The sequence below is a fragment of the Canis aureus genome, chromosome 7 (assembly GCF_053574225.1).
Source record: "Canis aureus isolate CA01 chromosome 7, VMU_Caureus_v.1.0, whole genome shotgun sequence".
Classification (NCBI taxonomy): Eukaryota; Metazoa; Chordata; class Mammalia; order Carnivora; family Canidae; genus Canis; species Canis aureus.
Genome location: NC_135617.1, coordinates 70,134,116 through 70,206,204, shown reverse-complemented (window position 1 = coordinate 70,206,204; position 72,089 = coordinate 70,134,116). Strand labels below are relative to the sequence as shown.

The window sequence follows — 72,089 nt, the reverse complement described above, 5'->3', positions numbered from 1 at the left end:
TCTCTATAGATGTATATTTTTCACATCACACAGCAGATTGATTTGCTAAAACAGAATATGCATTATGCCATAAAGAAAACTACAATAGATTTCAAAGTACCAGTATCTTTGAAAAAAAAAGCTACATTTTGTAGTCATGTTGTAAAAAATAAGAGTTTTATTTTAAAAAACGATACCTAAAATTCAGTGTGCAAACAGAAAATATTGATAAATTACATGGTTTTCTAAGGCAGTCATAAAGGAAATTAACATATTTAGAACTAGGTGGTAAAAATGTTGCATATCAAATTTTGTGAGATACAGTTAAAGCAGTATTCAGGAAGAACATTTTTTTAAAAGATTTTTTAAAGATTTTATTTATTTATTTATTTATTTATTTATTTATTTATTTGACAGAGTCAGAAAGAGCACAAGCAGGAGAAGTGGCAGACAGAAGGAGAGGGAGATGTGGACTCCCCTCTGAGCAGGGAGCCTGATGTGGGGCTCTATCCCAAGACCCTGGGATCATGACCTGAGCTGAAGGCAGATACTTAACCAACTGAGCCACCCAGGTGCCCCAGCTTCGTAAATGACCTAAAAGTTCTCCAAAATTTTGAAAAAGAGCAATTGAGCAAGCTTAAAGAAATAAGAAGGAAGGAAATAATAAAGATAAGACTAGAAAGCAATTTAATAGAGTACAAAAACTATGTAGTAAAAATTCACAAAACCAAAAACTAGTGACTTAAAAAAAAATTGTAAGATATTCAGATTTAGAACAAGACTGATCATGAATAAAGCAGAGAAAAAAATGAGGAAACAAAATACAGAATGAAAAGGAAGGGTATAGGTACAGATATAACAGATACAAAACATAATACAAGATGTAATGAACAAGTATATGATAATAAATTTTAAATTTTTTGATGAGATAGGTAAACTCCTAGAAAAACTTAATCTAATGCAATTCACATAAGAAGTAAAAATTTAAGTACAGCAATAAACATTGAAGAAATGAAAAATGTTGATAATGGCATCTGATAAAAATAATTTTTTATATGCCCACATGGTTTCATGGGGGAGTTACACCAAACATCCAAACATTCAAGGAACATACAACTCTTATCTTATGTGTTTTTTTCCCCAGGAAATAGAAAAAACATTAAAGTTGTGTAGCTAATTTTATCAGGCTAGCATAATCTTGATTTCAAATTGAGATAGGAAATTCAAGGAAAGAAGACAATAGGCCCATCTCACTTTGAACATAGATGGAAAAAATAAATAATTATCTATTAACTGAGTTCAACTGTATTAAAAATAATAATACACACTATAGAAAAGAAACTGATGGTTACTAGAGGAGAGGTGGGTGAGGGGATGGGTTAAATAAGTGATGGGGATTGAGGTGTGCACTAGTGATGACCACCGGGTGTTACATGGGAGGGTTGAATCTCTATATTTATTATATACATGAAACTAATATTATACTGTATGTTAACTAACTGGAATTTAAATAAAAACTAGAGGGATCCCTGGGTGGCGCAGCGGTTTGGCGCCTGCCTTTGGCCCAGGGCGCGATCCTGGAGACCCGGGATCGAATCCCACATCGGGCTCCCGGTGCATGGAGCCTGCTTCTCCCTCTGCCTGTGTCTCTGCCTCTCTCTCTCTCTGTAACTATCATAAATAAATAAAAAAAAAAATTTTTTTTTAAATAAATAAATAAATAAATAAATAAAAACTAGAAAAAAATAATAATATATTGAGATCAAATGAGAAATCCTTAGAATACAAGAATACTTCAAAATAGTAAAATATTTTACTATAATTCACCATAATCATAGACTAAAGAGGAAAAGATCATCTGCTTTTCTTAATGCATAATTTATAAAGTTTAATTTACAAAGTTAAATATCCGTTTATGATTTTTGAAAAACCAGTCTTAACTTGTTCCTTAGAACCCAGAATCATATAAAACTTTCTTATCATTGTGAAGTTTATATTCCAAAAAATATATAACAAGCAGTCTGCATAATGGAAAAATCTTAGATGCCCAAGACCACTCACTATAATTACTAGTAAAATATAGCACTAGAGTTCAGACTGGTGTATAAGGAAAGAAAGGGATGTGAGTGAAGCAGATAAATTTGCAGATCATATGATACTCTGCTCAGAAATAGTAACAGAAGCAGCAAACTATTAAGATAACAAAAGAGGCCAGCCCGGGTGGCTCAGCGATTTAGCACGGCCTTCAGCCCAGGGTGTGATCCTGGAGACCTGGGATCGAGTCCCACGTCAGGCTCCCTGCATGGAGCCCACTTCTCCCTCTGCCTGTGTCTCTGCCTCCCTCTCTCTGTGTGTCTCTCATGAATAAATAAATAAAATCATAAAAAAAAAATAGAAAGGTGGATCCTGACCTACTACCACATACAATAGCAGGTGAGTTGAAGCCTCAAAAGGGAAATGTGTAGCTTTAAACATAACAGAATAAAACATAAAAATTATCTTTGGGACTAGAGACAGGGAAGGACTTCCTTATATAACCTCTGAAACCATCATGACAAATATTTTATTATTTCATTACATCAAAAGTGAAGACTTTTTTAACAGACACCATAGACAACTCTAATAAACAAATTGCAGAATGGCAGAGGATATTTACATTATCTGAAACCAATTAAGGATAATATCTAGAATATACAATGAAATGCAAAAAGTAACAAAAAAGCATCAATACCCTAGGAAAAAAATGCACAAAAGACATAAACATGAACTTTATAGAGGGAGAAACAAGGAAGCTAATGAGTGTTTAAAGAGATAATCAAACTCGATAAAAATAACAATAAAACAAATTTATACATTACTTTATACCTATTAGACTGGGAAACATAGGAGTTTGCTAATGCCGAATATTGATGTACAAATAGGGAGGAGGGAAGCCTCCTACCCTGCTAGTGTAAATGCAAACTGGTGCAGCCATTCTGGAGAAAATTCTGCACTACTTAATCGAGTGAAAAACATATAAGGACCCAACAGTTCCACTCCTGGAAATACATCTACCCTTTGCAACTGTTTCCCTGAGGAGACCTGTAAGAGGGAGTTCTTTATAAGTCATTTGTGATAGCAGAGAGCTAGAGGATCTTCGTGTCTCCCAGAGAGACAATAGGACAAATGCTATGAGTGCACACAGTAACGTGGATTGGTCTTTGAACTAGAGGACTAAGGAGCAAAATAAAACCTAACAGAATGAGCTTTAAGCACAAAGCAACTCACTTTGAATAAAAAAATACACACAAGGGATCCCTGGGTGGCGCAGCGGTTTGGCGCCTGCCTTTGGCCCAGGGCGTGATCCCGGAGACCCGGGATCGAATCCCACATCGGGCTTCCGGTGCATGGAGCCTGCTTCTCCCTCTGCCTGTGTCTCTGCCTCCCTCTCTCTCTCTCTGTAACTATCATAAATAAATAAAAATTAAAAAAAAAAAATACACACAAAGCCATACACATTTTTCAAGAATACGCATAACAAAAAGATAGATACAAAGCACATGAGAAGGGTTGCCTTTAGTGAAAGGAAAGGAAACTGGAATTTGGGAAATGTACATACAAAGGAATAAATAATAACAAACATAGAAAAGATTTTGTATGGACCAATGATGACCATGCACCATGAACTGAGGAATATGATTTTTTAGTTAATGAGTCAAAGAAAACCATATCTCTGAGAGCAATTTATTCTATATTTCCATGACAGGTATTAGATAGTTCCCTATTTTTTCCATCCAACTAAATAGATATAGTTAAAGTGTTCAGTTTGGAGATTAGGATTTAGAAAGGGAGGATAGAAATTAGAAAATCTGAGATTATTCCCTACATTTACAGCATCTCTCTCCAATAATATGCATTACTTGTTTATTCTAAATCTTTTGGAATCTAATAAACATGTTCTTTTTTATATAATGAGCCTATATGAATGATCTTTGGTCCTCTTTACCAAATTCTTAATTCTGCAGGTTACAGACATACATTGTAAGAAGAAAAATGTCTTAATCCCATTGAGCTTATTCAGAAGCACTGGGAATTGGTTCAACAATATTCAGTTTTACCCAGCAATGTTTATGACAGAGTTGTATGTGTACTACAAGCATGTATGATGCAGACGATACGTTCTCAAAAACTCAGAGATGAAGTATATCCATACTACATCAATTTTTATCGAAACTCTGTGGACATGCAAGAGAGTGGATTTCTCTGGGAAGTGCCTTCACTAGGAAATGTAATAGGGTTCTCCAGAAAAATAGAACCAATAGTATGTATATATGGAGAGAGACTTATTTTAAGAATTGGCTCATGTGATTGTGAGTACTGGTAAATTCAGAATCTGCAAGGAAGGTTGGGTATGTAAGGGAGAGTTGATACTGCAGCCCAAGTCCAATGGCAGTCTGGAGACAGAATTCCCTCTTTTTCAGTGAGCCTCAGTCTTTTCCTCTGAAGGCCTCCAACAGATTGGAAGTCCCCCACCCATATTATGGAGGGTAATCAGCTTTACTCAAAAATCTACTGATTTAAATATTTCTCATCTTTAAAAATACCTTCACAGCAATATCTACACTACTACCCAAATATCCGGGTACCTTAGCCTAACTCAGTTGACACAAAATCAGCATTCACATGGCTCAAGGCGAAACTTCAAGATAAATATGGCGGGAGTCCTGAGGAAGGAAATGGACTCCAAACTAACCCATTAGGGCAGTGAAACATCACTGAAGTGTCGGACTAACCTCACATCCCAAGTAACGTGCAACCAGGTTTTAGATTAGGAGAGGTACCAGACAAATGCTGGGTGATTTCCTTGAGGCTTTTTGTCCCTACCTTTATAGGCTGACTGTTTTAGATTGCCCTAGAGAGCATACAAAGAAAAAAAGAGTAAATTAAAAGCTTTTCATCCAAACTCAAAAAATGAATGAGAAATTTTTAAAAACCACTATAGCGGCTTCTTCTATAACCTAGCACAGGTATAGATGAGGGTCATAGAGCTATTAATTGTATAAACCCATAGGGTATTTTATGCTAAGATAAGGCCACTAGTTGGAGTGGATTTGGACTCTGAGATATGAAATGGAGACATATGAACAGACACAGGGAAGTCAGACAACTGTGAATCACCAAATCCCTGAATATCTTTGCTAGAAGAAGCAGACCCATTGCATTAGCTATCACCCTGTCATACCCACTGTATTGGTTACAATACAAACATTTACTATGGGGCATTATTAGGACTATAGGAGAAATTTGAATGTGGACTGTGTATTTGATAACATTGTATCAATTTTAAGTGTGTTGGGGGTGATGGTGGTATTATGGTTATGTGGGAGAAATGTCCTTGTTCTTAAAACACACATGCCCAGGGATCCCTGGGTGGCGCAGCGGTTTGGCGCCTGCCTTTGGCCCAGGGCGCGATCCTGGAGACCCGGGATCGAATCCCACGTCGGGCTCCCGGTGCATGGATCCTGCTTCTCCCTCTGCCTGTGTCTCTGCCTCTCTCTCTCTCTCTGTGTGACTATCATAAATAAATTTTAAAAAAAATTAAAAACAAAAAAACAAAAAAACACACATGCCCAAAAGCCAAAAACAAAAACAAAAAAAACACACGTGCCAAGCTATTTAGGGGTGCCTTGTCATAATGTCCACAGATTATTTTCAAACGGTTTAACAAAAATAATTCCTCAACAATAAACAGATAAACAAAATGTTGTATATTCATACAATGGAATACTGTACAAGTGATGCATGTGAAAAAATTAATAATTCAATAACATGGAAAAATCTAATAGAAACAATACTGAGTGAAGATTGCAGACACACGCAGAATATACAATGTATGTTTCAGTTATCTATTGCTGTGTAGAAACCACCCCTAAACTTCATGGCTTAAAACAAAAACAATCATTTTATTATCTCTTGGGAGTCAGTAGGTTAGGTGGGCTTTAAAAAATACTGATGTAGCCCATGAACCAAAGCACTTATTCATAGCAGACTCTCCACACAGCATCTCTCATTCCATGTGTGAATACTGGTTATGTTTTCTGGCTGGCTATGGGATTTGGAAATCTTTAGAATATTCTAAAATTTTCCCTCCCTAATGAGTCCTGCCTCCCCATAGTAGAAATCAGAAAAGTCAATTCCCTAGCCCTCTTTGAAGCTAGGGCACCTGTCAAGTTCATCCACCTGAGACTTCCATTCAAAACTGGGCAGGGACACCTGCATGGCTCAGCCGTTGAGCATCTGCCTTTGCTCAGGTCGTGATCCTGGAGTCCTGGGATGAGTGCCACATGGGGCTCCCTGCATGGAGCTTGCTCCTCCCTCTGCCTGCGTCTCTGCCTCTCTCTCTGTGCCTCTCATGAATAAATAAATAAAATCTTTAAAACAACAACAACAACTGGGCAGCAGGAGGAAATGGAGATCCACTCTACATTCATTTCACTAACAAAGGTGACAGAAGAAGCAACTGGCTTTTGGGGAAATAGTGATTAAAAAGAAAAAGGAGAAGTTCCTGGAACAGAAGTGGTTGAGGAGGTGTCTTCAGAATTGGTTGTGGTAAAGTTCCATTCCTAACCATAGAACAAAGAGCAACATTTAGAAGTAGTGAGGCAGCAGCAGTGATGTTGTTTACCAAATGTACACTGTGTGTGTGGCGGGGGGAACAGCGTGGTCTTGTTCTGTTTATAATCAATTGTCTCAGTATTTCCACCCCAAAATCCTAATTCTGAGAGACATGTATATTTTAGACTTTTTGAAGTCTTATCAAACTCATTAATGAAGGAGCCAGTAAGAATAAAGGAGACATGATTCAAAGACCAAAAACAATTGCAAAACCAAGATATACCTAGTCAGGAAAACTTGCTGTTAGAGATTAAAAATGGTTAATGTACAACAGGGCAATAAAATCATAACCTTGACCTTATCTTCTTTACCAGAGAAAAAGCAAAGCCTCCATACCTTGTCAACTCTCTCCAGATTAATCTCTAATAGCACAGGGCTGGCTGCGTTCTTCTTACTCAAGTTAAGACACCCAGATTTTGATCAGGCAGGATTATGAGAAAGTATCCAAATATGATATTAAGTAATCAAGCAAGCAAAATTTTGCCTTATTTCTAATTTTTAGAACAATTTTTCCTACGCCATTCCTGTCCCCAAGGTACAGAATTGACCAAATAAGATTTTTCAGAAAAAATTTTTAAAAGATTTTATTTATTTATTCAACAGAAAGAAAGAGCACTAGCAGGGGGAGCAGCAGGCAGAGGGAGAGGGAGAAGCAGGCTCCCCACTAGCAGGGAGCCAGACATGGGGCTAGATCCCAGGACCCTGAGATCACAACCTGAGCTGCAGGCCGATGCCGGACTAAGCCACCTAGGCGCCTCAATTTTTCAGAAATGTTTCAATTCAATATCATTAATGGGATTAGTCTCTTTTATTTAGCCAGTTTAGGACTGAGACATAAAGAGCTCCTTGTTACATGTTTGGCAAAGCAAGAGTCTTTTTTTTTTTTTTTTTTTTTTATTTGAGAAAGAGACAGAGAAAGTGCATGGGCGAGGGCTAGGAGCAGAGGGAGAAGGAGAAGCAGACTCCGCACTGAGCAGGGAGCCCAAGGCAGGGCTGGATACTAGAATCCCAGGAACATGACCTAAGCCAAAGGCCTAGACACCCAACCAACTGACTCACCCAAGCGCCCCCAAAGCAAAGGTCTTATTATTTTTATTGAAGTATAGTTGACATACAATGTTATGTTAGTTGCAGATGTGCAACATAGTAATTTGACATTGTAAGTCCTATGTACCATCTGTCACCATATGTAATTATTATGATATGGCCTATATTCTCTGTGTTGTACTTTACATCCCTGTGATTTATTTATTTTATAACTGGAAATCTGTACTTTTTAATCTCTTTCATCTTTTCACCCATCCCTCTACTCTCTTCCTCTCTGGTAACTACCAATTTGCTCTCTGTGTTAATGAATCTCTTTCTGTTTTGTTTGTTTGTTCATTTCTTTTCTTTCACAGATTCCACATTTAAGTGAGATTATATGGTATTTGTCTTTCTCTGACTAACTTCACTTAGCATAATACCATCTAGGTTTATCTTTGTTTTCACACATGGTAAGATTTTATTCTTTTTTTACGGCTGAATAATGTTTCTGTGTGTGTGTGTGTGTGTGTGTCTGTGTGTGTGTGTATAACCACATCTTGATCAGTTCATCAATTGATGGACACTTATATTGCTTTCATAGGCTATATATATAATGAAGATTAATTTCTAAAAGTCAACTGTCTATTTTCTTTTAGGATTTTTCTGGTTTCAGGTCTTACATTTAGGTCTTTAATGCATTTTGAGTTTATTTTTTTAAATGGTGTAGGGAAGTGTTTCAGTTTCCTTCTTTTGTATGTAGCTGTCCAGTTTTGTCAACACCATGAGAGGTTTTTTTTTTTATTTATTTAAATTCAAATTAGGGGCAGCCCGGGTGGCTCAGCGGCTTAGTGCTGCCTTCAGCCCAGGGCGTGATCCTGGAGACCCGGGATCAAGTCCTGTGTCCGGCTCCCTGCGTGGAACCTGCTTCTCCCTCTGCCTATGCCTCTGCTGTTGCTCTCTCTCTCTCTCAATCTCTCTCTCTCTCTCATTAATAAATAAATAAAATCTTTTTTAAAATAAATAAATAAATAAATTCAAGTTAGTTAACATATTAAGTAGTATTGGTTTTAGGAGTAGAATTTAGTGATTCAGCACTTACATGTAACACCCAGTGCTCATCCCAACAAATGCCCTCCTTAACACCCATCACCCATCTAGCCCATCCCCCTATTCACCTCCCCTCTAGCAACCCTCATTTTGTTCTCTATATTTATTTATTTTTTAAAAGGTTTTATTTATTCATTCATGAGAGACACAGAGAGAGAGAGAGAGGCAGAGACACAGGCAGAGGGAGAAGCAGGCTCCATGCAGGGAGCCTAATGTTGGACTTGATCCCGGGTCTCCAGGATCATGCCCTGGGCTGAAGGTGGCGCTAAACTGTTGAGCCACCCGGGCTGCCCATGATCTCTATATTTAAAAATCTCTTATGGTTTGTCTCCCTCTCTGTTTTTATCTTATTTTATTGTTCCTTCCCTTCCCCTGTTTATCTGTTTTGTTTCTTAAATTCCACATATGAGTGAAATCTATGATATTTGTCTTTCTCTGATTGACTTATTTTTCTTAGCATCATACTCTCTAGTTCCATCCACATTGGTGCAAATGGCAAGATTTCACTCTTTTTGTTTGCCAAGTAGTATTCCATTCCAACACCATTTGTTAAAGAAACTGTCTTTCCCCCATTGTATATTCTCTTTTCCTTTCTCAGAGATTAATTGACCAAATAAGCAAGGGTTCATTTCTTAGTTTTTTATTCTGTTCCACTGACCTATGAGTGTTTTTGTGCCAGTACCATACTGTTTTGATTATTATGTATAATTATCGTACTATAGTTTGAAATCAGAGATTGTGATACTTCCTGCTTTGTTCTTCTTTCTTAAAATTCTTTGGCTTTGGGGGGTCTTTTGTAGTTTCATACAAATTGTAGGATTATTTATTCTAATTCTGTGAAAAATGCCATTGGTGTTTTGGTGGAGATTGCACTGACTCTGTATATAGCTTTGGGTAGTATAGACATTTTAACAATATTAATTCTTCTAATCCACGAACACAGCATATATTTCTATTTATCTGTATCATCTCCAGTAACTTTCATCAATGTCTTATAATTTTCAGACCACAGGTCTTTCACCTTCTTGGTTTAATTTATTCTTATGTATTGTATTCTTTTTGATGCAATTGCAAATGAGATTATTTTCCTAATTTCTTTTATTTTTTATTTTTTTTTATTTATGATAGTCATACAGAGAGAGAGAGAGAGCGAGAGAGAGGCAGAGACATAGGCAGAGACATAGGCAGAGGGAGAAGCAGGCTCCATGCACCGGGAGCCTGACGTGGGATTCGATCCTGGGTCTCCAGGATCGCGCCCTGGGCCAAAGGCAGGCGCCAAACCTCTGCGCCACCCAGGGATCCCTTTCCTAATTTCTTTCTGATAGTTTGTTACTACTATTTAGAAATTCAACCAGTTCCTGTATATTAATTTTGTATCCCACAACCTTACAGAATTCATTATTCTTCTAAAATTCTCTGGTGAAGAAGTGCCTGGGTGACTCAGTTCATTGAAAGGCCAACTCTTGATTTCCACTCATGTCATGATCTCAGGTTCTGAGATCAAGCCCTGTGTTGGGCTTTGTGTACTCAGTGCAATCTGCTTGAGATTCTCTCTCTCCCTTTCCCTCTGCACCTTCCTCTCCTTTCTCTCGAAAGAAAGAAAATCTGTATTTAAAAAATGTTATTTTTTTTACCTGAACAGAATTAATCAAGGAAGGTTGAACTTCTATTCTTTATTTGTCAGCTTTTTCTACATCATGGGTTTGATAGACAGTGCAGCTCTTTTGATAATACAGAATTAATTTAAAATATATAGAGCATGCTAAATGCACCTAATTGCTTCCATTCCTCCTACATTTTATGATAAAATAATAAGTCTTTGGTGCCACCTTGTGGTCAAGTGGGTAATGACTACCTAGTGGAAAAAAGCTTTTTTTTTTTTTTTTTTTAGAGTCAAAAGGTATCATCAACAGTTGTAATATCCTGAATCCAGGATCTGGGTTTCAGGAAAGCAACAACAACAACAACAAAATTCTGGTCCAAACTGATTACTTAGTCAAATGCACAACTATCTGAGAGTGAGCAATCGTTTTAGCTTTTGCTTTCCCAATAACCAGAGTGACAATAAAACATTTTAAAATAAATATAAAGATGGTAACATGAAAATTATAAGCAAAGGAATTTTACTTGTTTTAAAAATAATTTGAGAAAATTACACTCAACACAAAGCACTCAAAGGTATCAGGTTACTGAGTGAGAGTATTCTAAAATAAATCTTCGCTAGCTAGGCAGATTATAATAGAGGTAAAAAGAAACTTTTTCTACCTCTTTTTAAGAGTATAATGAATATTCTATGGGCAGCCTGGGTGGCTCAGCAGTTTAGTGCTGCCGTCAGCCCAGGGCGTGATCCTGGGAACCCGGGAACGAGTCCGACGTCGGGCTTCCTGCATGGAGCCTGCTTCTCCCTCCATCTATGTCTCTGCCTCTCTCTCTCTGTCTCTCATGAATAAATAAATAAAATCTTTTTAAAAAAAAAAGAGTATAATAAATATTCCAAGACCAAGTTTGAACTACAAGTTTTCTACTTTTTTGGTTGTTAATTTTAATCTATCATTATGTATGCAACCATACAAAAATATGTATATAGTTAGATGACAGTACTATTTAACTTTAAGATGTAACTAATTTTATTAATACAATACACTAATATGTATGCCACATTGAATTTACCACCTTGATTTCAGTTGTGCAACAATGAACACAGATAACAGTGTATATATAAAAGCTGCTTAATGACCCAGTGCTTTCTCTTTGTCTCTATGAAGTACCTCTTTTTGGGGGAGGGGGGGTAATATAAATTCAAATTAATTAACATATAGTGCATTATTAGTTTCAGGGGTAGAATTTAGTGGTCATCAGTTGCATGTAGTACCAGTGCTCATTTTATCACATGCCCTCCTTGATGCCCATCACCCGGTTACCCCATCCTCCACCCACCTACCCTCCAGCAGCCCTCAGTTTGTTCCCTAGAGTTCACAGTCTCTTAGATTTGCCTCCCCTCTTCTGGAATGAATTCTTTTCAGAATTTTGTGGGTAATCCAAAGTCACTTATTCATTAACTTAAATTAATCCGAAGACATAAAATTCATTTAAGTTGAAATTATAAAGCAATATAATTGCTATTGATCTTACAAATTTTTCAAAGAAGCAAAATTTTTAGATTTCACAAAGAAAGTGGAGTACCTAAGTCAAATGATTTTGACAATTGTCTAAAGTTCACAAGAGCCAGTCATTTAAAAAAATAGAGGCTGTCTTCTGACAATTTGGATTAGCTGCATTTGTTTACCTTTAGGTTTTCTTCCCATAAACTGAGACAACAAATGAGTCAAAGAATAAGGAACAAATCTCCATTTTTTCTCCCAAAACCAATTAACAGTGATTAAAATCAAATTAATAGCTGTCTGCAGTGGGGCGTCCAAAGGGGTAGAAGGAGATTACAAAAGGGCAAGAGGGAATCTGAGAGGCAACAAAAAATATTTGTTTCATGTAAATTACACCTTAATAACATTGATAAAAACCATAAAATGATATCAAAAGTTTCAGTTGTGAAGTTTGTGAGCTTTAGCGACAACCAAAGAGGTCATGATATCGAGCATAGCACAAATATACCTTTTCCCTTTTCAGTTTTTAAAATTTAGTTTATTAAAACTAAAAAACAGGGGATCCCTGGGTGGCTCAGCGGTTTGGCACCTGCCTTCCGCCCAGGGCGTGATCCTGGAGACCCGGAATCGAGTCCCACATCAGGCTCCCCGGAGGGAGCCTGCTTCTCTCTCTGCCTGTGTCTCTGCCTCTCTCTCTGTGTGTGTCTCTCATGAATAAATAAATAAAAGCTTTAAAAAAATAAATAAACTAAAAAACAAAATACAACAACTCACCCATTTCTACCACCATCTATCCCCACAAATTTGTAAGTCTGGTAAGTTATAATTTGCTTCCAACCAACAAAATAGAAAGAGGACCTAACCAAGTTGTAAGCTGTTACAATATTTAAAATAATTTTTGATGATACATCACTATTTGATTTAGAAAATAAAGTTCTGCAGAAATTCAAAATTAAGCAAAATTGCTATGACAAAATTCCACCCATTACCACCTCCTTATCTATCTGCACAGTTTCCAAGTGCTTAAAGGAAAAATCAAAATAAAACCAATGTTGCATTTTTGTCTCATTCTAGAAATAAGTATTATTTATCCACTGATACATTAAACTAGTTGGGAAAAGCCTCATCTATCTCACTAAGAGATTCATTGTCAAGATAACTTTACGTTTTCCTGGTTGATAATTACTGATTAAAATGTCTAATAAATTTTTACTCTTTTCAAATAATAAGTAAATAAATAAATAAATAAATAAAAAATTTATACTCTTTTCATCTTGGTGTACTATACCAAATTGCAATAAGTCAAACAAAACAAACACTTTTTTTTTTCATTGAGGAGCATTTTATTTGCACGTATGTATTACATCTCTATAAAAAGAATCCCTGGATTTTCCCTCCTGTGTGAAACTATTGAGGGACAGGAGCAGGTTATTCTGCATTTTTTCTAGATCTTTCAGTTGTACACCAAATCTGGGGCAAATCAGTCCACATGTGTTTAACCTGCCTGTGAGGCTCACAAAATTGTCCCAGCTCTGTGATCATTGATCATTTCAAATTCGCCAGTGTAACCATACTTTATCATCATGGTGAGAAACTGCATCATGACTTTGAAGCGTGGCCTGATAAGAACCTGGCATTCACCACTCTTCAGCATTGTTAATGCTCTTGAGAGTATCTGCCAGGACATTCATGTGCACCCTATGGTGGCACAGAGACATGGCGGAAAGAGCCCAAAAGAAATATTTTAACTCTTAGAAATGTATGGTAATAGAAACTTTATATTGATAGACTTTGTTTTTTTTTTGTTTTTTTTTGTTTTTTTTTTAAGATTTTATTTCCAAATGATCTCTGCACCCAAGCAGGGGTTCAAATCTACAACCCAGAGATCAAGAGTCACATGTTGTACTGACTGAGCCAGCCACGCATCCCTATAGATTTTGTTTTTGCAGACAGGTAAAATATGGCAATCAATCAAAATGTTTTGCATGTGTAAATTTAGGATAAAATTTAGGTAATTTGAGAGTGAAATTGGAGAAAATTTGAAAAACAATGCAAAATGTCTGAATGTTTATATTTAAGAAACAGATGCCAGGTATAAAATCTTGGACACATTTTTAAATGACATAACAGTTTTATTATTTTTTAAGCACTGATATTGACCATAAACTTACATATATTTAAACTTAATAATGATGATGTCCTTGTCAACTTCAAAACACATGGGGAGAATTCTGCTTCCAAGAGATAGAGTAGATGTGTTTTTTCCTGTTCCTCTCACTAACTACAACTAATGTCCACACCATGGACATTATTACAAAACAAGTATAAGGAGACTCTGAAAGGTGGAGAAAAAGCAGACTGACTAGCTACTTCAGGACCCAAGGTATCACGAGATGGTGAGGTCCCCAAGATTCCCCTTTGCCTTAAGTATCTCAGACTCAAAGTCCAAAAAGCCAGCAACCCAGAAACCACAGGGAAAACAGCGAACAGGAACAGCCATGGTTGGGGGGTGGGGGGTGGGGGCAGCCTAGCAAGGCAGAAAATTTTAGACAATTGCTCTACTCCAGCCAAACCCCACAAAAAATCGGACTCCACCTGCACCAGCAAAGGCCAATTGAGAAGCTTTAACTTCCAATCCTACAACACAACACACACACTCCAGGATGATATCAGTGAAAATGGGTAGGGAACCTGAATGTTCATCCCTTCCTGGTGGAAATAGTTCCCCAGCCTCCAACCCTCAGTGTTGATGGAGAGTAGACTTCTACACCTCATCAGACATCTACCCCCATCACTTCTTCCAGGCCCCAGCGGTGGTGGGAGGGAGTCAAAAAATGCCTAGTGCAGAGTCAGGGTTCTATCAAGAGGGTAGGATGTGATCTAATATGACTGGTGTCCTTTTATAAGGAGAAGAGATTAAGACACAGGCATACAGAGGGAAGGTCATGTGAAGACACAGAGAGAAGACGGCCATCTCCAAGCCAAGGAGAGAGGTTTCAGAAGAGATTGACCCCACTGACACTTTGATACCAGACTTCCAGCTTTCACAACTGTGAGAAAATAAATTTCTGTTGTGTAAGCCTTACAGTCTATGTTACTTTGTTATGTCAGCCCAAGGAAATTAGGTCCTGTATTTGGCCCTAGGCCTAATCCTTATTAAGGAAGGAATTTTTTTTTTTTAGGATTTTATTTATTTATTCATGAGAGACACAGAGAGAGAGAGAGAGAGAGAGGCAGACAGGTGGAGGGAGAAGCAAGCTCCACACAGGGAGCCAGATGTGGGACTCAATCCCAGGACCCCGGGATCATGACCTGAGCCAAAGGCAGATGCTCAACCACTGAGCCACCCAGGTGTCCCTTAAGGAAGAAATTTCTAAGGGAAGACTGTAACATATAATTTGATTGTACTGAGGTTTGGGCACAATTGAAGGAAAATGAAAATAGGAAACCCTTGAATTCTGATGGCAAAGAATACGGATGTTAGAGACCATCGGCCCCTACGAGGATTTTCCAACTAGAAGCAGAACAGGAGTTGCTGTTGCTACCAACACCTGCCCGAATTTCTTAGGCCCTACCCCTGCACTGCACACTGGCTGGGCTCCTACTGCTAGCACTTGCATCTCTTTCCTGAAGGCTTTCTCCAAAGCTCTGGAGGTCACTGCCCCACTCACAGCAAACTAAAAGGGACAGGGAATTCATACACCAGGAAGCAGTTTTCAGTGTCTAGTGGAAGTTAGCTCCCCCGTTCCCCAGTTGGGATGACTCTGAAGCATGCAGTTCACATCATTTCCCAGAGTTCCCCTACAGGATTCAGCTCCAGTCATTCACACCTCATTGGCTGTCCTCCCTTCCTTGTCTAACTCCCCCAAAATCTGCTGTTGAAATTTCCCCACCTCCAAAATAAACTGCTTTCATTCATGTCCTTGTCTCAAGAACTGCCTCTGGTACAAACCGAAATAAGGGGTAACCCTCTCAGGTCTCGTCCCTCTTTGAGAGCTTTGTACTACAATTCAATAAACTTTGCTTTGCTGCCCACCAAAAAATAAAAAAATAAAAATGAAAAACAAAAAGAGGGCCTGGGTGGCTCAGTCAGTAAAGCTGTCTACACTCAGCTCAGGTCAGGATCTCAAGGTCATGATCTCAGGGTCCTGGGATCGAGCCCCAGTTGGGGCTCCCTGCTCCCTCTCCCTCTGCTGTTCTCTCTCTCTCAAATAAATAAAATCTTTAAAAGAAAGAAACCAAAGTAAGGCACTAGGCCGACTTCTTAGCTTCACAGCAGTACAAGTCAACTTCTCTCTACCCATGGCTCAAGAGTAATTAACTGTGACTCTTGATTGTGGTGCGTGGGTCTCTAGCACCCTGTCACTCAAAACTCCTTATTCTTTTTGTTGCCAGCACGGATGACAGCCCAGTCTATTGAGTATTAAATAAAGATAGTTTAAAAAAAAAAAAAAAAAGATAGTTTAGAAATTGAATTAATTAGAAATATTTTTATTCTCTTCTATTCATAATAACAGAAACTACTTGACGGGATGAGCGCTGGGTGTTATGCTATTTGTTGGCAAATTGAACTCCAATAAAAAATATACAAAATAGGGCAGCCCCGGTGGCTCAGCAGTTTAGCGCCACCTTCGGCCCAGGGTGTGATCCTGGAGACCCCGGATGGAGTCCCACGTTGGGCTCCCTGGTGGAGCCTGCTTCTCCCTCTGCCTGTGCCTCTGCCTCTGTGTGTGTGTGTGTGTGTGTGTGTGTGTGTGTCTCATGAATAAATAAAATCTTTTAAAAAAATACTCAAAAAATATATATACAAAATAATAATAATAATAATAATAATAATAATAATAATAATAACAGAAACTATACACCCCCTCTGGGCCTGCCCTTGTATTCCCAGATTATCTGAGTGTTGGCGACCACTGACCATCTGTAACACAGTTTTAAAGGATTATAGGGTATGAGGCCCCCAGACTGGCACCCTCTCCTTAGCCCACAGATTTTGTGTCAGCTCCAAGTCAGGAAAACTGGCTCAAGAGTCCTTCACAAATCTGTGATTTATGGCATAAGCACTGGCTTAAGACATTTACTAATCAAAGCCTGTCTTTCATCCTGTCTCTACCATGGTTTTCAAAAATAAATTTTAAAATCAAGAGCTTATTCTTTTGATCATAATTGTTCTGCTGTGGTCACCCAAGGTATAAAGGGGAAATGCCTTATCTGTCTCTGAAAGTAGAAAAACAAAACAATCCTCATTTGATATCATAGAATTTCTCCTACCATTATACCTGTCTTATACCATTCTATATGGTTTGAGCATTTTATAACAAGAAAGAGTTCTGATATTTTCTATGGAATTTTTTTAAACAATAAGAAATAGGACTTTTTTGTAAGGAAGGAATTTCCACTAGGTGGTAGTAGAGAATCAATATCAGTCTAACCCAAAAGAAATGTTCATTAAGGGCAAAAAGAAATGTTCATTAAGCTGAGAATCAAATGCTGTAGCCATTTGTAGCTACAAGTGCTTATTAACTAGCTCAGTCTAAGGTTTAATTTCTTCAGAAATGCCAGATGATACATATCATGCTCTTTTGAGCAATGTTTTTCTACTTACGGTCTCCTATAACCCACTTTTCTGTAAACTGGCCTGCATCCATTTATACAGAACAATTGAACAATTGGGGTCCACTATGGTTGGAACAATAGAATTTGGAGAGGAGACACACTGATAATAAAAACACGTACTCTTTTCCCTTAAGTGAAGTAAAATTATAGTAATATACGTTGGATCTGCACACATTCCTCTCCTTCAGTCTCCCTGGATAAAATGAGGCAAGTGTATTCTGAAAAAGGAGTAACCAGAAGTGGGCTCCAGTATCCTTACCCTATCAACATGTTTGACCAGACTGCATCAATGACCAGTTGGTTTGCCCATTTCTTTTATTCTAGCACATCCTCAGTTCTGACCTGGCCAATAGGTGTAAGACCTGGATATTCTCACCTGTGATATGCTGAGGCCAGATTTGGGTTCTCACAACCACCTGTATCCTCTTGCAGGGACACTTGAAATTTGTGGCCAGATCCAGCTCATTATGGCTGGGGACCACTATGACCCCACAGACTTATTTCCCTTGGGATCTAAAATCTTCCTGTACTGAGCAGCAGTTTAATCTTGAGTGTGTTCTACTAGACCCTGGTTCATGACCCCTTGCACCGCATCCTGTATCGCCCCCTCCTTGGCGGTGCCTTATTTCATTTCCTCTGATTCTAACTCATGCCAATTCCAGGAGAGACACAGTCTCCTTCATCACTGGTCGGAGTTCCAAGCAAATTGTGCTGGAAATCCAATGGGCGAACCAGACCTATTTCTAAGTTCAAAGTCTCTGCCTCTGGGTCACTTAATCTTGATCATTTGGTTATTTCATTTCAATCCTTGAAGCATTGTTGTTACTCTTTGCTTTCAAATGTGGTGCCCTGCTTGTTCTTGTGCTCTTTTTTTTTTTTCAGTCCTTGGACCAAGCACCATCTTTCCAGCTTTGGCAGAAAGCCAAGTAAACTTCTCTCACTTTGGCACCCTGAGTCCCTGCCTAAGTAAACTAGATAATGTTAGGTATTTTTATGTTGTCTACCTAGTGGGGTTTTTTTTTTAATTTTTATTTATTTATGTTAGTCACAGAGAGAGAGAGAGAGAGGCAGAGACACAGGCAGAGGGAGAAGCAGGCTCCATGCACCGGGAGCCCGATGTGGGATTCGACCCCGGGTCTCCAGGATCGCGCCCTGGGCCAAAGGCAGGCGCCAAACCACTGCGCCACCCAGGGATCCCTACCTAGTGGTTTTTAAATGTGATTTCAAAAGCAGTTTAATTCACCATTCTTTGATAACTATGGTAAATATGCATATTTTAGTATATTTATTGGTCATCTTTCCTCTGATGTGAAATGCCTATTCACGTCTTTTAACTATTTTTCTCTTGGATAATTGTTAAATATTCTGGATATAATCCTATGTAAAATACGTGTGATGCAAATAAATCTAGTCTGTGGCTTTTGGGTTTTCTTTCTTAAAAATATAGTTTGACAAAAGTTTCTAATTTTAATGTGGCCAGATTCATAAACTTTTTCTTTTCTTTTTATGTTTCTTTTTTAATTCTGTATAGTTAACATACAGTGTTATATTAGTTTCGGGTGTACAATATAATGATTCAACACTCCTATGTATCACCCAGTGCTCATCATGACAAGTGCACTCCTTAATCCACATCACCTATTTTACCCATCCCCTCACCCACCTCCCCTCTGGTCACCAGTAGTTTGTAGTTTGTACTCTATAGTTAAGAGTCTGTGTCTTGGTTTCTCTCTCTTTTTTCTCCTTTATTTGTTTTGTTTCTTAAATTCCATATATGAGTGAAATCATATGGTATTTGTCTTTCTCTGACTGACTTTACTTAGCATTATAACATCTAGATCCATCCATGTTGTTGCAAAAGACAAGATTTCATTCTTTTTTATGGCTGATCCAGTACCATATTGAATAAAAGTGGTGAAATTGGATATCCTTGTTCCCAATCTTAGGAGTAAAGCTCTCAGGTTTTGTTGTTGTTTGTTGTTGTTGTTGTTTTTTACCATTGAGTATGATGTTAGCTGTGGGTTTTTCATATATGGCCTTTATTGTGTTGAGGTATGTTCCCTCTATCCCTATTTTGTTGAGGATTTTTATCATGAATGGATGTTGTACTTTGCCAAATGCTTTTTCTGCATCTACTGAAATGGTCATATGATTTTTATCCTTTCTCTTGTTGATGTCATGTATCACATTGATTGATTTGAGAATATTGAACCACACTTGGAACCCAGAAATAAATCCCACTTGGTCATGGTGAACTATTCTTTTAATGTATTATTGGATTCAGTTTGCTAATATTTTGTTGAAGAATTTCACACCTTACTGGCACAAAAACAGACACATAGATCAATGGAACAGAATAGAGAATCCAGAAGTGGACCCTCAACTTTACGGTCAACTAATATTCGACAAAGCAGGAAAGACTATCCACTGGAAAAAGGACAGTCTCTTCAATAAATGGTGCTGGGAAAATTGGACATCCACATGCAGAAGAATGAAACTGGACCATTCTCTTGCACCATACACAAAGATAAACACAAAATGGATGAAAGATCTAAATGTGAGACAAGAATCCATCCAAATCCTAGAGGAGAACACTGGCAACACCCTTTTTGAACTTGGCCACAGTACCTTCTTGCAAGATACATCCATGAAGGCAAGAGAAACAAAATCAAAAATGAACTATTGGGACTTCATCAAGATAAGAAGCTTTTGCACAGTAAAAGAAACAGTCCACAAAACTAAAAGACAACCTACAGAATGGGAGAAGATTTTTGCAAATGACGTATCAGATAAAGGGCTAGTATCCAAGATCTATAAATAACTTATTAAACTCAACACCAAAGAAGCAAACAATCCAATCATGAAATGGGCAAAAGACATGAAGAGAAATCTCACAGAGGAAGACATAGACATGGCCAACATGCACATGAGAAAATGCTCCGCATCACTGGCCATCAGGGAAATACAAATCAAAACCACAATGAGATCCCACCTCATACCAGTGAGAATGGAGAAAATTAACAAGACAGAAACAACAAATGTTGGAGAGGATGCGGAGAAAGGGGAACCCTCTTGCACTGCTGGTGGGAATGTGAACTGGTGCAGCCACTCTGGAAAACTGTGTGGAGGTTCCTCAAAGAGTTAAAAACAGACCTGCCCTACCACCCAGCAATTGCACTACTGTGGATTTACCCCAAAGATACAGATACAGTCAAACACCGGGACACCTGCACCCCGATGTTTATAGCAGCAATGTCCACAGTAGCCAAACTGTGGAAGGCGCCTCGGTGTCCACCGAAAGATAAATGGATAAAGAAGATGTGGTCTATGTATACAATGGAATATTACTCAGCCATTAGAAACGACAAATACCCACCATTTGCTTTGATGTGGGTGGAACTGGAGGGTATTATGCTGAGTGAAATAAGTCAGTCAAAGAAGGACAAACATTATATGATCTCCTTCATTTGGGGAATATAAAAAATAGTGAAAGGGAATAAAGGGGAAAGGAGAAAAAATGAGTGGGAAATATCAGAGAGGGTGACAGAACATGAGAGACTCCTAACTCTGAGAAACGAACAAAGGGTGGTGGAAAGGGAGGAAGGCGGGATGTGGGAGTGACTGGATGACAGACACTGAGGGGGGGCACTTGATGGGATGAGCACTTGGTGTTATGCTATATGTTGGCAAATTGATTGAACTCCAATTAAAAAAAAAAAAGAATTTCACACTTTGTTCATCAGAGATGTTGGTCTGTAGTTCTCTCTTTTTTTGTAGTGTCTTTATCTGGTTTTGGTACCAGGGTAATGCTGGTCTCCCAGAATGAATTTGGAAGCTTTCTTTCCTCTTCTATTTTTTGGAATGTTTTGAGAATAGGTATTAGCTCTTCTTTAAATATTTGGCAGAATTATCCTATGAGGCCATCTGGTCCAGGACATTTGTTGGGAGCATTTGATTACTGATTCCATTTCATTGCTAGTGATCTGTTCAAATTTTCTATTTCTTTCTGATTCCGTTTTGGTAGTTTATGTTTCTAAATGGATAAATTTATCCATTTCTTCTAGGTTGTTCAATTAGCTGGCAAACAATTTTTCATAATTCTCTTATAATCCCTTTGTATTTCTGTGGTACTGGTTTTCATTTCTCTTCTTCCATTTCTGATTTTGCTTATTTGAGCCCTCTCATTTTTTTATGAATCTGGTTGGAGGTTTGTTTATCAATTTTATTGATCTTTTCAAAGAATCACCTCTGGTTTCATTAATCTGTTCTATTGTTTGGGGTTTTTTTTTTTTTTTTTACTTTCTATTTCATTTATTTCTGGTCTAATCTTTATTATTTCTTTCCTTCCACTGGTTTTGGGTTTTGTTTGTTGTTCTTTCTATAGTTCCTTCAGATATAAGGTTAGGTTGTTTATTTGAGATTTTTCTTGCTTCTTGCGGGTTTTCTTTCTAGCCTGTATTGCTATAAAATTCCCTTCCAGAATAGCTTTTACTGCATCCCAAAGATTTTGGGCCATTGTGTTTTCACTTTTGTTTATGTCCATGTATTTTTTATTTCCTCTTCGATTTCTTGGTTGCCTCATTCATTGTTTAGGAGCATGTTATGTAACCACCATGTATTCGCGTTCTTCCAAGACTTTTTCTTGTGGTTAAGATGCATCATACAACTTCAGTCTTTTAATTTGTTGAGACTTGTTTTATGGCCTAACATGTGATATATTCTGGAAATGCTCCATGTGCACTTGAAAAGACTGTATATCCTGCTGTTTTAGGATGGAATGTTCTGAATATATGTGTTAGATCCATCTGGTCCAGTGTGTCATTCAAAGCCACTATTTTCATGTTGATTTTTCTCTTCAGACGATCTATCCATTGATGCAAGTAGTGTGTTAAAGCCCCCTACTATTATTGTATTACTACCAATTATTTCCTTTATGTTTGTATTTATGTATTTCTGTTTTTAAAAATTTGTATGTGTCGTATGTAATAATATTACCCCACTTAAAGTCATATAAGTTATTTCTTTTATATTTCATCTGAAACTTTTAATGTTTTTAAAAAATATTTTAGCACTTCGTTCATTTGGAGTTTATTTTTATGTATGATGAATGTATATCCAATTATTCCGGTATTGAATAGTACATCTTTTACCTAATTATCTTTAATGCCCACTCACTCTTCACATCTAAGAAGCCCTGATGCCGTTTTCCATTCTATTCTATTGGTCCATTTGTCTACATACCCTGCCACCATCAGTAGTGCAGGGTCTTAATGACAGTGTATCAGTCTTCAGTAGTATCTTGCCTTTCCTTAACCTTGTACTACTTCATTTCAATTTAAAATCAGTTTGTCTAAATTCCATAAAATACCCTGGAGAGATTCCTCTAGAAATTATATTGAAACTATAGAACATATTGGGGAAAACTAACATCTTTATAATATTGAGGCTCTTAACCATGATTATGGTGTATACAGGACCTCATCACTATCTTTCAGTGTTTTTAATTTTCCCCATTAGGATCTTGCATGTCTTTTCTTTCTGAGAATTTATTCCTGGTGACTTTAAGTATTACTATGTTACTCTCAAAAGGGACATTTTATCGCATTTCCTACTTTGTTTAATTGAAAAACGCAGTTGACTTTTTTGTGGATCTCTTTAACCACCTTGCTAAACTCTATTATTAATTCTTATGTCTTAGATTATTTTGTATTTTCTCTGTAGACAATCATATCACCTATGAATAATGAAAGCTTTCTTTCTTCCTTCTTATGATCCTAACTTTTCTTCCTTTTTACCTATTTTCCTTTCTTTTCAGCTGTTGTTAAAAGTCCCCTATTCCCTGCCTAAGTAGCCCTAATGTATCATTTTCCATTCATAGTATAAAATTTTACTCTCTGACAGGGTCTGCGTTTTTTAACCCAATGCCAATAATGGAATTTCAGTTCTTAGCCTTGAAATGCCAGTAACAACATTCTCAGCAAGATAAAAAGCAAAAAATGTTTCTTTCTTTTCCCCAAAGCTGTGGAGAACAATGTATTTTTAACATAAAACTTTCTTATAAATGATATTTCTAACAAGGATGATTTCTCAAACCCCTAGACTCCAAAGATTCGGAGTGAGACCTGATAAAACGACCTTAACCAATAAAATACCTGTAATTTTGATTACTCATCTTTTTTAACAATTCAGTGTTCTTGTAATAATGTTGAGTTAACATCTCCATCTAGAGGAAGGTAAAATTACTTGTGATTTTTTTTTCTGTCAAACCAGAAAAGAAACATTGGCATTTCCCTGTACTCACACAGAATACAGCTGAATGGTTCTATTGGAATTTTTATTAAAGCAAATGTGAGAGGGCAGCCTGGGTGGCTCAGCGGCTTAGCACCACCACCTTCAGCCCAGGGCGCGATCCTGGAGTCCCGGGATCAAGTCCCACGTCGGGCTCCCTGCGTGGAGCCTGCTCCTCCCTCTGCCTGTGTCTTTGCCCCTCTCTCTCTCTCTCTCTCTCTCTGTCTCTCTCTCTGTCTCTCATGAATAAATAAATAAAATAAAAAAGAAAATGTGAGAGACTGTTGAATAAAACAAGCAGAGCAGAGATATAAGGAGGTTGATTGCATGCTGAGCCTAAAAATGAGCCCACAATTAAAAAAAAAAAAATCTAAAGATTTTTAATTTTAAAAAGCCAAATAAGATAAACCTGTATTTACGCCTCTGGGTTGGTCCAACAGTTCCCCCGCCCCCACCGCGCGACCTCTGATTGACGGCCAGCCGAGCCAATCACAGCCAGGGCCTCGGGTGGGCGGGCCGCGGAGGCGCTTCCGGGGGCCTCGCTGGTCCGGGGGCCTCGCTGGTCCGGGGGCCTCGCTGGTCCGGGGGCCTCGCTGGTCCGGGGGCCTCGCTGGTCCGGGGGCCTCGCTGGTCCGGGGGCAGCAGCTTCTCCGCGGCGCGGCTGGCCCTCCCTGAAGTGCCCGCTCCGGGTGTGGAGACCTGGACGGAAGCGGTCACTGCGGCTGGAAACCCGGGGCTCCGTGGCAGACCCCTACGGTGCAGGGTCCCTGAGCTCCTGCCGCGAGGAAGAGGCCCCCAGTGGTCCTGCAAATGCCTGAAGAACGCGCAGGTGACGCTGGTGCAGGGGAGATTCCGGGGACGTAACGGTGTCCCCCAGGCAGCGCCCAGCGCGGTAGTACGGAAGGGGTGCGCGCGTCCAGGTTTCTCCTGGTGGGAGTGTCCCAGTGCTCCGGGCTCGCGGGATCAGTTGAAGGAATCCGGGCCCCTGGGGAGGGTCCCTGGAGAATGCTGGGAGTCCTGCAGTTGTTCCTTCGGTTCTCGTCACGCTTGTTGGGATATGTAACTCGTTCCCTTGAGCCTGAGGTGGCCTGTGGTTGTGCCACGGCCCTCTTCTCTCTCACACGACCTTCTGGGCCTCACGCCGCGTCCTCAGCCGAGCTGCGGTCCGGAGGAGGGCCAAGTGGGGAAGGAAATCCCCTCGCAGACCGGGGGAACCGGGCACTGCAGGATGCCTCTAGCGTGACCAGGGTCCGGGCCTAGACAGAAGAGTAAACCACCTCCTCTTCCGTCTCAAAGCCGTCTTCCTACTGCTTCCATCATCCTGAATGCTGGCCTACTGGCCCGCGGTGCTCTGGTTATTAGAGAGGAATTTGAATAATGTAGACGAAAAACTTGAGTGAAACAGAGTGAGGATACCAGGCCTCTTCAGCTTGACTTGTGGGTTTCCCACACTAACTCTGAGCTTAAGAGCAATACCCCGCCACTCTTAAGCTAGGGTGACCCACAGATGTGCTACAGAGGATGGATGGGAGTATGCCCTCAGCAAGGCAAGTCCGCCTGGGGCCGAGTGTGGCCAAGGAGCCTTGGTTGGGGGCCATTACATGCAAATGAGTTCCTGCTGCTTGCGTCAGAGGAGGTGTGGCAAGAGCCTGGTGAAGGCTCATCCTGATGCTCAGCCTGAGATGCAGTCAAGATGGAGAACTGCAAAGTCAGCAGTACACGTTTTCTGGGAGCCTCAACGTCCAATGACAGGCTCCACCAGGAATGAGCAGCCCCTGTGGGCTGAGCTCTGCACGCCTGGCCTGCATTCGGATGGGCTGGGGAAGCTGAGCCAGGAGCTCGGAGAGTGACCGGAAGGGCACCCAGGCACCTGAGAAATGCTTCCTAGATGTCCGCTTCAAGAACTCTCTTCATGCATTTCCCAAAATTTTCGTCAGTGATCCAGTGGGAGAAAACCAGGTCCCAGACTTGATTAAAAAACAAAACAAATAAACATGATGCCTGGGTGGCTCAGTTGGTTAAGCATGGATCCAAATAGTTGCAAAGATTATAATTTCCAGTACACCATAGATATTGACATATTTAAATAAAAATCACCTTGTCAAAGTGTCTAGTGGAATCTAATTACCATAATGTTTTGACACCCATCATTAATTTTTAAAATGCACAACCTCTTCCTTAACAATTGGAAATTTTACATTGCTCTTTTTTTTCTTTTAAATTCATACTTTCATTTTCCTCCCCCTATAGAATTTTTTTTTTCTTCTCAATCCTGGCCCAGCATCTTAGTGTAATTTATTTTGGCTCTTGGAACTCTCTTCTTGATCCATCTAGCATGCTTCTTTGCAATAAAATATGTTCTTAAATTTTTGATTTCCTGATCTAAGTGATTGAAAAGTCAGATAAATTCAGATAGTACTATAATTCTTAGAGATAATTGATCAAAGTAATACAAATAATAGAGATTTTGGTAAATAAAAGTGTTAAACATATACATTTTTAAAAGTAAATTTTAACTGTAAATGCTTCTCTTATAGAGATGGATAGGGGCTTTATTTTTCCAGCTTCATGTTGATGAAAGTTACTGTTATTATGAGACCAGGTTCCATATGATTTCTATTCCTTTAAAGATATTTTAACATAAAGAACTAAAAAATCGGGATCCCTGGGTGGCGCAGCGGTTTGGCGCCTGCCTTTGGCCCAGGGCGCGATCCTGGAGACCTAGGATCGAATCCCACGTCGGGCTCCCGGTGCATGGAGCCTGCTTCTCCCTCTGCCTATGTCTCTGCCTCCCTCTCTCTCTGTGACTATCATAAATAAATAAAAATTAAAAAAAAAAAAAGAGAAGGGAAATGGTTTCTTCCCTGAAGAAAACTGTAATATTTAAAAAAAAAAAAAAAGAACTAAAAAATCTTATTCATGGGGTGCCTGCATGGCTCAGTGGTTGAGCATCTGCCTCTGGCTCAGGTCATAATTCCGGAGTCCTGGGTTCAAGTCCTGCATCGGGCTCCCAAGAGGGAGCCTGCTTCTCTCTCTGCCTATGTCTCTGCCTCTCTCTCTCTGTATCTTTCATGAATAAATAAAATCTATTTTAAAAAGTAAAATAAAAAAATCTTATTCACAGAATAAGTATAAGAATGGAAGGAATTTTGTTGTAGCAACTTTTTTTTTTTTAAGATTTTATATATTTATTCATGAGAGACACAAGCTAAGGGAGAAGCAGGCCTCTCCTCGGAGAGCCAGATTCGGGACTCAATCCTGGGACTCCAGGATCATGGCCTGCGTCAAAGGCAGGCACTCTGAACCACTGAGCCACCCAGGCGACCCTGTTGTAGCAACTTCATCCAGTTTTTAAAATTTCTTCTTAGTTGTATGCCAAAACTCACATAGTGAGCTATTATTAAATACTGTTATAATATCACAACTCAAATGTAGAGTTCTTTTTCAATTTTGTTGAAGCAAAGAATTAGGAACTACCTGATCTGCAAAACTATTTTTACACATTAGTTTCTTTGACTTTCTCAGTTCTTAGAAGTATATACCAGAAAGGCTTTAAAAATTCTTGTGAAATAACTAATATCTATACCTGTTAGAGGCATCTTGTTTGTGAAACTCAAATTGGATGGAACTGGGTTTTGAAAGAACCCCACAGATTTGAAAATTAAAAATCAATAGGTTCTGAATAAAGATGTTTTCCTCATTTTTTGTCACCTGGAAGTGCATTTAAAAATTATGATAAAGAGGGCAGCCTGGGTGGCTCAGTGGTTTAGCACCACCTTCGGCCCAGGGCATGATCCTGGAGACCCAAGATCGAGTCCCACGTTGGGCTCCCCACATAAAGCCTGCTTCTCCCTCTGTGTGTGTGTGTGTGTGTGTGTGTCTCATGAATAAATGAGTAAAATCTTAAAAAAAAAATGACAGAGATGGGCACTAAGCTATTGTGTATGTGTGTATAATTTCATTTGACTGTAGAAAATTATTAATTTTGTAATCATGCATTTGATAGACATAGAACAATGTATCAACATTCCATGAGGGAGAAATTAATCCAAAATAAGTGAACCTGGATTTCTAAAGTTCAGGGCATTACAATCAAGACTGCATTTTCGAAGATTTTGTTTTGTATCCACACATAAGTGGATTTCTGCTTTTAAGAACACAATTTAATCTACTTAGAAACTAACAGCAAAACGAAGAGAAGGTATTAGACCATTACTCAGTTTAAGTTTACAGAAATTCTATTTCTGATTGCTATGTGAATTATTTTCAGGAGAATTCCACTTCATCAAATTATCTTCAAATATCTTCATCAGATTAACCTGAATCTAGTGGGTATAAACAAATAAATGAGCAAAGAAGTGGGACACCTGGGTGGCTCAGTGGTTGACCGTCTGCCTTTGGCTCAGGGCGTGATCCCAAGATCCTGGATAGAGTCCCACATTGGGCTCCCTGCGGGGAGTCTGCTTCTCTCTCCCTCTGCCTATGTCTCTGCCCGTGTGTGTCTCATGAATAAATAAATAAAATGTTTTTTTAAAAATGAGCAGAGAAGTAACAGTATATCATAGACCTGTACCTAAATAGAAAAATATCTTTCTATGATCTGGTAATATTTGGTAAAAGTCAATAGAAATATTTCTCCTATAAGTCAGAATAAGCTCAAGAAAACATATACTAAAGTACTCCCAATATGTGTTTATTTTGCTCTAAAATATGATGTTGATCTGTCAGAACTAAATGTTGAGACTTTTGTATTCACTGCTTTCAAATCATGCAACAAAAGCAAGTGAAGTACAGATGAGATAACAACTGAATACGTCTTTGTTAGTTCTGAGAAAATTCTATTGCAGGTTAGTATTTCTTTACATGATTTTTATAAGATGAGAATTTTTTTTTTTTTTTTTAGAAAGAAAGAATGAGAGCATGTGAGCAGGGGGTGAGGGAGAGAGAATCTTAGGCAGACTCCACACCCAGTTCGAGCCCCAATGCAAGGCTCCATCTCATGACCCTGAGATCATGACCTGAGCTGAAATCAAGAGTCAGATGCTTAACCAGCTGAGCCCTGCAGGTACCCCTAAATTGAGAATATTCTAATCCTAGAAGAGATAAAGGTTTGAACCTTGCCATGAATTTGTCACCTGAATGAAATTTAAAAACCACCATCATCAATATTTCTTGCCAATGCTAAGGAGCCATTAATTCTTTAATTAGAAAAGGATGTCTTCCCAGAGCCTGGTGGCTCCCTCAGTTAAGCATCTGTCTTCAGCTCAGGTGGAGATCCCACAGTCCTAGGATGAGCGGTACCTTAGACTCTCTGCTCACAGAGAGTCTGCTTCTCCTTCTCCCTCTGCCCCTCTCCCTGCTCAAACTCTCTCTCTCTTACTCTCTCTTGCTCTCTCTCTCAAATAAATAAAATCTTAAAAAAAAAGAAAGAAAGAAAAAAAAGAAAGAAAGGGAAGTCTCAGGTTATCAGATGTAATTTTCAGTATTCCAACTCTTCAACTGAGGAATTATACAAATCCAGAATATTGTAACACAGGTCTAAACTACCCCCCCCCCCAATTCTTATGCCACATTATCACCCTTAATACGAAGTTACTTGACTGAGAGCATTTTTGACGTTTGGAGTTGAATAAATTCAGTTTTTGGTATCCCGTGCATTATAGAATGTTTAGCAGCATCCCCAACCTCTACCCACTAGCATGGATTCCCAACTGGAACCCTTCAGTGATGGCACTAAAAAATATCTGCAGATATTGTCAGATGTCTCCCCTTGGTGGCAAAATGGTTGAGGATCAATGCCCTTAACAGAAATATAGAACAACATAAAGCTGTGGTTAAAGGAGACTTCATAGCCACCAGTTTTGAACTGTCCTCTTCTTTGGTACTCAGAAGTATTTTATTCCCAGGTTAAAGCACCATAATTATGTCTTGGATAGGTAAGCAGTATGCCCTTCTCTTGTAAAGTGGGAGAAAAAAGATGGAGTCCTCGAAGAACAGTCGAAAGCAAATCACTTTTATTATTTAAAGAGGCTTAAGACAACAGGTGTTTGATTAAGCACATCACTTTTTCAAGTGTATGCACATGGATATTGGGGTCTAGATTCCCTTAAAACTTCTGTGCTGATGTCCCACTTGGAAAACTTTAATACCCCCAAAATACAAAACCCCAGTTTGAAGACTACTACATTTGAGGACCGTTACAAACAGAGCCACACTGAATAAAGCAGAGCAAATAAGTTCTACATAAAAGGTAGGGAAAAAGAAAAAAAAAAAAAGAAAGAAAGAAAGAAAGAAAGAAAGAAAGAAAGAAAGGAAGGAAAGAAGAAAGAAAGGAAGAAAGAAAGGAAGAAAGAAAGAAAAGAAAAGAAAAAGAAAAAGAAAAAGAAAAAGAAATACCCATTCCCTAAAGTCAGATCAATTCCATATCTTTAAACATTTAGGAAGATTTTCAACACAGATTGCCTCACATAGCAAATGGATTCCTCCCTTGATATGAAATAAAATGTGAAAACAACCTCAACATTTAGAAACCTAAGCCTTAAAAAAAAAAAAGAAACCTAACCCTTTCATTAATTTTTCTTTTTTTTTTTTCATGAATTTTTCTAACAGTCCAATGAGTATCATGAGTGTAGCTTTGAATTCCCATAGAAAAATATTAGTTGAATATTAACTAGAGTGAAATATTTTAGTGTCTTCAGCAGACAGTGACACAAGGGCTGTTAGAAATGTAAACTCCTCTCTTTACTGTTTTTGCAATTGTCTACCCAGTCATGAGAATTGTGAAAAACGTTAACAAACATCTGAGAGACGAAACACACGCTCAAGTGCAGCAACCATTTAGGCAGAAGATACCAGACCAAGGTCCCAAAGTCAATTAGAGATTTTAGAAACTTAGGTTAATATCAAAGAAAAATATAATCACCATTAATATCAAAATTTTGTCTGCTGGGTCCCTGGGTGGTTCAGTCAGTTAGGCATCTGCTGCCTTCAGCTCACTTCATGATCCTGGGATTGGGTCCTGGGATTGAGCCCTGGGTCATCCGGCTCAGTAGGGAATCTGCTTCTCCCTCCCCCTCGGGCCCTCCCCCTGCTTGTGCTCATTCTCTCTCTCTCTCTCTCTTAAATAAAATCTTTTTTAAAAGAATATGTTGGGACGCCAGGGTGGCTCAGTGGTTGAGAATCTGCCTTCGGCTCAGGTCGTGATCCCGTGATCCCAGGTTTCTGGGATCAAGTCCCACATTGGGCCCCTGGTAGGGAGCCTGCTTTTCCCTCTGCCTATATTTCTGCCTCTCTCTGTGTCTTTAAACAAACAAACAAAAAAAAAATATGTTTAAGAAATGTTATACCTTAACTTCTACCAGATACTATAAGTGGGGTAACATGAAGATTCCATGTCATTTGTGATACCAAATATTTAAATTATATCTCTATTTGAGCACACATGACTATATTTACAAACGTCTAGACATTAATTTAAGACATAACAAAGTCTGGTCTATAAGGTAAGTGAATGAAATTTAGGACATTCCATTTAATGTAGCATTTGAATTTGAAAAGATGGGAGCTGCCAAAACTTCTAAGTAGCAAGACACCCTTCAGTGGGTAAATGAATAAACACATTGGTACATTCACACAGAGGAGTATTATGCAATTTTTTAAATGAGCTATCAAACCACAGAAAGACATGGAAGAACCTTAAATACATATTGCTAAGTGAAAGAAGTCATCTGAAAAGGCTACCTATTGTGATCCCAACTATATGATATTCTGAAAAAAGTAAAACTGGAGACAGTAAAAATTAGATGGTCAAAAGACCAGTGATCACCAGGGGTTCACTGGGAAAGAGGGAAGCAGAGTTGAATAGATGGAGCTCAGGGTATTTTGGGGGCAATGAAGCTATTCTGTATGATACTGAAATGGTGGATACATATAATTACACATTTGTCAAAACCCATAGAATGTACAATGCTACAGACTTTACTTAATAATGTGACAACATTGGCTCATCAATTGTAACAAATATACCAAACCAATGCAAGATGTTACTAACAGAGGAATTTAGGAGAAGGTAGGGAGTGACCGAACATATGAAAACTATCATATTTTTCCACCCAATTTTTCTGTAAACCTGAAACTCCTCTCCCCAGAAAGTATATTTTTAAGAAGAAAAAAAAAAGAAGGCATGGTTTTATGTGGACAAAAACGCTATGACTGCACTTTTATTTTATACGTGATGAAATCAGAGAGGGGACATAATTTAAACTCAACATGCACAAAACAATTTACCATAAGAAAGTGTTTACCCAGGTCAGGAATATTAAATAAGCTTAGATTAAAATTAAGTTCTCTTGAATTTACTGAGTAATCCTCTATATACTAGTTTAAATTTTTAGTGCAGAGAGTTTTTTTTAAGTTTATTTATTTAAACGATCTCTACGCCCAACATGGGGCTCGAATTTACAATCCTGAGATCAAGAGCCACACGCTCGCCTGACTGAGCCATCCAGGCGCTCCACTGCAAGGAGATTTTTAATGTCCTTTTATGACCACTAATTATTGGTCTACAGCCAAGTTGCATATCTGATCTTTATTTTATAACTTACCAAAGACACTGAGGATATTAAACTAGAGTTACATTTTCCCATTTTTAATACAAAGAGTTTTTAGGAACAGAAAGTATTTCTATTTTAAAAAAAGAAAGAAAGAAAAAACGAAAGACCATTGTTTGAGCATTCATTATTAAATAAGCATAGTTATTTTTATGTGAGTCTGTACTTTTTCATCTTGCTTTTGCCATAGTATACCCGTTTGAACTAAGGTTTTATAATATGCATAGACTTTTTAAAATTTGCAACTTAATGGCAACTTTCTTGCCATTTGCAATGACCTGGATAGAGCTAAAGTGTATTATGCTAAGAGAAATTAGTCAGAGAACGACAAATACCACATGATTTCGCTCATATGTGGAATTTAAGAAACAAAAGAGATGAACACATGGGAAAGGGGAAAAAGGAGAGAGAGAAACAAACCATAAGAAACTCTTAAAGATAGAGTAGATGGAGGGAGGTGGGCGGGGGATGGGCTCCATAGGGGATGGGGATTAAGGAGGGTACCTGTAGTAATGAGAACTGGGCATTTTATTTAAGTGATGAACCACTGAATTCTACTCCTGAAACCAGTATTGCACTGTATGTTAACTAATTCGGATTTAAATAAAAATTTGAAGAATGAAAAAAAAAGGGAAGGTAACCTTTCCAACTAGAAAATCATTAAAAGATTCCATCTTCTGAGCGCTGATTTCTCTAACTTATTTAACCTAATTGTGTAACTTGAAGATAGAAATTTTTCTCTACAGTCTCGTGAAAACAGAATGACAGTGGAATTTAAGTTCACAGATACTGTACTTTGACCTTATCTCAGCCTGGAATTTTTCTTAAATGTTAGGAACATTTAAAGCATTAGGAACCTTGGTTAATTTCTTTTCTTTTCCCCTACGTATTTGAGACTCCTGTCTTGGATTCATGTGAGTTAATAGTGATTCTTGGAATCAATAAAAACAGGAGCTCCATTGAACATGACAGACAATGGTTTTTATTTTCTAATATTGTCCAGATGAGGACCTCATCCTAATTTAAGGACACCTTCCAAAGGAGGCTCCTTTCTTTGACACCTACAGTGTAGCCATACCAATTCTCAAGACACAAGCAGCAGACTCCAAGTCTTTACATTTCCTAAAGACATACAAATTGATCTGCGTTTTCTCTGGTGGAAACTGGATACCTGGTCAACTTTTCAGGGCCTTGTTTTTAAGTCAAGAAATGTGCAGCCTATTCTCTTTCTCCCTGTCTTGGTTTGCTTCCTGGGTTTACTTGGGTTATCCAGCTGACTTGCTGTTGCTGTAATAACAGGGCTGAGCATGCTATGTTGAGAGCCACCACTGAAAACCAGAAGAAGCTATTTTTTGAAAACCCTATCAGCTGATAAGATTCCTTTCTGATCACTCCTCATAATCTCTAGCTTTTTTTTTTTTTTTTTTTTTTTCTAGTCTAGAGCAAATCTTTAGGAGCTGACCAGGATCCAAAGCTGTTGTAGCCTAAATTGGCTGTGATCTTCCCCATACTTGAGAGCGCTGAGCTTTAACATGGACCTTAGCCACCTGGAAGGCCTGCTGTGAGGGGGCAAAGCCAGACTCTTGACCCAGCAGGAATACATCAACCTGGTCCAGTGTAGCACCCTGGAAGATGTGAAAATTCATTTCCAGACCACTGATCATGGCAACTTCTTGGCTTATCCTCTTATGGCTTCCAAAATTGACACCAAGATGAAGAAAAAGCTATGCAGAGAATTTGGATATTTCTGGAATCATCCCCCAGAACCCTGAGCACATTTTTTTGCATACATGATGTGCAGTTACATGACAATGTGATTCTACTGATGAACGGTGCGTTGCCAAAAAAAAAAAAAATCTGTGCAAGAAATTCTGGTGAAGTGCCACCTATTAGGCTATTTCACAGAAATGGAAACAGTCAACATTATGGAGACACTTTCCTATCCCTTTAATGCTGTTCTGGTTGAAATACCGTTAGCTACATTCTTTCTGGACTATATGTCTGAAAATACTGTAGATAAACTGAATATTGAATTACTGCATAATACGCTGTACAAATCTTACCTTGAAGCATTCTATAAATTCTGTAAGGATCATGGTGATGTCACAGCAGAAATTATGCATCCCATTCTTGAGTTTGAGGGTACCAGAGGTGCTTTTATCATGACGTTTAACCCTTTGTAACCGAACTGAGTAAAGACGACCGAGAGACCCTCTACCTGACCTGTGGCAAGCTCTGTCCTGAGCAACTATGCCTTCTGCTCAAGCAGAAGACTTTGACCAGATGAGGTGAGTAGAGGACCATTACAGACTTTACGGGCCTTTGTTTGAGACTGTGGTCATGGCACTGGAGGAAAGACATTGGAGGATGTGTTTTATGACTATGAGGTACAAATGAAAGTGCTGGCATTCAACATGCAATTCCACTATGGCGTGATTAACATATACACAAAGCTGAAGGAACAAGAAATGAAAAATATTGTGTGGATAGCAGAATGCTTTTCACAAAGACATTGAAGTAATATGAACAGTTACATTCCAATTTTATAACCAGTGTAGGGCCTCAACTGCAGAAAATCATAAATATTAAGAAGAGATTTTGAGGAAAATAAAAAGAATTGTGTTATATGATATGGGTTATACAAAAATAATCCATACTGCACCTTTGTGAGTTGCAGAACCCCTGGAAACAGAAAACCAACCCTGAAATGGTGTTTCTTTTTTTTTCCAGCAGCCTTAAATTTTGTTTCCACATTTATGTCTCATTTTTTATCATATCTTAGATATTAATTCTGATTAGCCCCATGGTGCTTTTTCTATTCTTATGTGGTTGTATTAAAAATCAGATCTAATTTTTTAAAAAGAAAAAAAGAGAAATGTACAATTTCTGCACCAAAAACAGCTGGAGTGTGAGGTTCTAGATCCTCTTGGATACCTCACTTTCCACTTCACAATGGACCCATGTTTTTACACAGGAAGGGGGAAAAAATCTATCAAATAATGGAAGAAATAACTGGCTTCTTGGGAAGACTGAAAATTATCCAGCAACCTCTTTCCAAGGGGAAAATAATGCATATATTAGAAAAGAAAACACAATCATATGGCTTCCCAAAGCTTCTCAAACACCAGGCATCACCCACCTATGTGTCCTCCAGAGAGCAACAGGTGTACTGTAAATCAGGAAAAGCAACGATCTCAGGCTGCAAGTTCTGCACATTAATGGCTCCCATACTTCTTCCTATATCAATATGGGAAAACGGATTTTGCCAGACTTCAGTTCACAGAAGCAAGACACCTCACTAGAGTCTATAATGAAGCTAATTTAGATCACAAAACCTAGAGGTAGGTAACAATTTAGCTTGAAATTTTCCAGCAACCAGCTCAGAAAGGTGTTGAAAAGTGGCTATCCTATAAAACAAATTCAAAGAATAATTGATATGATACCCAGACCAGAAAATTTCTCAAGTTCCTATTTTTAAAAGTGAGCCTCTCAACAATTCTGTTTTAGGAAGTCTAATAGGGGTTTCACAGGTCTGTCTTTTATGGGATTGTTCAGTATAGGTAAATATTAGAGTCTCTAGGTGGTTCAGTCTGTTAAGTGGCTGCCTTCCACTCAGGTCATGAATCCTGGAGTTCTGGAATCGAGCCCTGTGTGGGGCTCCCTGTTCAGCTCTCTCCCTCCCCCACTCATGCTCTCTCCCCCTCTCTCTCAAATAAATAAATAAAATTTTTTTTTTAAGGTTTTATCTATTTACTCATGAGAGACACAGAGATAGAGGCAGAGACACAGGCAGAGAGAGAAGCAGGCTCCCTGCAGGGAACCCAATACGGGACTCGATCCCAAGATCCCAGGATCATGCCCTGAGCCAAAGGGAGACACTCAACCAACTGAGCCACCCAGGCACCGCACAAATAAAATCTTTAAAATATGTCGGTGGGATCCCTGGGTGGTGCAGCGGTTTGGCGCCTGCCTTTGGCCCAGGGCGCAGTCCTGGAGACTCGGGATCGAATCCCACGTCGGGCTCCCGGTGCATGGAGCCTGCTTCTCCCTCTGCCTGTGTCTCTGCCTCTCTCTCTCTCTCACTGTGTGCCTATCATAAATAAATAAAAGTTAAAAAAAAAAAAAAGTAAAATATATGTCGGTAAACAGCATCAAACCAAAAGATAATTCTGTAACAAGAATTCTACAGAGAGCCAACCCATTATAGAAGGATAAGTACAGCAATAGAAAAAAATACAAAGTAACCCAGAAAAATAAAGTGACTAACTCTTACTGCTATGAAGCAGGTCAAGAAAAGTTTCCTGGGGAAGGAATTTTGATAGATGTAACTTGGAATTTTCCAAGTAAGCTGTAGAAGGGGAACATTCCAGGCAGAAGAAACCACAAAAAAGTAAAGGCAGGCAATCATGAATCAGCATTTTTTTCATAGAGATCTATATCTATAATCAGATTAACTGGGGGAAAACGTGAAGTGGGGAGACACAGGAGAGGTAGGTAGTAGCAAGATCCAGAAATGCCTTCTATACTGTGTTAGAGATTTGATATTTATTTTAAAATAAGTAAAATTAACAAAGTTCTAAATGAGGACTTTAGAAATAATAGTAATGAAGCTGAGAGAATATACTTAAGGCTGTCTGGGAGGTGGAATTTACAATTAAGTATTGAGTAATAAAATAAGTGAAAGGGTCCATGGGGAGGTAAGAATGTGAGTCTAAAGTTTCTGATTCAGGGGATAAATGACAGGAAATCATTGAAATCCATTGGCCTATCTTGCACTTTAAAAGGTTTTTTTTGCCCATACATGTTTCTGCAACAATCATGCATTGGCCATTAGAGAAGAGCAATTCACTGAATTATGCGGGTATTTGAAATGTCAGCACACTTTATACACTATCTTTTTAAATCACATTCATTAATATTGCCTCTGACTTCATCAGAAAAGTTTTTAAGTACGCCACGGTAGCAGGTACAAGCTTCCCAAAATTCTAATTTTCACTCAAAAGTTTAAATTTTATCATTGGTAGCAGATATAATGAGCTGTTTTTTTGAAGTGACAGTCTCACTTTGTTCATATTCAAGAAAATGTCTCCCATATACCCAAGTCTGAATAACCAATTTTCTGTCAGTTGTTTGTTTTTCCAAATGAAAAAAAAAAAAAATGTGTTCCATAAAAAAAGTAGCTAATTCAGCTTGCAACTCAAAGTTTTCTCTGGAGACAACCACCATATTTTAGTATATAGCAGAAGAGCTTGATGGGTATTTCTTATTTCATCACAGAATATTTCTTAAAATGTACTCAGAGTTGAGATTTAATAGAAGTGATAATTATTTTTCCTTCATCAAGAACATTCTCTAGTGAAACTGACTTTTAAAAACTGTGGGTGTGTCATAATAAAGAATATAATGAGTGCTAAAGCAATTTGATGCTCTTATCTTGATTCATGCCAAGGCACTGGTAGTATTATCCACCATTGTTCTTACACTGTCAGTACACATATGAATACAGGTGTTGCAGGAAAAACCATGAGGGTCAAAAAAGGTTGTACAACACTGTTAATGATTTACCACCCCTGTGTCTATTGTCAAGATTCACATAAAAAAAGGTCAATGATTAGTTAGCAATGATACCAAATGAGTACAAGCCGGACAGCATGTCTAGACACATCTATAGATCGGTTCATTTATGTTTGCAGTTAAATCATTAACTTGACAGGTTACTCTATCATTGGAAAATGGTAGTACTATGCTTTCTTATACTGTCTTTTAATCAGGCAGGCATTTGTGAAACAATGCAACTGTTCAAGGCTTTATTAGTCTCTTTACTATTATGTAAGCTCCTCTAGCCAATGTAATGTTATCCTGTAAGAGGCTTTTACAGAGTTTGAAACATCTACATTTAAAACATTTAAGTCCCTGCCCAGGTAAGCCTTGGACTCTTGATTTAAGCTCAGGACATGATCTCAGGGTCTTGAGATCAGGCCCTGTGTCCAGCTACATACTGGGCATGGAACCTACTTAAGATTCTCTCTCTACCCCACCCCACCCTCCACCACATGCAAGCTCTCTCTCTCTCTCTGTCTCAAAAAAGAAAAATATCCTCTGATATATTTTTAAGCCATCCTTAAGTCCAAGAAAATGTATTATAAATATATTTTGTTTTATTTTAGAATAAAATATTCAATTCTAAAATAATAAATTTCATACAAAATTTTGAAAATTAAAAATGGTTTTGGAAAATATTTTAATATTGTTGCAAAACAAGATGAAATTAATTCTCATGTTTATGTATAGGTGCAGGAAAATCTTTGAGATTTAATAGTTATGATTTCCTGGAAGATAATGACATTACAGAGTATAGCTGATGTAACTGAAAAGAGCTGGTTGGAGCAAGGAGTAGTGAGAACAAATTGAGTTAATTTTTTTAAAAATATATGTATTTATATCCTAAACTCACTACCTTAGAAAATCCTTGAAAGTACAGTACACAATTTATTAACTGTTAGAACAATGATGTCATCCCATGCCTTTGGGAAACGCTACTGTTCACTCATGAGAGTGAAAGTGAAAAAGACAAAAAACATCTTTGTATTATAAATAGTTTTAACCTTGTGGACCTTATAAAAGAATCTCAGGAATCTCTCCTCCCCAGAGATCCTCTAGCCATAATTTGAGAACTACTGCACAAGTCAGTTAATGGTGCTAAGAAAATTGGCTATGTCCACAGGAGGCAAAAATCAGAAGCCAATTTCACACCATACAAAAATAAATTTCAAATGAATTAAAGGTCTAAATGTGAATAAGTAAAGCTGTTGGAAGAAAATATAGAAGAATATCTCTTTATTATCTCAGTGTAGATAGTCTGACAACAGCAAGTGCTGATGGAGAGATGGGGAGAAATTAGAATTTGCATACACTCGTGGTGGAAAAGTTAAGTAGTTTTCCTGCTTATTTCAACCACTTATTTCACATATGCAATACTGAATAAATTTTAAGGGTATGAATATCCTATAACCCAACAATTGTACTTCAGTTTATATGACCCAGAGCCTTAGAAAATCTCTCATCTATGTGCACAAGGAAATATGCATAAGGATGTTCATTGCAGCCTTGTTTATATTTAGTAGTCAGAGGATATCCATCAGTGGCTAAACAAGTGAATAAAATTGTGTTGTATTCATACAATATAAATTTCACAACCATTAAAATAAACTAAATGTACATATATCATGAAGACAAGTCTCAAAATGTAATGAAGACTGATTTGCACTCATTTTATTTTATTTTAATTTTGTATTTATTTATGATAGTCTGAGAGAGAGAGAGAGAGAGGCAGAGGGAGAAGCAGGCTCCATGCACTGGGAGCCCGATGTGGGATTCGATCCCGGGTCTCCAGGATCGCGCCCTGGGCCAAAGGCAGGCGCCAAACCGCTGCGCCACCCAGGGATCCCTTTGCACTCATTTTAAACCAGTAATTGCATTGAGGAGAGAAAAAAAAGGTAGCACTGAAGTCAGGTGGAAACAACACAACTGTGTTTGGGTAGTAGGTGCATTGGTATTGTTCCCCATATATTCTGTATTTGAAGTGTTTAATGTTAATTATAACAACATAAAATGTACCCCAGGTCCTTTGTGCTGTCAATTACAGAGTATCTGCTTCTCTTATCAAACTTTTTATTCTTATAATTGCTTTACAGGTAATAAAATAAGTTTTAAATTAATTCTGTCTAGTTGTAACATAATCAGGTTTGTTAATTATGTCTAGTTCTTTGGGCAATAACAATTGACTTTGTTTCAGTGCTTAGTATTTTTTAAAATTCATTAGTTTGCTCATCTCTTTGATTTTTATTTTAATGTACCTTAATCATGACCTATTTTAAACATAAAGATTAATGGATATCCATTGCCCAAGCACCCAACTTTATTAAATCTTAATATTGTGCCTTGTTTCAAATCTATTTTTTAAGATGTTAATGTCTATAATATAGTTGATGTCTCTGGACCCTTCCATTTCTTTTTTTCCTTTGCCAGATATGACGACCCAGCATGAAGTCAATTTTATCATTACTATGCATGTTTTAATACTTCCACTAAATATTTGTGAATCCTTAGACATTATAAAGTATTGTTTTATATAGAGTTTTAAGTTTTATAAATTGATATCTATGTGTATTCTACAGCCGTTTTTGTTGTTGTTGTTGTTGTTAACATATTTTTTAGTCTTATGTAGGTTGATCAGTGTAGTTCAGGTTTATCCACTTAAAGTGCTGTAGTGTGTACTATTGTATGAGTATGCCACAACTTATTAATCCATTCCAATCGTAATGGACTTTAGGTTGGTTTCTGGATTGTGGTTTGAGTGTGTGTTTGTCTTGCTTTGGCTTGGTCTCACTTGTTTTTGCTACAATAGACATTTATGTACATGTCGATTTGGGTATAAGAGTTTTATTAGGTTAAGTTTTGTTAAACATTTTTCTTAAATTTCAAGGATAATTTAGAAGCTAGTATTATCAACAGCAAAGAAACATTTATCTGGATTTTGGCAATTCTTTAGTGCCATTCCTTTTTTCTTCCCGTTTGAGTAACAAACTTTTATCCCATTTACTTCCATATCTATATATCCATCCCTCATTTCACCTAGGAATTGGGAGATGCCTGGAATAATAGTCACCTTTTCAAGTAATAATAGTAACAATTTAACAATAGTTGTTTCTGAGTGGAAGAATTCAAGGGGAGTATTTCCTCTTATCTTGATACTTACCCTGTGTTGCTTGAATTTTTAGTTAACAGGCAGGTATCACTTTTTAATAAAAATAGTACATTATTTCAAAAACTAAATCCATGAGTCTGAGTTAGAGTAAGTGATATGGTAGCTGGGCTGAACTCCTAAGTGGTGGCAAAAATGAGGGAGCTGAAAATTCAAAAGGATAGAGGAAAGGTAGGAATTTTCTGGACCCTGAAATCAATGGCTATTGCCACACTTCTCTAAAAGTTCTATGTGAATATATAGGAAAAGAACCCTGGGAACTTTGGTAACTGCTCCAGAGAGAGGCTTGTTGTTTTATGAAAACCTGTAATAACTCCTTATGGAAAAGAATAATCACATATCATTTGCTATGTATTGGAATAACTGCCTCTACATAGTGGTGTGGTCTTGCGCAAGCCTTTTCTAGTTTGTCTAAGCTCTAGCTTTCTTTATCTATGATAGGATATGAGACTATATCTGAGGTGACTTCCATATGTAAATCTGCATTGAACCATTCTACTCAGATACCCCATTGGTTTGCTTAAAGGATAATTTTGTCCATTATTAAAAGCGTTGTTTCACCAAAATAGTAATTTACTGAATATTCATTGGTTTTAACTTTATTAACTTTAGTAAATGGTTCATCACAGAGTTCCTTTAAATGCTAAGATTTTCGAGTATTATTTCAACCATTCGGAAGACATTTTTGAATATCCACCATGAATCTGATGCTATTTGAGTTGCCAGAGATACAAGAATGAGCAAGACAGATGCAGTCTCTTTATCACAAAGCTTATAGTTGAATGCATCTTATTTAAAATATGATTCAAGCGCCCCGCCCCGTGGCTCAGCGGTTTAGCGCCGCCTCCACCCCAGGGCGTGATCCTGGAGACCCAGAATTGAGTCCCACATCAGGCTCCCCGCATGGAGCCTGCTTCTTCTTATGCCTGTGTCTCTCTCTGCCTCTCTCTCTCTCTCTCTCGAATAAATAAATAAAATCTAAAATAAATAAATAAATATGATTCAAGACTTTAAGGAACACAGCCAATCCATAAATCAATAAAGAGAAAAATTTCCAATATCATGTCATTGACAAACAGAGATGAATGTATATATATTTAAATTTTAAAACTTTTTTTTAAAGTAGACGGAGGTAGGGGGTTTGGGGGGGGTGGGGGGTGGGGATAAGCATAGTAAAATCCTTAAATTATTTTTTTTAATCCTTAAATTAAAAAAAAAAATCATTGGCAAATTTTAGCCCATAGATGTCAGCAAAGACCCACCTGTGGGCAAGAAAACATTTTGCCAGAGGATGTAGTGTTTAAATTTGTCTTATGTTTCTTTCCCTTCTGTTATATTCATTTTTGTGTTCTCTGTAACTTTTTTTTTAAGATTTTATTTATTTATTTGACAGAGAGAAAGAGAGCACAAGCAGGGAGAGTGGCAGAGGGAGAGAGAGAAGCCCCCCTCAGCTCCCCACTGAGCAGGGAGCCCAATGAGATGCAAAGCTGGATCAGAAGGTAGATAGATGCTTAACTGACTGAGCCACCCAGGCACCCTGCCCTATTCTCTGTATCTTAATAGCCTATAGCATGTACCCAAAGCAATGTTTCCTATTATTTCATCTATTTATTGAAAATATATCATTTTCTTAATTTCATTCAATTAATTTACTAGTTCTGGTAATCTAGGTTTGCTCTTCTCTCTACTTTAAAGGACCTTTTGTCTGTAATATAAAACCTAGTGCTTGATTGTATACAGGCACAAATTGTTTTCTGAAACATTGGTTTCCAAAATGGAGTATGCACACTACAGTGAATGCACACAAAATCCTTCAGAGTATGAAAAGGAAATATTAGGATTTCTATTTATATATATTTGGCAACTTTTAAGCTTTCTATTTGTGTATGTTATGGTATGTATAATCAAGTCATATTACTAGTACATACGGATAAGTTATGATAATTTATAAATAAACATATGGATATAAGTACCAAAATATTTTTTACTGAGAGAGCAGTCTTAATCCATTTGGGTTGCTATAACAAAATACCAGAGACTGGGTAGCCTATGAACAACAGAAATTTATTTCCCATTGTTCTGGAGACTGAGAAGTTCAAGATCAGGGTACCAACATGGTTTCATTCCAGTGAAAGCCCTCTTCCTGGTTAATAGCCAGCACCTTCTTACTGTGCCCTGAAATGGTGCAAGGGCCGAGAGAATTCTGGGAAGGCGTCTTTCACAAGAACACTCATTCAGGAGGGCTACATCCTCATGACCTAAGCACCTCCCAAGGGCCTCACTTCTTAATACAATCACATCAGGCAAAAGGATTTCAAGGTGTGAATTTGGGAAGACACACACTTATAGACCATAGGAAGGGCTTTATGCTTAAAAAACAATGTGAACACCATAGTGCAAATGTGTGTTTTGTCTTGCCTACATAATCGGAGTGTGGGTTCTTCCAGCGAGTGATGGTGTCTTCTCTTACCTTTTCCAAGGGACCTTGTGCATGTAAATGCTAATATTTATGGGACTCCATTGACATACAATTCAGTTCTTCAAACCATCAGTCTGAGGACCATCCTCTGAACATGCTTTGGAAGCATTTTCATTAAAGCTAAGGCTATCTTAGAAAATGTTAATTAAAAATTAAAACGAGGACACCTGGGTGGCTCTGGGATCAAGTCCTGCATCGGGCTTCCTGCAAGGAGCCTGCTTCTCCCTCTGCCTGTATCTTTGCCTCTTTCTCTCAGTCTGTGCCTCTCATGAATAAATAAATAAATATTTAAAAAAATAAAAATTAAAACGAAAAGTATAACAAAGACATTTTCCTTTGTACCAGCAGAAAGAAGACTTAACGAAAAACTTCATTAGTAAAGGTAGAAGTCATACTGTAAGATAGCAGGGCACCTGGGAAGGATTTAAGCGGTGCCAGCAGCCTTAAATCAAAGAATGTCTGGTTGCCCAATTAATTCACGTTTGGTGTAATTTTTTGTTGATAAGAATAACTCATAACGAACCCAACCAGCTTACCTTTGATTTTTACACCTCGGTGTACAAAGGAATTTCTAGGATATAGCTTAGGTGCAAATTCAGTCTCACCCCCAGGGATTCTGAGTCAGCAGGTCAGAGGGTCCAGCATTTTCATCAAGTACCCCAGAAGACTCTAAGCTGGTTATCAGAGACGCCACTTCAAGGAAATGTCCTAGACAAGCGCATTCTTCCTTCTCAACCAGCCATGAGAATTTGATTAAAAAAAAAAAAAAAAAACAACAGATCTAAGGGGCTCCTGGGTGCCAGCTAAGCATCCAACCATTGATCTCAGCTCAGGTCTTGATCTCAGGGTCATGAATTCAAGCCCCACATGGAATCAAAAAAAAAAAATAAGCAGATCTAAGAATTCATTTAGCAGTCTGTTACTCTCACCACCTCTTATTGCCAACTATGATCAGAAGCATGAAACAGTATTTGTTCTTCTTTCAGAGGTTATCACATTGCTAGCTGTGAGATGGTCCAGATCCCTCAGGACTGGGCATGGCCTATGATCCTGGCACCCCAAGGCCAATCGCTGTTCCTTCGTGTGTCAGCTGGGCATTTTATGATATTTACTTAATAAATCATTACTCAGTCCTGAGCCTCCTTTCCTTCTGACCCAATTCATGTGGTATGGTTGATCCATTAGGTAGCCCATCTTCTGGCTTTCCTGTTTTCCCAATGGATGTGGACAAAGGAAATCCTGGAGCAGAGTGAGATGCCTCTCTGTGAAAATAGCAGACTCTCCTCTCCTAAGATCTTTAATAAAACATGCCCCAAAAGCCCTTCCCCTATATTTCCCCTTTCAGTGAATTAAACCACTCTCCACCTATTGTCCAAACCAGAAACCTAAGTCCAATCAGTTTTCAAGTCCCATCAAGTCTTTTGCTTTGAGTCATTTCATTGATTTTTATCTCCTTTGCTTCTAATTGTAATGGTATACATGAGTACTAAGTAGGAGGTTCAAAATTGGAGAGATGGGATTTGAATGAATGTTTTTGTATGTATAATAAAAGCCATGATAGATTAGAGGAGAGAAGATAGAGGGAAAGTAGGACAAAGTAAAAAAAATGTCCATGAAAGCACCTCGGAAAATTCAAAGCATTACACAAATGTAACATTTTATTATTAACCATGATTTCATTTTTGTTCCAATTCTGTCCAGAGAAATTTGGATGCTGTAAAAGAATTTTAAGGCTTTGGTCAAAAAACACTCTATGGTCTTCTAATTACTACTTGTTTATTTATAATAACATTTCAACAACAAAGTAAAAGTTATTTTATAGAAAAAAAACCTGCAATGCCCACCCTGTATAACTCAGCTATGGTGTTGGGTTCAAATTAATATGCACACTCAAAAAGCCATATGAGGGCAGCCCGAGTGGCTCAGCGGTTTAGCGCCGCCTTCAGCGCCGGGCCTGATCCTGGAGACCCGGGATCGAGTCCCATGTCGGGCTCCCCGTATGGAGCCTGCTTCTCCCTCTGCCTGTGTCTCTGCCTCTCTCTCTCTGTGTCTCTCATGAATAAAAAAAAAAAAAAAAAAAAAAAAAAAGCCATAGTGAATACTAGACCAGAACTTAGAAGGGTATAGGACATAAAACAACATTCTTGTTTATCAGCCTGATAGCATTAAACATGTCTTCTCAGGAGTCTTTACAATAATCTAGGTATTGATTATTGTCCCCATTTTGTGTGGACATGCTTGGCTGTAACAGACAAAACCACAGGGGTGGATAGGACCCATCCCAGGATAGAAAATCCTCACAAATTACAGGAACCACATCGTATAAGCCTGTGAATTCACATTCAAGCCAGCAAGCACATTCAGTTTCAAGAAACACCATACACAGAATCCAAGGTCTGTGTTTCCTGACAGGTTTTTATACTTTTTTTGTCACATAAGCCCACAAATTTAATGCCTACTCCATCTTCCTCATGCAGATATAGTTCACCAAAAGGGGTCATTTCTACATTTAAAAGTGTTGCTTTGTAACACAATTGACATTCCTTGTTTATCTAAACCCAAGACATTCCAAAGAAACAGTAAAGATAAGATAAACTCGAGTTCATCTTCCTGTGGGAGAAAAAAAACTGGTCTAATATTGCTATTAACCCTTGGGCCCCCCAACAAACCTGGTTTGTTCCCCCTCAAAAGCTTATTCCAGTGAAGGCACTTCCTGGTAGCAGCTCCTGAGCAAGCAGGGGGAAGAAATGAAATGGGTGCCCAAACAGGGAAAAACCTATCTTTTTTAACCTTCAGATACAAAGAACACAATGAATTCAACATGTATTTGATGTAGATCTTGTGCCAAACATTGCCACAGAGGAAGATTCATCTGCATCCAAGATAAACTGAGGAGAAGAATGGGAGCAGAGGCCAATGGGAAGATAGGAAGCCACAGGTCCAGCTAGAGATGGCTGCAGCAAATTGCTTGGAGGGCTCTGATATGTGCTAGGGAGACTTAAAAGAGCTAAGTTGAAAGAATTCATAAATTCTACAGACGCTTCTAAGTTACAGAAAAGGAAGACACAGCCAAATACATCTTAAAGACCACGAGGCTAATACCATCTATCAGGGTGCTGTCGCCTCATCATACAGCTTCCCTCAAAACTAACCAGTATCTTCCTAGAAAGGAATTGCTGAAAGTCTTTGTCCTGAATTCTGCAAAGTAAAACATCCCTGAAGATGCACCCAGAAAGGGCTCAATGGAGTACACAGTCAGTGCTCAAACACAAATATATCTCTCTCCTACTTGATGCCACACACACTCTTACCTCATGAATCTCCACATCTCCTTTCTCTCCTGCCACTGGAGCAGAGACAAATCAGAATTCCCACTCACCAGCCCATCTGGCACCAGGAAGAGAGATTCTTGGCACAGGCATGACAGCACACAAGTCCTGGCCACAGGTGTAAGACTCTGGTGATCAGGAAGCTTCTGACTGCCAGCCATTGGACGTCACCTGTCACTTTGAGAGCCAGAAATGAAACTTCTATTTCCTACTGAGATGGCAAATAAATAGGTTCAGGCTCTCCCTCACCCAAAATTAATTTTGCTAAAGCTATAGAAGCAAAGGGAAGCAAGCATTTGGAGAACCAGAAACAATGGCCACAACAAATATAAAATGTTTAGAACTTGCCAAGAAAGAGAGAACTGCCATCTTGAAACTGTGCGTGTAGGGAGTGGGGAGGGCTGCATTCAGGGATAGAAACAGCATTAGGAGGACAGACTGCAGGAAGATCTAAATTTTAGAATATTTTAAATTCAACTCTTATCTCCTTCATAATTGTCTTGAGACATCACTGCCTCCCCTTTACACATAAACAGAAATTAGAGCAGCACCTGTGCCTTGCTAAGTCAAGGAACTAAAGAAAATAGGTGTTAGCCTGGGGTATTCACTTCTTCATTATTTGCTACCATGGCCCCAGCTCCCAGAGAGCCTGCCTGTTCCCAGTTGTGCGATCCCTTAGAACTGACTAGTAGAGCGTCTGCAACCATGGAGAGTCAGTGTTTCTGAGTTCTCTGCCAGGACTGGATCTGGAAGGACACAGACCTTCATGGTCAGACCTTCATCCTTTCCCCACTATACATCGACCATACAAACTAGCTGTTATCCCCATGGAGACATAAGCTCAGAGACCAACAGAATTAGACCGCTAAGGACTAAACCCGCTATAAAACAGAAATAAATCAAACACCATATACTGCCTAATGCAGAAGTGAGAAAAAGATGAAACAAGAACTTAAAATTAGATGGTAAATACACCAGCGCCTGGGTGGCTCAGTTGGTAAGCATCTGGCTCTTGATTTCAGCTCAGGTCACAATCTGAGGGTCATGAGTTTGAGCCCTCGACAGGCTCAGTGCAGAGTCAGCTTGAGATTCTCTCTCTCCGCCCCCCTACTCATGTGCACAATAAACAAACAAACAAATAATCATTGGGGGCACCTGGGTGACTCAGTCAGTTAAGCATTTACCTTTGGTTCAGGTCATGATCTCCAGATCCCGGGATTGAGCCCCACGACAGGCTTCCTGCGTTAGTGGGGAGTCTATTTCTTCCTCTGCCTCTTCTCCATCCCTCCTGCTCTTGCACACACACTCTCTCCCTCTCTCTGTCTCAAATAAATAAAATCTTTTTTAAAAAAGTAAAATAAATAGGGGTACCTGGGTGGCTCAGTGGTTGAGCGTCTGCCTTCAGTTCAGGTCATGATCCAGGAGTCCCAGGATGGAGTCCCACATCAGCTCCCCACAGGGAGCCTGCTTCTCCATCTGCGTATGTCTCTGCCTCTCTCTGTATGTCTCTCATGAATAAATAACATATTTAAAAAAAAGTAAAATAAATAATTTTAAAAAAATAAAGAAGTGTGTGTGTGTCTGTGTGTGTGTGTGTGTCCAGATTTTAAAATCTTCACTTGGTTGTAGGATTGGTATTTGGGTGAGAGAAGGAAAAAAATCAAAAAGACATGGCTCAGCGGTTTAGTGCCGCCTTCGGCCTAGGGCCTGATCCTGGGGACCCAGGATTGAGTCCCAGTCAGGCTCCCTGCATGGAGCCGGCTTCTCCCTCTTCCTGTGTCTCTGCCTCTCTGTGTCTCTCATGAATAAATAAATAAAATCTTTAAAAAAAAAAAAAAGGACATGTAATGGATGTGTTAACCAATTTGATTGTGGTAAACATTTTGCTATGTATACATATATTAAATCATCACATTGTACAGGTTTTTATTTTTTTAAGCAGGCTCCACACCCAATGTGGAGCCCAACATGAGGCTTGAACTCACGACCCTGAGATCAAGACCTGAGCTGAGATCAAGAGACAGAGGTTCAAATAACTGAGCCACTCAGGACCCTTATACTGTATAGTTTTTTTAAAGTTACACACTGTAAGGGGCATCTGGGTGGCTCAGTCTATTGAACATCTGACTCTTAGGCTCAGGTCATGACCTCAGGGTCATGAGATCAAGCCTGACATCCAGCTCCATGCAGAAAGTGGAGTCTACCTGAGATTCTCTCTGTTCCTCTCCCTTTCCCTCTGCCCCTCTCCCTTGCTCATTCACTCAAATGCTCTCTATAAAATAAATAAATAAAGTCTTTTTAAAAATATTACACTGTGCAGCTTAAATATATGTGATCTTTATTTGTCAATCATATCTCCATAAAGCTGGAAGAAAATTTTAAAAATAAATGCATTAAAAGAGAAAATCAGAAGGACATAGAGTATGCTAAAGAATCTGGAGTCGGGGCAGCCCTGATGGCTAAGTGGTTTAGTGCCACTTTCAGCCCAGGGCCTGATACTAGAGTCCCAGGATTGAGTCCCACATGGGGCTCCCTGCTTGGAGCCTGCTTCTCCCTCTGCCTGTGTCTCTGCCTCTCTCTCTCTCTCTCTCTGTCTCTCATAAATAAATAAATAAAATCTTTAAAAAAAAAGAATTTGGGGTCAATACATAAATATTAAGATATTTAAGAAATTTATAAAGGCAAGTAAACATGAATATATGTCTTAAATTAAAGCCAACCATCATAAGAACTGAATCAGTAAATGTAACTTCCAATCTAGCAGGAAAAAAATCAGTCTATCAAATGGAAAGTGAGAAAAAGAAGGAAACAATATACATTAAATACAAACTCTGAAATGAGTTATAAAAATAAGTCTCAATATATCAGCAGTTATAAGAAGAATAAACTATATATATATTTAAAAAAAAGAACAAACTACGAGTCATTTAAATAAATGCACTTAAAGTGGGAAGATATGTAAAGGTTGAAATTAACAGGAGGAAAAGATTTACCAGGTGGCAAATATGACCTCAAAAAAGTTGGGCAACAATCTCAATACACAACAAAATACATTTCAAGGTTTTAAAAAAGTGCTTTGATAAAGGACCAAAAAAAGATTCTTATATAATTAAAAAGAAACAAGGAACAGTAATCATAAATGTATATAAAATAAAAAATACAGCCTCCAATTTATATAGCAATAACTGAAAGAACTACAAGCAGAATTGATTTTTTTAATTGCAGTGGTAATTTTAACAAACCCATGTCAAAAACGGATATATAGAAAAATAAGCAAATATCTTAAAGACCAGAACAATACAAGTATTTAAGCTCAGTTATTAATCAAGCCTTAACAAATAAGAAAATGAATTCTTCCAGATTACAAATGACTAAAGTAACAAAACAAGTGGCTGGAATGATTCTGGATTGCAGGGCAGGAAGCAAAGGGAGCAGGGAGACTATGAGGATCTTTACTGAGAAAGTTACTGAAATTTGAATATGTATTGTGGCTGAGAATCGTATTATATCAAAGTTTAATTTCCAGGGTGTTACCATTCTCCTCTATTTATACAAAAGAATGTCCTTGCTAAGAGCAAGAAACACACTGAAATACTTAACAGGAGAGGGGTTTGATGTCTGCTACTCTGAAATAATTAGAACAAAACATTAGAGAAACAGAAACAGAAAAAAAGACAGCAAACATAGAAAAATATTAAAAATTACTGAATCTAGACAAAGTGTCATAGGAATTTTTTTGTACTATTCTTATAATTTTTCGTAAATTTGAAATCACTGCAAAATTAAAAGTTTTAAATTTTCATAAACAGCGTTTGAATTAAAACCAAAACTATAAAGAACATAATAATTAGAACTGACCAGAAATTAAAACACTAGCTATCAAAATTTGTTAGATACAATTAAGGCAGAACTTAAAGGAAAACTTTTTACCTTTAAATATACTTTTCAGGAAACAAACAAACAAAAAAACCTACGTAATAAAATTACCTAAGCATTCAATTCAAAATTTAGGTAAAGAGGAATAGAACAAACCCAAAGAAAGGAGGAAGGAAATAATAACGTTAAGAATAGAGATAACAAAATTGAGAGCTAAAGGCAATTAATGGAAACAGAAGCTTGCCTTTGAAAATATATATATATATATATATATATATACACATATGAAAAGATACATATATCTTTATATATACATATATATATATATGTTGTATGTGTGTGTATATATATATGTTGTTCTGGAAAAGAGAATGAAAAACAAAAGCTGCCCAACTACTGTATAAAGGAATTTTTATTACAAGAATAAATAAGGAAATACAAGAAAATGTCCATGCTTTTATAAAAGTAAACACAACACCCTAAGTAAGATATTAACTAAACAAAACCAACAGTAAATACATAACTATAGGATAATCAAATAGGGTTTATTATAGGAATGCAAAGATAAGTTTCACATAAAAAAAAATCTCTCTCAGTGTAATCCCCATATTAGGATATTAAGAGAGAAATGTATGTATAATGTAACAAATCAATGATGAAAAATGATTTTTTAAATTTCATAATCTACTTATGATTTTTTTATAAAATAAACTCTTAGACAACTAGGAATAAAAAAAATTATTTAACTTAATTTAGTAAAGGTTGTACATAAAAACCTACAGTGAGGATTTCTGGGAAGATGGAGTAGACCTATTTCTCCCTATTCCTCTCACTAAGTACAACTAAAAACCCTGGACATTATATATAACACAAACATAAGAAGACTCTGAAAGGTAGAGATAAGAAGGCAGACCATATGGGACACAGGACCTGGAGGAACGACACAATGGTGAGCAATTTGGGCTTTCTTTTTCCTGATACATCCCAAACTTGGAGCTGAAGAAACTAACAACTTGGAAAGGCCAACTGGCATAAAACAAAGAAACAAAAAGTCCCAAAAGCCTGATATGACTAGCCCAAAGGCTGATATCACTAGCCAACAGTCTAATTATCACTAGTCAAACATCTGATATCACTAGCCAAAGACCAGGACAGAGGCAACCTATCAAGACCAGAAACTTTTACAAAATAAACTGCTCTGTTCCAGGCAAACACCGTAGAAATAACTATGGCCCCATTCCTATTCACACCAGAAAGGCAGAATGGGATACCTAGGCTTCCACCCTTCTAAGACTATAACAGGGCACCAAACATCACCCTGCAGTAGTATCCAAAAAAATCAGTTGGACACCAAGAATTCATTTCTTCAGACCAGTAATGAGGGACTCTCCCCAATACGTTAGAGGAATGGACTGTAGGAGGAGAACTCTTACCCCTGTCCAACAATGATGAGAATGGCCAAAGTTCTCCAAACACAATGAAAATTATAAAAGAGGAATCTTGAAACATTGAGAAACAAGAACAAGATAAGCAAAATATATGGGTAAATACAATAAATCTTCTCCTCTTGAGTTTTCTAAGTTACATTAGATGAAGCAAAAATTATAACAGTCTGATATGGTTCTAAATGTGTGTACAGGAAATATTTAAGACAATTATACTACATATGAGGGAGGAGAGAGGTAAGGCTTCTACACTCCACTCAAACTGGTAAATGATGACACGAGTAGACAACAGCTAATGTATGCATAATGTAATACCTAGAGCAGCCACTAAAAAATGTTATACAAAGAGATACGCTCAAAATGACTGTAGAGGGGCAGCCTGGTGGCTCAGTGGTTTAGCACCACCTTCAGCCCAGGGCCTGATCCTGGAGACCCGGGATTGAGCCCCATGTGGAGCCCCTGCGTGGAGTCTGCTTCTCCCTCTGCCTGTGTCTCTGCCTCTCTCTGTGTGTCTCTCATGAATAAATAAATCTTTAAAAATTTATTTTAAAAAAACACTGTAGATAAATAAAAATGGAATTATAAAGTGTTCAAATAAGCCACAGAAAAGCAGAAAAAAATAAACAGAAATGACACAGAGAGAATAAGTAGAAAACAAAAAATTAAGTGGCAGAATTAAGCCCTAGCATATTGCTATGAATTGAATTATGTCCCTAAAGTCATACACCGAAGCCCTAACCCCCAATGTATTTGGAGATAGGGCCTTTGTGGAAATAATTAGGGCAAATGAGTTTGTAGAGTAGAGCCCTGATCTCATAAGATTAGTGCCCTTATAAGAAGAAATATCAGGCAGCTTATTCTTGTTCTCTCTCCCACTCTCCCTCTTGCATATGAAATAAAACCAGAAGGCAGCCATATGCAAGCCAGGAAGAGAGAACGCTTACCAATCATGCTAGCACTCTAATCTCAGACTTCCAGACTCCAGAAATATAAGAAAATAAATTTCTTTTGTTTAAGCCACCGAGTCTAGAGTATTTTGTTATGGCAGCCCAAGTAAATGAATATACATATCAACAATTATATTAAATGCAAATGGTGTAAAATTGTCAATTAAAGGCAAAAATTGGTAGAGTGGATTTTTAAAAAGTGAGCCAAAGATAAAATATCTAAAAAACAACAACAAAAAACCCAACTCAGTTCAATTCAAATATATGCAAGTTAAAAGTAAAAGGATAGAAAAAATATATTATTCAATCATTAATCAAAGGGAAACAAGTGAGCATACTACTTCCAGATAAAATAAACTCTAGATGAAAGAAAATTAACCAAGACCGTTTGGGACATTTTATGATAAAAGGGTCAACCTACCAAGAAGACAAAATAATCCTAAATGCTTACACGTAAAAAACTGTGCAAGCTGTAAAATATGTGAAGCAAAAACATAAAATCCACAGTTATAGGGACATCTGAGTGGCTCAGTCAGTTACGCCACTGACTCTGATTTCAGCTCAGGTCATGATCTCAGGGTCCTGGAATTGAGCCTCGCATTGGGCTCCCTGCTCAGCAAGAAGTCTGCTTCTCTCTGCCCTTCAGCACCTCTCCCCACTAGTGCTCTCTCTCTCTTTGTCTGTCTCTCTTTCAAATAAGTGAATAAAATCTTTAACAACAAAAAAGTAGTAATAAAATAAAATAAATCAAAGCCTATGAAACATAGGTAAAGCAGTGTTGAAGAGAAGTTATAGCATGAAAAGCATATATTTTTTAAAAGAAAAAGCCTCCAATCAATAATCTAAAGCTCATACCTCAAGAATCTAGAAAAAGATCAAAGCCAAAGCAAGCAGAAGAAAGGAAATAATAAAGATGAAAGCACAATTCAATGAAATTGAAAACAGGGGGCACCTGGGTGGCTCATTTGCCTTTGGCTCAGGTCATGATCTCAGGTCCTGGGATAGAGCCCCAAGTTGGACTCCCTGCCCAGCAGGGGTCTGTTTCTCCCTCTGCTCCTGCACCCTTGCTCATGCTCTCTCTCTCACTGTATCTATCTCAACTAAATACATAAAATCTTTTTTAAAAAATGAAATTGAAAACAGAAAAACAATAATGAAATTCAATGAAACAACAGATTCTTTGAAGAGATCAACTAATTGAAATTCTGGCAAGACCAACAAGGAAAGAGAAGATAGAAATCACTGATAACAGTAATGAAACAGGGGATGTCAATACAGACTCTGCAGATACCAAAAAGATAATAAGGGAATACTACAAACAACTCTATAAATATAAATTTGAGAATTTAAACAAAATGGATCAGTCTCTCAAAAAAGACAAACTATTACAACTTACCCAATAGGAAACAGGTCATTTGAATAGCCCTATATATTGAGTTTGGAATTTGAAATTTAAATTCCCGAAAAGGGAAACTCTGGGCCCAGATGGTTTCATCTGGAGAATTCTACCAAACATCTAAAGAAGAATTGACAGAAATTCTATACAGTCTCTTACAGAAGAGGAGGAAACACTTTCCAATTTGTGTTATGAAACTATTACCCTAATATCAAAACCAAATGGAAAAGAAAACTGCATACCTATATCCTGCATCAATATAACCACAAAATCCTTAACAAATTATCAGTAAATATGATTCAGGAATATGTATAAAAAAACAGTAAACACTACAATTATTGAGGTTTTTCCAAGGATGTGAAGCTGGTTCAAAATATTCAAAAATCAATCAATGTATTCTATCATATTATCAGGCTAAAGAAGAAAAATTATCAAATCAACATAATTATATCAATCAATGCAGGAAAAGCATTTGATTAAATTTAATGCCCATTCATAACAAAAACCCAGGAAAAGAATGGGAATAAAGCTAACATTCTCAAAGTGTTTTTTCAAAAAAGAGAAAAAAAAATGAAAAAGGCCTACAGCTAACATTATACTTAATAGCAAAATACTGAATGTTTTTCCTGTCAGACAGGGACAAGGCAAGATATCCACTCTCACCACTCTTATTTAAGATGGTGTTAGAAGTTCTAGCCAGTAAATAATGCAAGAAAAGAAAAATGTAATCACATTGGAGAAGGAGAACAGAAGCGGCAGCAGCTCAACCTAAGATGGATTATGGACTTAAATGTAAACAATAATTTTTTTTAAATAGGGGAAATCTTCAGGATGTAGAGCTAGGCAAAAAATTCTTAGAGTTGACAACAAAAGCATGATTCATAAATGGAAATATTAATAAACTGCACCTCATCAAAATTAGAAACATTTGCTCTGTGAAAAACCTATAAAGAGGATGAAAAGACAAGCTACATGATGGAAGGAAATATTTGCAAACCATGTGTCCAAAACAGAATCAGTATCTAGAATATACAACAAACTGAAAATTCAACAGGAAAAAGCAAACACTCTAATTAGAAAATAGGAAGAAATGAAGAGACATTTCACAGAGTAGGATACACACATGGCAAGTAAGCACATGAAACAATGTTCAACAATAGCCATTAAGGAAATGCAAATTAGAATGAGATATCACCACACACCTGTTAAAATGGCTAAAATAAAAAAACAGTGGCAATACGAAATGCTGGCAAGGATGTGGAAAAACTGGATTGCTCATACATTGCTGGTACAGCCACTTGGGAAAACACTTTCGTAGTTTCTTTAAACATTCAACTCCTGAATGATTCAGCAATTACACCACTGGGCATTTATCTTAGAGGAATGAAGACTTATGTCTACACGAAAACCTGTACATAAATGTTTAGAGCAGATTTATTCATATTATCTAAATACTGGAAACAATCCAAATATCCTTCAACCAACTGTGTTATATCCATACCCTGGAATACAACTCAGAAATAAGAAACTGTATATTTGCAACAACCTTGTATAATCTGTAGAGAAATATGTTGAGAGAAAAAAAACCAATCCCAAAATGTTATATACTGTATGTTTTCATTTATAAAACATTTTTAAAATGACAAAATACGGAAATAGAGAACAGATTAGCAACTGCCAGAGGTTAAGGAGGATGTGGGGCAATAGGGAAGTGGGTGTGGCTCTAAAAGAGCAATATGAGGGATCCTTGTGATGATAGAAATGTTCTGTATTTTAACTGTATCGGTGTATCCCGATTGCTATATTGTACCAATGCTTTACAAGATGTCATCATCAGAGGAAACTGGGTAAAAGATACATGGGATCTGTTTGTACTTTTTTTTTTTTACAACTGTGTGTGAATCTATAGTTATCTCAAATAACAAGTTTAGTTTTCTTTTTTTAAAGATTGTATTCATTTATTCATGAGAGACACACAGAGAGAGGCAGAGACACAGACAGAGGGAGAAGCAGGCTCCCTGCAGGGAGCCCGATTGTAGGACTCAATCCCAGAACCCGGGGATCAGGAGCTGACCCGAAGGCAGACACTCGGCCACTGAGCCACCCAGGCATCCCAATAAGTTTAATCTTTTAACAAGCCTACAGCAAACATTGTAATTAATGAAGAACATTTAGTTGCATTTCCTTTAACAATAATGCTGATTGGGATGCCTGGGTAGCTCAGCAGTTGAGCTTCTGCCTTTGACTCAGGGTGTGATCCCAAGTCCGGGGATCGAGTCCCATATCGGGCTCCCTGCGTGGAGCCTGCTTCTCCCTCTGCCTGTGTCTCTGCCTCTCTCTCTCTCTCTCTCTGTCTATCGTGAATAAAGAAATAAAATCTTAAAAAAAACAACAACACAATAATGCTCATTGTCACTGCTTCTATCTGGCATAGCCTTAGAGTTCCTGGTCAATGCTATGAAAAAGAAAACTAATTAAGAGTTTTAAGGATTTGAAGGGATACTCTCAGAGTTTGCTGATGATGCTATTACCTATCTGGAGAGAGAGGGAGAATATCAACAGCAAACAAACCACTGAAACCAGCAAGAGAATCCAGCAAGATTGTCTCATGTATGACCAACCCACAAAAATTGGTTAACTTCTAATGTTTGCAAATTCTACATATGATAAGGCATTAATATCCAGAATAAATAAAGAACCTCTGTAACTCAACAGAAGCAACAAATAAAACCACATGGAAAAACAATTTAAAAGTGGACAAATGACATGAATAGGTATTTCTCTAAAGATGATATGCAAACGGCTGACAAGTATATATAAAAAGATGTTCAACATCACTAATCGTTAGAGAGATGCAAATCAAACCCACAATGAAATACCACTTCACACCATTAGAATGGCTACTATCAAAAAAAAAAAAAAAAAAAGCGGGCACTTGAACAGATATTTGCATACCCATGTTCATAGCAGCATTATTCACAATGACCAAGAGGTGGAAGCAACCCAAATGTCCATCGACAGGTGAATACATAAACAAAATGTGCAATATATATACAATGGAATAGTATTTGGCCTTAAGAAGGAAAGAAAATCCTGTCCCATGCTACAACATGGATGAACTTTAAGGACACTATGCTAAATGAAATAAGCCAGTCACAAAAAGACAAATACGGTATGATTGCACTTATATGAAGTATCTAACATAGTTAAATTCATACAAACAGAAAGTGTGGTGATTACCAGGGCTGAGGAAAGAGGGAAATGGGGAGTTGTTGTTTAATGGGTACTGAAGTTCAGCTTTGCATAATGAGAAAGTTTTGGAGATTTGGTGCACAACAATGTGAATGTACTTAACACTACTGAAAGGTACACTTGAAAATGGTTAAGATGGTAAATTTTGTTATGTTTTTAATACAACTTTGCAAATGTTGGTTACACTTCCCTACACCAGAAATAGCTGCTTTGAAAATAAAATTACAAAATATAACCAATCACAATGACAGCAAAGTCCATAAAATTTCGAAGAAGTAACTGAGCATACAAGGACACGATATGAAAAAGTAAATTTCAAAAAGCATAATAAAGAGCAAACAAGTTGATCTGAATACATGGGGAGATACCCTCTGTTTTTGCATTGGATGACTTATATTTTTAAAAAGCCAATTATCCCCAAATTGCTGAATAAATTCAGGATAACCTCAATCACAGTTCTAGTTTAATTTTGAGGAACTTGAAAACCTTACAGTAAGATATATCAGAAAAAATAAAGATCCACAGTTACATAAACCTTGGCTTAGGGCAGGGGAGACTAGAAATGAGTATTTTCTCAGGTCCCCGAGCAGTAATATTAGTCTTCTGTTATTACTGAGGTCTTGTCCCTGCATGAGGCCTGAGGCCGAAGCCCAGGTTTTGCATCTTTCTACCCCTACCACCACCCAATGCCACAACTTTGGTTTCTTTCCTTCAAGTCAAGTCAATGTGCCAATTGTCCTACACCTGTCCTTCTTAAGATCCACATTTCTCCAAGCCAAGGTCTGTCCCAAGCGCTGGCATGTAGGACATCACAGTTTCCAGAGCTCTGTGGCTTCCCTTTGCTTTCAGCCTCGCTCTGAGAGCAGAGGGAGGCAGAGAGCGAGGCCAGGTTTTAACTCCTTTAGCCCTCTCAAGGTCACCTTAGACTGGCTGTGTTCCTTGACTGAAGGGCACTGTTGCCAGCAAGGTAGTGACACTGAATCCTGATAACCCCTCTAATCTCTTGCCTTTTTGGACTTTGGGGTAGTGACAGGTCAGCTGCTACCTCCAGTTTATACTGCACTACCCTCTACCTACTTCTTTGTAAATACTTCTTTGTAAGTAGACTCTCCTTGAACTATCTTATTCTGAGTGTGCCATTTGTTTTCTGTTGAAGCTCTGGGATAATGAAAGTCATTTCTTTCTTCATTCCCTGCCTCTGACCAGCCTGGCCAAGGGCTCATTTGCAATGGAAAAGTGCAAGAGAAAGGTTCTGGAGAGCAGGTCTAGTCTCCCACTGGGGAGCAATCCTTTTCGGTTTGGGGCCTTTCTGCTTTCTGTAGCCCTTGGGGATTGGTGTGGCAAAAGTAATTTTCCTAAATAAACATTGAGATCAGATACCAATCTTTTTCTGGCCTTTTCACATGACTATGTACATGAATAAGGAGACAAAGAGAATCTGGAATGCAAGTGCATGCTGTCACTCAGGAAAAAAGCACTGAGGATACACCCTCCCATGGTGTACTTGAGCTTTATTCCATTGCCTTTATTTTTTTTTTTTTTAATTTGAGTATAGTTGACTCACAATGTTGCATTTGTTTCAGGTGTATAACATAGTGATTGAACTCCTCTATAAGTTATGCTGCGCTCACCGCAAGTGTAGCTACCATCTGTCACCACACAACGTTATTACAATATCATTGACTATATTCCTCATGCTGTGTCTTTGATTCTCATGACTCATTCACTCCATGACTGGAAGCCTGTATCTCCCACTCCCTTTCACCCATGTTGCCCAGCCCCCCAGCCCCGCCCCTCTAGCACCCATCAGTCTGTTCTCTTGTATACATAGGTCTGATTCAGCTTTTTTTTTATTCATGCGTTGAGGCTTTTTTTTAGATCCCACCTATGATTGAAATGATATCAAAAGAAGAACCTCAAGCTTGAGGTCAACACAGTTCTCTGAAGTATTGCTATCTGCTCCAAGGGTTGAAGGGACTCCCTGCATTGTGCACGCCCTCATGAACACTTTTTTGGGTGGAGAGTGGGACTAGATGACCTTAAAAGTCAATTCCAACTCCAAGTTCAGCTTTTAAAATGAGCTAGACATTGAGAGAACCATGTATTATACCACCTGGATTAGATATAACCCAATAGCCCAACTACCTCTCTCCCCCCTCTCTCCCTCTGTCCCGGTCTCTGTCTCTCTCATATACACACTCCTCTTTTTGGTATTTGATTATGTTTAACATTCTACTCTCCCCACACAGCCCCAGAGCTGGCCTACCATTACCCTACTTCTACTTTCTATCCAAGCACCACTCATTCTCCCATGTAAGGACATGTAGTTCCTCCCTTTTCTCCCTAATCTGGCTTCTTGGATCCCAGGAGATCTACCCAGCACTTTTTCCTACTCCTTATCTGGAAGGGGACAGCTTTCCAAACAAAAACACACCAAGTTAGGGCAGAGGGAAGCCTGCCAGGAACCTCCAGAGGAGGACTGGAAGCTATCCAATTAGCTGACTCTCTCTTTCCTTCCCCTGGGGTCCTGTCACTTTGATTCCCACTGCTGTGACCAGACCCAGACCCTTTGGATATGCAGCTTCTTCAAAATTAGCCAGGCATAGATACCACCCAAAGCCCTACACAGACCAGACTAGCATTTCAAAAGGAATTTGCTTTGTCAAACAAACAAAAACAAAAACCATGAATGGAAAAACGAAAATGAAACCACATACAACTTTAAACAGCAAGTTTTTAAATCAAGTCAAGCAGAGATGGAAGATTATTTACATGATACACAAGCTCATCCATTACATGCTATATATAAATGCAAAAAAAGGGAAATACAAATCTGATAAAATTCCTAGAGATTAATTTCTGAGCCTACATTTGCCAATTAGCACAGTGCACAGCACTTCCCTCTTCCAACCTTATATGGCCTTGCTCAGAGAATAATCATTTTGGTTTTTTGTTTTTTTTATATTTTTATTTATTATTATTTTTTTAATTTTTATTTATTTATGATAGTCACACAGAGAGAGAGAGAGAGAGGCAGAGACACAGGCAGAGGGAGAAGCAGGCTCCATGCACCGGGAGCCCAACGTGGGACTCGATCCCGGGTCTCCAGGATCACACCCTGGGCCAAAGGCAGGCGCCAAACCGCTGCGCCACCCAGGGATCCCCAAGAATAATCATTTTGAATTCATGAGGACTGTCCCCTCCCATTGATTTCTCCAGCAAACTCTTTCCAGAACAAATGCTCTGATCACAAGGTTCCTTCTGGGGGAGACCATGGATGTAAAGGAGATCAATTCACTGGTTGTACAAACCCTGAGCACCTACTTTGGACTTAAAGTCTGTAAGAACTTCCTATCTGTAAGTCTATAAGTCTGTAAGTGCTTCCCCCATTCTTCTGTAGGCCCCCATCAGCACAGAAACAGTCCAAGGATGAATAGTTTCTAGCCCCCATGACCACTCCACACACACACACACACACACACACACACACACACACACACACACATACACTCATGGATACCAGCACATAAGAAGGTTCTGCAGTCTTCTGTCTCTTCCCCCAGCTCACCAGAGTCTGACTTTGAGTATTCCTACATAGCTACCCACATGCAAATGTACATCAATAACCCCTCGTTTTCCCTCCACAATATTCCATTAGGCTAAGGTGCTTCAGTACTTGTCTTTACTTCTGGTTTCTCTTCCTTGCCTGAAGTCTCCTGTCCCACTGGGATTCCAAAAACAATGCCACGCCCCAGCTTTCTGTGTCCAGCAGGTGTCGCCCCTCACTAGAAACAAAATGCACCTCTCTTCTACAGTGCAAAATTTGTACCCCAACAGTGGATGTCCCTTGGATTAGGGGTAAAAGGGAATGAAAGCATGGCTCTGAAGAGTGGCGTGCTCACTAGAATAAGGCCATCTACTTACTTCCAGTTAAGGTAGACAAACATCCTATATAGAGAATTTGTTCTTTGATCTTGGACAAGTTATTTACCTCTGAACCTTGCTTTCTTCATCTGTGACATGGAAGGAGACAATCTTTTCCTCTTGGCATTATTGGAAGAAGTAAATGAGATACAAATACAAAGCCTTAGCCCAGCACCTAGGTCATGATAAGCACTTGAGCTATGGGCTCTTCCCCATTTAGGGTATGGAAGAAATAACTGCCCAGAACTCCCATCCCAAGTTAAGCTCTGCCCTTTGAGTCCTATCTGAGGATGTGTGTCAAGGCTGTGATGAGGATCAACAAAATAATACACATAAGGCACTTGGTCCAATGCGTGGCCCAGAAAGTTGAGTAAGAGGTAATAACTACCATCACTACTGTGGGCTCAGTGTGTGCCAGCAACACTCTTAGCCATCTGTGAGTATGAACACATTCAATCCTCCTAAGACCCCTTATGGGGCAAGTAAACTGTTAGCTCCCTGCCTCTCCCTTATCCTGTGACTCCATCCAACCACAGTTTAATTTCTTCTTATGGGGATCCCTGGGTGGCGCAGCGGTTTGGCGCCTGCCTTTGGCCCAGGGCGCGATCCTGGAGACCCGGGATCGAATCCCACGTCGGGCTCCCGGTGCATGGAGCCTGCTTCTCCCTCTGCCTATGTCTCTGCCTCTCTCTCTCTCTGTGTGACTATCATAAAAAAAAAAAAAAAAAAAAAAAAAAAAAAAAAATTTAATTTCTTCTTATGAGTTACAGATCAGAAGACTACCCCTAATTCTGTCATGTCTAGAGGGAATAACTAGGAGGAGGTACTGACTCCTCCAGTCAAGTAGGAGAGAATTAACCCCAACCCATAACTCTGCTCATGGGCCTTCCCCAGGGCCTCAGGAAAAAGCATAGAAAAACAACATTTTCACTGGAGTTTATTCCTCAGAGATGATCACCAGTGACTCACTGGCTCCTGTGGCACAGTGTGGCCCCCGGAAGGGCCTTTAACCTCCCTCCCCAGATGATATTTGACCCAGAGATACAGCCTTGGACAATAACTTGATTACAGAATATTCCCAGCAGTGAGTTCCCCCCAACTTGCTAAGGTCTACATGGGATGGGCTGGGAAGTTCAAAGATCTGGATGGAGAAACCATAGGATCCAAGAAAATTTGTAGGGTCTGAGGATGTTGGGGGGACATGGCAACATCATTAAGAGTTTGAATCTCCTCACTGGGGTAGAAGTTGTAGGATTCTGCCTCTAGGAGACATGTTGACCTGCAAAAGAAATAGAAAGGAGATAATGAGGCTTCAAACCAACTTGACCCCATCATCTGTCTCTATAACCATCCATGCAAGCCATACAGTGGTATCAAAAATTCTAGATCACCAAGGAGCCACTTTCAATCGTCTCCCCATAGATGCTCAATCAGATAGAAGAAAGGGGTGTAGGTGCTACTATTCCCTGCCCCTAATACCAACAATGGCAATTTAAATTATGCTCTTGGCTACATCCTGGTGGAACCTCACTCCTACTATAAGCACCATTAGCTGAGCCCAACACAGACTCCTGAGATCTCTCACTCCTCCAAAGGACCTATAGGCAAATGGACCAATAGAGATGTTACCTTCTGGATAACTGGTTCCAGGGAGAAAAACATAGCCTAGGAGAAGAAAATGTTTGATTAGAGGACAGTGGATAAAAGTGCCTGGCATCACTCACAGCAAATGAGGTAGCAATGGGAGAACCACTCACCAACAGAAAGTGAGCAGAAACTAGGAGCAAGATTGGCAACAGGAGATTAGGGGTGGCACTCACCAGAGGAGCCAGCTCTCCGCCAGCTGAGCAAACCAAGAGAGAAGATGATGAAGCCCAGGCCCAGAGTCACTCCAGACACAGAAACCTTCACTATCTGCATTGGGGACAGCCCAGGTGCTGCAAAAATAGAAACTTACTATAACCAATCTGTTGCTCATTGCCAGAGAAACTTAATTTAGTACAACCTCCACCTAGTAGGTGCAAAGGTGTTCTAGCCTAATACCAAGGGTCTAGCTCACACCAACCTACTCCCAAGGAAACAGACTTTCCTCAACATCCCCATCCTGTAGCTCTCTACTCCTAGAGTAGCACTGGGGGACCCCTCTCACCAGAGTTGGCACCCTACCTTCCAGGTCCTCTCTAATACAGTGGGACCTCTCAAGGCATCTTTTTTCCTTTCTTCACCCTGAAGTTCCCTCACCAAAGAATAAAGGACTCCTCATTCCCCTTTCTATTTACCCCATAGTGACAATTTCTGCTCCCTTATGTGCTCTACCTGAGTATTTGTCTATTAAAATGTCTTTCCACCTTTCTTAACTCTCAATGATCCCATTCATGAGTTACCTGAATACTGATGAATCTTTTCCTGTCCACATCGAGATTTCCGGAACCTGGCTCCATCCCACTCCATAGCTCCCACCTCCTGAAACCCATTGTATTCTGAATCCCACCCCACCTGGATTCCTTTCCCATGCTAAAATAAATATTCCATCACCAAGGGAAACTCTGGTGCATGATGAGAAGACTCCCAGGAGAGTTCAGGTGTGCTTGTAGGTTCCTCTCTCTGCTCTTCATGCCCTTCTCAGCTGCCCAGCAAGACAACACTCCCCAAAGGGGGAGCCCAGTCTCAATAGCCAGGCTGGGATTCTGTTCTCTAGCCCTCCATAGATATCCCTCTTCATTTCTTCCCCTTCTCTTTCCCCATATACGTGTACCAAATCTCTTGGTACGTTTAATTACTTCCAGTCCTGGGGTTCAAACAGTGCTCATTGATTCCTTGTTCATTAGCCTCCAAGCATGTAAACCAAAGTGTTTGCCTGCCATGGTTTTTACTTCTCTAATAGAGTAGCCCAAATTCAGTACCACCCCCACACCAAGAGAAAGTCCTGTTTCTTCTGAAACCTTTTTTATTCCAGTAATGGGATGTAGCCAATTCCCATTACTGATCAGACAATACAATAGTTGGAATCTGAGGATCCTAAAATGTTGTATCACAATTTTTGGTTTTGAAAACAAGGTCACCAAATCATATCCCCTTTTCAGGACAGCCATGCTGCTCCCTGCCACCCTCGGGCACACATAAAACAGCATCAACCACACCACTATGCCATCAATGACAGTAACTCTTTCTATTCCTGTATCCCATCGCTGCATTTCTGGTTATCAACCCTCTACCAGTTCCTCCAGACTTGCTTCCCATTCTCAGCCTCTCCCTCCCTGCTATATACCATGGACCTGTCCATGTCACTCCCTGTGCCAAAATGTTGGTGTTCCTTTTTTAGCCACCGTCTCGCAGCTCTCTGCTTCAACCCTAATTCCTCCCACCCACCATACACTTACTCCAGTCCTCACAAACAGGCTCAGGGGCCCCGATGTGCTCCACAACACAGGTGTAGGTATCCTCATAAGAAGGGGTTGTAGCTAGATGGGAGACAGTCTGATATGTCCAGTCTCCATTGGGCTGGGCCATATTAAGGGCACTACTGTGAGAAGGGACAGGCTGCCCATTCTTCCTCCATGAGATGGTCACATCAGCTGGATAGAAGCCCCACACGTAGCAGGCCAGCATCACACTCTCCTTCGTGTTAAAAGGAGTGGATTTGGCTACTTGTACAGTTGGTGGTCCTGCATAGGGGGAAAACATAGTCAGGAAAGAGGACAACATTCTGGCTTTTTCTCCAACCTGGTTTCTTTCCTACTTCAATTTTTCCTGGCTTCTGCCAACCTACCCTCCCCACCCCCACTCCATGCCTCCACATCCCTTTGGAAAAGAGGAGTTAGGATTTACTCCTGCTTTGCTCTTTCTTTCCTCCCATTCTTTCACTGCCCTTTCCTTTCTTTCCTGCTCCAAAATTACAGTTGATCACATTAAGTAGAAGCCAGTTCTGAATTGCAGGCTGTTCCAGAAGTCGCTGTATTTATCTCAAGTATATAAGCTAACAGTTGTCAAGAGTTGTAGGTTGAGGTTTGTAAAGGTAGGGAAAGACATCTGCTCTCAAATCTAATTTAACAAACTAAGTGGCTTCAAATGAAGCAGCATTTTTTACTTCAGATAGTTTAAGGAAACGAGCCTAACTCAGATCTAATGCTCTTAAATTTGGAATTGTGTAATGCAAATTTATGGAATTGTTAATATTGCCATTCTCTACTACTTTATTCGCCTAGATGACCCTCTTGCTTGCCTCTATCTTGGTGCTGTTCAAAACAGAATCTTATATAAAAATCCAAGAAATTGTGTTAAAATGCAGATTCCCTAGGTTGCTTCCCAAAATATTTTCACCAAGTGGATCTGTAGTGACATTCAAGGGCTTGCATTATTTTCTTTTAAGAATGAAATTTTTAGAAGATTTTATTTATTTATTTGAGAGTGAGGGACCGAAATAGCAAGAGAGAGCACAAGCAGGGAGGAGAGGGAGAAGCAGGCTTCCCACTGAGAAGGGAACCCAACATGGGGCTCGATCCCAGGACCCGTATCATGACCTAAGGCAGACACTAACCAACTGGGCCACCAAGGCACCCCAAGGTCTTGTATTTTTAACAAACATCTTCCCTAGGCAATTCTGAGAAAAGTGGCCCAGAAATCACACCTTAAGACACATTACTCTGTCTTGTGGAGGTCTTCATTTTTCTTTTACCAATCTCAAGTCATTCTCAGTGGAAGGGCTTTGGGGCAAGAAAGCATGTTGAAATCCCCTGGAAAGCTTTCTAAATATTCCTATGCCTGGGCCCATCCCAGACCTAGAATATCAGAACCTATGATAAAGAGGCATGAGCATTTGGAGAAAAGGCATCCTGGCTATTCTTACACATTCCTGGTTGAACTTAATTCTGCATCCTGAGATACCCTGAATAGAAGGAAAGCATGCTTACTCTCTCAATAGCTCCCTAGTGGCCTCTTTATTCACCCATCCCCATCAACAACCTTTTGAGGGTCAACACTCACTCTTTCTATATTCCAGGTCCATACATTTTCTGCTTGTTTCCTCCCCAAATCTCAAATCTCTTACTTATGGAGGGATGGAGCGATCCTCCCTGGCCTCCCTCCCCTTTCCAACTGTGCTTCCCAATAGCCCCTTTGCACCCCTCTCTCCTTACGTGTTCTGTGGGTCAGTGATCCCCAGAAGGACTGGGTATGTGTGGCACAGTCCTGGAGCCCATTAGACAAGCGCTGGTGCAGGTATTCCTGTTGGTTGAGGTAATCTGAGAGGTAATTGGCCAAGACATTCAGTGTCCCAAATTCATAAGGGACCATTTTGGCCTCATCTGGATCCCAGCAGGTCAGCAAATCCTTATTGAAGGAGACACAATATGTGAAATCCTTTGGAGTCCCATCATCATCCAACAGACAGGAGCTTTCCACGTGAGCTATAAAGCCACCTACAGAAACCACAGAAGGACGGCAGCTCAAAGACCTCTGCAGGAAGCCCAAGCCTCAGTTACACCTAATGAGTGGGGTGTAGTTTTCCTGCCTCAGGTAGCATCTAGAGACCACACTCATGTACTGGAGTCTCTGAGAGCACAAATTAAGGGAATAGGTGGTAGTAGCAGAGAAGTTTTCAGATGCTATTTCCTCTTTATGAGACTAAGTATGGGAACAAGAATAGACCAAAATTATTAGCTAGTTCAAGCACAGCTTACCCAGGACAAGGCCATCAGTAGAGCAAATTATTGAATGAGAAAGGGGTCAAGAGAAAGAGTCAGCTTTGTTGTATGCTGTATATATTAAATATTCACTCCAATATATATTTATGAAGCACACACACATATTATGTGCTAGGAGCTGAGGATGCATCAGTAAACAAGACAGATATTGCCCTTGCCCCCACTCCAGGAAATGATATGTATTACACAAATAATTATACAAGCTCAATTATATTAAGATCACTACAAAGATAGAAAGGTACAAAGTGCTATCAGAGTACATACTAGAGAGACAAACTAGTCTGGGATGTCTGAATCCAACTGACCCCCCTGTCCCAAAGGAGCAGAGGAAGGGAAGGTCCCAGGCAGGAAACCCTTACCTTCTCCGGTAGAGCCCAGACTGAGGCCCAGCAGCAATGGTAGGAGTGTGGTCATGCTTTGCTCTAGGAACACTCCAGGAATTCAGTCCCCTGGACCAGTTCTTCCAGGGTCTTTGGGTCCTCGCCTGCTCCAGTAGCCCAGCCTGGGTAGATGTTCTCCAGACCCTGAGTGGAATACCGTATTGCCCCGGCTCCTTGATCCCCACTAAATGAATGATTTGGAGCCACCCATCCCCTAGATACTAAACCCGTTCCAACCACCTCTTCTAAGTCAGTCCCAAACTAAGAGTTGTCAGATTGGTTAGAGAGGCGAGGACAAATACAGAGACAAATCGCTGAGTGCTTTAGCCTAGCATCATCAGTTACCAGGTAAATCTTATCCTGCCTTAGGCTTTAAACAAATCCTTCTCTTAACTCTTTCCCTGTGAGAAAGACCAGTCTGTAGGTGGATTTCCTTAATCAGTGAAAAGAATAATCCCAATATTCCCAGAACATTTGTAGCCTGGGCAGCCCAATGGTTTAACTGTTTCCTTTCAATATCCTTCCAAAAGACTGGGACTAGATAACTTCTCTTGTCCCTTAGAGTACTCAGATTTTGAGCAACCCTTGGTCTGTCTTGTTACCTGGAGATGGAGGTGGGATGGTGAAAGGCCCTTCCGGAGCTGTGGCAGAGCCAGGAATACTAAGATGGAAGGAGGTATTAGGAGAGTACAGAGTTATCTCGCCTCAAAACACAACTGCAGAATAAGGGAAGCAGCTCCACTTTAGAGGTTGGAGACAGACTGGAAAATCCCTCCCTGGGATTCCATTGCTTTTTTTGTTCTAGCCAGCAGAACTTCGTTTCATCCTTTCTGCTTTTTGGAGCCAGGAAATCCTATCCTCCACCACTCTGAGCTATCTTAGGGCAGACCACAGGACAACTCCACTTAAACCCTTGATAAATAGCTGGTAATGGATCAGTTCCCGAAGCTCAACTGCCTCCCCAAACTCAACATTCAACAGTGTGTCTCTCCCACTGAGCCTATCTGTCCCAGAGCAGGTCCCTGCATATGAAGCCACTAGAAAAATAAGACCTGGAAAGGCAGATTTTAACTGGCAATTCATTCTCCTATTCCACTGCGAAGTATATAGCTGGTGGCTTTTTCTATCACAAACTTAAAACCCTAAATTGGCTTCTCTCTATTCCCCAGTGGCTTCAGAGCTGTGTCTCCTCACCTTAGTTTCTGCAAGCTTTTGGATTTGATTTAGTAGTGAGCTAAATGAAAGAGGATTAGGAGACCCTTGATACCACACTTACCTGTTCTCCTCCCCAAAGTCCCTAATCTCAAGAGAGTCAATATTTATGAAGAAAAAGAAGCATGTACCAAAAATGAATAGAAAGATGAAAATAAGAAACAAAAGACTTGTGTAACTAATCAAGATTAACTGAAGTCGTGTCCATGTTTCCCAGCACCCCCACTCTCAACCCTACCTTCATTATAAGATGTTTCTATACTCTACTTCCTCAATAAGCCATCAGGTGAGCTAGAATGGGCAGAAAATTGGGTGGTGGGTCCAAAATGTGTTGAGCTTCAACTTTGGAACTGATACTATACTAGGTAGGCCCTTCCCATGTCATCTCATATAATCTTAAAAGACCTAAGTGTCTTCATTCTTACAGTTTTGAAAACAGGTCCAAAGATTCACACACAGGTGCACACACGCAAGCATGCCCACACACTCACTACATCTTGAGGCTGAGGTGACCCATGTAAAGGTGGCCAGCGCTGACCTCCACTGAGAGAAAGATAAAGGGAAAGCCACTTGATCTGTTCAAGTCTTAGCTTCCCTGTTCTCAGAATTCCTTCTGTTCTTAGAACAAGTGTCTCCTGGCTTTCTCTTTTAACAGTTTCAAAACTGTGCAAACTCTTCCCCCCAACCATCTGCATACACACACTTCCCCTTTACATTCTTCCTCCTCCCCCTAGGTAGGCGGTGAGCCTAACCTTGCAGGAACCAGGGCTTGGGATCCTTTTCAATGTCTACAAAGATTGCACTGGCACAGGAATGCATGCGGTGAGGTCCCGTGCCTGCACAGGGTTGGCCACCTGCCAGGGAGCTGAGGCCACGCAGAGTTCCCTCTTGAGTCTGAGTGTCTGCCCCGGCAGCCAAAGGAGATGTGAAACCATTTGTGAGGCAGCAGCAGGAAATGCAGAAGATTTCACTTCTCTATTAATAAGAAGACTGAGAGTACTTTTTAGAATAAAGCAAGACAGAAAACCCAGAGACCTGTGCTCAGTGATTTCTTCATTCTCCTCTTCCTCCTAATTTTACGGACATAGGTAACCCATCAACCCAAAAGAACATTTTAGGTGCCCTGTCCATTGTGATTGAATAACTATTTCTGTAGTGCCAGGACCACCAGGACCATAGGAATGAGGGAGCTGTAGCCGCGTTCCCACATGCTGTCCCTCTTTTACTGGCACTACCCAAGCTCCAAGAGCCAGTCCTCTCCTTTCACACACCTCTCCCCCTGGGCTGTTCACCACGTGCCACAAGTGGACTAACTATGGTGTTCCTGTGCAGAGCATTACAAGAAATACCCAGCTAGGAGATATGGACTCTGCCCCCACGCCGTTTGCTTTTAGGTCAATTGGTGAATAAGAAAAAACATTTGTAAAGAGAAGAGTTGATGTTAAAGCAAGTAAGCAATAAGGCCAGTGTACTTCAAAGAGAAAAGAGAAACCATTGAGGGCATGGTGGACAGAAAGTCCTCTCCACTGAGGGGTGCTGGAGGTGAGAACCAAATACTGGGCTGAAGCCACGTCCAGAAGAGAAAGGCAGTTGGCATCGCAGTCCTGACATATAACTCCACAAGCTTGGCAATGTTATGAGGTGCTGCTGGGGGTCTACCAGAAGCTTGGATTGACTAAAACAAAAAGGAACTACAATAACATCATGGGCATCACACACTGAAGGAAGTCACAAATGTGGTCTCATGCTCTTCCTGAGAGCATGGACCTAATTATAAATCCCTTCTAGGTACTTCCTTATGTTGCTCCCTGTAAATTCTCAGGTTCCTCTTCTGGACAGATGGTTTTAACTCAAGCCTCAATTTCATAAACTCAAAAATTGTTCAACTCATCAATCATTTGTGATCTGCAACCTGTAGTGTGAGACCACATTTATGACTTCCTTCAGTGTCTTCTCAAAGAAGACAGTGTCTTCTCAAAGACCTGCACCCTGCCAGGATTTCATTATCTCCCAGTCTGTCCAACCTCATCCCTACCCACCCCCACCTCACCTCTGTCCTCCCACTCTCTCTTCTCTATGGGATTCACTGCTCCAGACCCTGACCTTGGGGTTACAGTTGCTCTAACTAGCCCATTATCCTTCCCTCCTGCAGCCGAATGACTTGAACGGCTAGGGAATATTCTACCTCCTTTGCTACCGCAACTCTTGAATAATATCATTATCTCCATCTTAACTATGATAAAATGGAGGCAGAGGGAGGTCAGCAACCATCCAGATTTATCCAGACATGAATAGAACCATGATTTGAACTGAGGATTTAGGATTCTAAAATCTATACTCCTAATAATCAGTTAGAAAACAACTGAACATTGCTAGCCATTTATAATAGTAACAAAAACCATAATGTGTTTAGAAATTAACATTAAAAAGTATAAGAACTTTATGAATAGAAGGGAAAACTAGGGGATCCCTGGGTGGCTCAGCGGTTTGGTGCCTGCCTTTGGCCCGGGGCGCGATCCTGGAGTCCCGGGATCGAGTCCCGCATTGGGCTCCTGGCATGGAGCCTGTTTCTCCCTCTGTCTGTGTCTCTGCCTCTCTCTCTCTCTCTGTGTGTGTCTATCATGAATAAATAAATAAACAAATCTTTAAAAAAAAAAAAAAGAAGGGAAAACTTTATTAAAGTACATAAATGAACACCTCAGAAAGTGAAAACATATTCATGGATGGGGCATCCTAACATAACAAGGAAGTCAATTTCTTCCCATATCACTAACCTAAATGCTGTCCTAACCAAATCATAGCAAGATTTGGGGAGAACTTGGCAAAGTGATTCTAAAACATACATGGAAATCAAATCCATGAATATCTTAGACAATTCTGAAAAGAAGAGCAAAATAGGATTTAGGGAGAGGTGAAGTGATAGAGAAATGAAACTAGCCCTGCCAAATATTAAAACACGTGAAAAGCCGTAATAATTAAGACAATATGACACTGACATAG

The 72,089-nt window shown here is 39.2% G+C and overlaps 1 protein-coding gene and 1 pseudogene across 1 annotated transcript; one reads left to right on the top strand and one right to left on the bottom strand.

The window, feature by feature from the left end:
• The first annotated feature begins 32,867 nt into the window (after positions 1 to 32,867).
• LOC144316733 (V-type proton ATPase subunit d 2 pseudogene) lies at positions 32,868 to 42,154 on the top strand (annotated as a pseudogene).
• A 20,561-nt stretch (positions 42,155 to 62,715) lies between these two features.
• Positions 62,716 to 68,349, bottom strand: LOC144317712 (HLA class II histocompatibility antigen, DM beta chain). The gene is made up of 6 exons (XM_077904517.1): positions 67,857 to 68,349; positions 66,931 to 67,212; positions 65,176 to 65,460; positions 63,616 to 63,732; positions 63,425 to 63,460; positions 62,716 to 63,074 (listed from the first exon to the last, which is right to left on the bottom strand). Exons 1-6 carry the CDS (start codon positions 67,909 to 67,911, stop codon positions 63,058 to 63,060), a joined length of 792 nt encoding a protein of 263 aa, XP_077760643.1. The 5' UTR covers positions 67,912 to 68,349; the 3' UTR covers positions 62,716 to 63,057.
• Positions 68,350 to 72,089: the final 3,740 nt, after the last annotated feature.

Coding starts and splice junctions, on each gene's coding strand:
- LOC144317712 (XM_077904517.1), bottom strand. CDS start 67,911: ATGACCACACTCCTACCATTGCTGCTGGGCCTCAGTCTGGGCTCTACC. Junction 67,213..67,856: donor TCTGGGCTCTACCGGAGAAG/GTAAGGGTTTCC, acceptor TGGTTTCTGTAG/GTGGCTTTATAGCTCACGTG. Junction 65,461..66,930: donor ATCACTGACCCACAGAACAC/GTAAGGAGAGAG, acceptor CCCCCTATGCAG/GACCACCAACTGTACAAGTA.